Source organism: Papaver somniferum, chromosome 1 (genome assembly GCF_003573695.1).
Source record: "Papaver somniferum cultivar HN1 chromosome 1, ASM357369v1, whole genome shotgun sequence".
Lineage (NCBI taxonomy): Eukaryota > Viridiplantae > Streptophyta > Magnoliopsida > Ranunculales > Papaveraceae > Papaver > Papaver somniferum.
The window spans coordinates 239125142-239185037 of NC_039358.1; the positions used below are offsets into that span (position 1 = coordinate 239125142).

At 35.7% G+C, this 59896-nt stretch overlaps 4 protein-coding genes across 4 annotated transcripts; all 4 read right to left on the minus strand.

Annotated features, from left to right (window-relative positions):
- Positions 1-24469: 24469 nt before the first annotated feature.
- Positions 24470-28216, minus strand: LOC113273983. The gene is made up of 5 exons (XM_026523542.1): positions 25986-28216; positions 25843-25870; positions 25543-25736; positions 25345-25438; positions 24470-25240 (listed from the first exon to the last, which is right to left on the minus strand). Exons 1-5 carry the CDS (start codon positions 28214-28216, stop codon positions 24470-24472), a joined length of 3318 nt encoding a protein of 1105 aa, XP_026379327.1.
- Positions 28217-39402: 11186 nt separating this feature from the next.
- On the minus strand, positions 39403-43825 carry LOC113321099 (putative disease resistance RPP13-like protein 1). Its single transcript, XM_026568982.1, has 2 exons — positions 40095-43825; positions 39403-39842 (listed from the first exon to the last, which is right to left on the minus strand). Exon 1 carries the CDS (start codon positions 43707-43709, stop codon positions 40098-40100), a length of 3612 nt encoding a protein of 1203 aa, XP_026424767.1. The 5' UTR covers positions 43710-43825; the 3' UTR covers positions 39403-39842; positions 40095-40097.
- Positions 43826-47362: 3537 nt separating this feature from the next.
- On the minus strand, positions 47363-47980 carry LOC113273991 (CENP-B homolog protein 2-like). Its single transcript, XM_026523553.1, has one exon. The coding sequence runs from the start codon at positions 47978-47980 to the stop codon at positions 47363-47365; it is 618 nt and encodes a 205-aa protein (XP_026379338.1).
- Positions 47981-49792: 1812 nt separating this feature from the next.
- On the minus strand, positions 49793-54721 carry LOC113321106 (disease resistance protein RGA2-like). Its single transcript, XM_026568990.1, has 3 exons — positions 54605-54721; positions 50504-53508; positions 49793-50201 (listed from the first exon to the last, which is right to left on the minus strand). Exons 1-2 carry the CDS (start codon positions 54636-54638, stop codon positions 50507-50509), a joined length of 3036 nt encoding a protein of 1011 aa, XP_026424775.1. The 5' UTR covers positions 54639-54721; the 3' UTR covers positions 49793-50201; positions 50504-50506.
- Between the last annotated feature and the right edge of the window lie 5175 nt (positions 54722-59896).

Consider the following 59896-nt stretch of genomic DNA (forward strand, 5'->3'; position numbering starts at 1 on the left):
GTTTTCAGAACCAAGTACAATAATCTTCACTATTCTCTCAACAATAATCATAAGTTTTTATATCTACTGAATTTAAAAATCATGTCTGATGTTCCAACTAGGAACTATATCACTCATCTTACTAGTATCTTAGAGGATGAAACTCAAACTATTACTAGTTCTGTTAAGAATTATATTGAATTTCTTAGAAATGATGCTGTGGATATTGAAAATAGGAAATATCCTAGAGTCATTGTCAAGCTTTTCAAAGAGATAAAAAAAGGAGATGATCATGGAGGTCTAAAAACAGGAGAATTAGTTCATGCTTTGAAATTATCCTCGAATCCAACTGGAAGATTGATAGTGAGGAAGACAGCTGATCCAAAGGTGTTCATCATCAGATTTTCCAAAGCTGCAGACTTTGCGGCAGCAATCTATTCTATACCAAACAGAGCTCAGGGTTTTCTTCTTACTATGAGAATGTGGAATAATGAATCTAGAGTGGAGAATGTAGACTTCACAGCCCAGGACTATTGGGTTAATTTCATTCTGAGGGGATATTTAGTTGAAAAAGGTTATGTAGCAAAACAAGTAGCTGATAAGATTGAGAAAGTTCTTAACCTGATTGGTCCATTGAATGATAGGGGAGAGTTTCAAGCTCATATTGTTGATGATATCTCACAAGGAACACCTCTGGTCCACGAAGTTAGAGTAATCATTATTGATTCAAATGACAAAGAAATTGTTAAGGTGAAAATCTTCTTTATGGAGATTCCACATGATACCTGCTTCAAGTGTTGGCATATAGATGCTTCTCATTCTGATGAAAAATGGAAAACTAGAAGAGGCATCTACAATAGAAATTGTCCAAAAGTGTTCGTCTACAATGAAGAAGAAGAAATGGGAAATGAGGATACTCAAACAAATGTAGGGGAGGAAAATTTAGACACTGCAGCTGCTGGGATTAGAATTTATGATAGCGGAATCGATAAGGATGATCAGCAAAGAAGGGGTATTAAGAGGAGAAGGCTTAATGATGAGGGAAGCGTCATTTTCAATAATCTGGAAATTACTGGAGTTGGGGTTATTGGAGACAGAAGAAGGGATGCATGTGTTAATAAAGGAGGAGTTTCTGGTGCTAGTATGGTCAGTGAAGCTGGGGGAGAAGTTTCTGGTGCTAGTATAGTCAGTGAAGCTGGGGAATCAAGCAATGGTAGCATAGAAGAAAGATTGAATGAGGAATTAAGAAGAATTGCTTTAGGAAAATCTCCAATGATAGAGAGCAGTGGACCTAAACCAAAGGAGATAATCCATAAAAGAAGACAAGCAAACTGGTTTCGTCTACTGGATCATTACTTAGAATCAGATAAGAAGATCGACAACTCATGGGTCTTGATCAATAAGAATACTGGTAGAACTGAAGTTGCAAAAGCTGGGGTTGCTAAGGAGAGTGCTGTGATAATTACTGATGAGGATGAGAATGCACTTTGCTGGAGCATAATTGAAGAGGAAGCTGAAAAATATGGTGAGCTGATGACAATGGAGATGGCCAATGCTGGTGTTTGCTCCGATAAAGTTTTTCCTGTGGATCATGGGGCAACTCTTGAGGTATTCTTCGATTTATCATCTTTTAGAAAGTTTAATTCTAAAAAACATGCTAGCTTTCCAAGTCCCATAATTTACCTTAATTTAAGAATCAATTTCTACTTTGTTTGCTTGAGCATTGCTTTGTTAATTAGTTTTTTTAAACTTGTCAAACTTAACCCACCTCTGTATAGGAACTGTATGATTTTTGTTGCATATCATTTGTGTTTATTTCTGAAATGTGCTTGTAATAGTTTTTTACCTTTCTTTCAAAAGTTAATGTTTAAAAGTATGGTTATGGATGAAGAGAATTATGGGGTTGATTTTAAGGTTTTATCCTGGAATCTTCAGGGTATTAGAGCTAGTCTTAAGCAAGATCATTTAAATCATCTTTGTAAGACTCATAAACCAGACATTTTTTTCCTATCAGAAACAAAAGTTAACATGAATACAGTAGATAAAATCCTAAACAAAATGCATGTTAAAGATTGGTTTATTATCCCATCAATTGGTAAATCTATAGGTTTTGCTATTGTGTGGTACCAAGGAATATCTGCTAGACTTGTTTCTTTCATGCATAATGTCTTTAACTTTCATGTTATTAAAGATAATTTTAGTTGTAACATTTCGTTTGTTTATGGAGCTCTAGATAAAAATTTGAGAGTTTAACAGTGGGATTTTATTTCAAGTTTAAGCAATGTTAATGAACCCTGGGCTATTATAGGATACTTAAATTTCATTCTGCATCGTGATGAAAAAGAAGGAGGAAATGATACTAACTCTAGTAGCTTAGCCTTTGTTTATAGTTGCATTCAAAAGCTTGGTCTAGTAGATTTAAATTTCACTGGTTTACCTTTTACATGGACCAATAGAAGATTAGGCAATAATAACATCCAGGAAAGAAACGATAGATCTCTTGTTAATCATAAGTCGTTAGAGTTATTCCCTAGTTTAGTAACGCAACACTTGACCAGAATTATGTCTGATCATTCTCCTATAATGCTTGAAACCTTACCAAATAGAGTGAAAGGCAATAATCTCTATAGGTATATGAAGTGCTGGCAGGAACATAAAGATTACAGTAATCTAGTAGGAAACTCTTTGAAAGTCAGTAGAAATAGGGAGGCTGATTTAGGAGGCATTCTCAGAAACTAGAGATTGATTTTCGTTTATGGAATAAGAAGGAGTTTGGAAATATTTTTAGAAATATTACTAGTATAATGAATGAAATAGACAATGAAAACAAGAAAATTTTAAACGTTGAAACAAAAAAGAGATTAGAACAACTGCATAGTGAATTAGACTCTTGGTATACTATAGAGAAAATATACTGGGGCCAATACGTTAAGAAAAAATGGATTAAGGAAAATGATCATAACACTAAATTCTTTCACCAATATGCTTCTGAAAGGAAAAGAATTAATAGTATCTATGCTCTTAGAGATGATAGTGGTCTCTGGATTGAGGATCAAGGTAACCTGAATGATATTACTACAAAGCATTTCAAAAATATATATCAAACTAGTGACCAGGTTATTGATCCAATCTTTGACATAATTATAGATCATAAAGTCAATAGGGAGGATAATAAAAATCTTTGTAAAATTCATGAAGAGGAAGAAATAAAAGAAGCGCTTTTCGGTATGAATTCTTGGGGGGCTCCAGGGCCAGATGGTTTCCCTCCAGGTTTTTATCAAGAACATTGGAATGTTTTAAGTACTGATATTGTTCATTGGGTTCAACAATTTTTTAAAACTAGGAAGTTCAATCAAAAAGAAAATCATACTTTCATTTCTTTAATCCCAAAGTATAATACGCCAAAAACTCCAGGAGATTTTAGACCTATTAGTCTAAGTAATGCGCTGTATAAGATAGTTGCCAAGATTCTAACAAGTAGAATTAAACCTCATTTGGATAATCTCATATCTCAAAACCAATCAGCTTTTATTCCTAAAAGACAAATTACTGATAACATAATAGTAGCACATGAAATCCTTCATACTATGAAAACTAGTAAAAGAAAGAATGGACACATGGCTATCAAACTTGATCTCTCAAAAGACTTTGACAGGCTTGAGTGGAAATTCATCATTAAAATTTTCAGTTGTATGGGTTTCTCCAACGAATTTTGTGAAATTTTATATGCCTGCATTTCCTCTGTTTGTTATGTTGTGTTAGTTAATGGTATACCAGGGGAGTCTTTTACTACCTCTAGGGGTATTAGGCAAGGTGATCCTTTATCACCAGCCGTTTTTATCATTTTTATGGAAGCCTTATCAAAATTGCTAATGTATGAAGAACAATTAGGTAACATTGAGGGGATAAAAGTTACTAGAAATTCACCTTCTGTTTCGCACCTTTTCTTTGCGGATGACTCTTTTATTTTCATCAGCGCTAATATTAAACAGGCTCATAACATGCTAGGTATCCTTAAGATCTTTAGTCTCTCTTCTGGTCGGCTTATTAATTATAAAAAATCAGGCACTTATTTCAGTAAAAAAGTTCAAAATAAACATTGTAAATTGCTTTCTAGAATTCTTAAGGTTGGGAGAATTACTAAAACTGACACTTACTTAGGTACTCCTCTTTTCTTTAATAGATCGAAAACTTTTAACTATCAATTGTTGTTAGACAGAGTTTATAGTAGAATACAGGGTTGGAGAGCAAAATTTCTCTCTCAAGCTGGTAGGACTACCCTTATAAAGTCTGTTACTAGTGTTATGCCCATGTTTCAGATGATGTGTTTTTCGTTGCCTAAAAAAATCTTAGATAGAATAGATGCTCTGCAAAGAGATTTCTGGTGGAAAAAAACTAAGAATAACAAAGGTGTTTATCTGAAGGCTTGGGACGCTATGTGTATTAGTAAAGAGAGTGGTGGTCTAGGAATCAGAAACCCCCACAAATTCAACCTAGCGTTACTAACTAGATTAGCTTGGAGACTCATTAAAAACCCAGATAAACTTTGGTCTGTCATTCTTAGATACAAATACTTTAGAGATAGGAACCCCCTAAATTATAAGAAAAAGAAGAATAAATCTTGGGTTTGGAAAAGTATATGCAAAGGGCTTGGCATAATTAAAGAAAATCATAACTAGGATATTGATAATGGTGAAAGCATTGAAGTATGGAAAGAAAAATGGCTTCCAGAAAACAATATACCTATTCCTAAAAACAACTATCAAGTAGATATGAATAGTAAGGTTTCCAGTCTTATTAAAAGTAATGGTATGTGGAATGATAGTATGTTGAGGGATATGTTTGGCTCTCAAACTATCCAGTAGATTAAACTTCTAGAACCTAAAATGGAAGGTGGGAGAGATAGTATTAAATGGATAGGTACTCGTGATGGTGAAGTTTCTGTTAAATCTGCCTATAATTATTTGTGCAACAGGAACCATACTAGTATTAAAGTTGATTGGATAGGAATATGGGACCTAAAAATCATTCCTAGAGTGATAATGTTCTTATGGAAGGCATGCAATGATTGCTTACCGGTGAAAGATAAACTGGGTAGATGATAGACGCATTTATGTATCTAATTTGATCTCTTTTATGTATTTTATTAGTACCCATTTGTTCTCATTATGGTGTTTTTATGTTTGTTTAGGTGTTTTTGGAGAAAATACCCTTGTATGGAAAGAGTTGCTCAAAAAGTGATGATTTACACCCCGGAGAAAAGTACTAAAGGCACCCCAGAAATGTCCTGGAGGCGCCCCAGAAATGTACCAGAAACGTCCCAGAAATATCCCGGAGGAAACCAGAAAAATTACTATTTCAACCCAAGAATTACTATTTCAGCCCAAATTACTAAAGGGACACCAGAACTGGATAGGGGGACACCCTTCTTCAAAATTCAAATTCTGAAAATTGGCGGGAAAATGTTCACAGTTCAGGAGAGATTTCGATCGAGAAAATGAAGGAGTTGTAGGTCGATTCAATGGCTGAATTTTGGTATAGAGATGTGAGCTAGGTTGAGGAACACAATATGGGTGACAGAATTGGTCAATTTTGGCTAGAATTCCTGGTTCGATTGACCAAACCAAAACAGAGCAACACGCACTGTAAGCAAGGAGGAGTTATAGCGTGCATGGAGGAGTTCTACTAGCATTGGACGAGTGCTGAGGCGTGGAGAAGGCAATTGGGAGTGTGCAGGAAGCAAGAGTACGTAAGAATCTTCTATTTTTGGCAATTATTCCCTATTTTTGGACAGCGGCAATAATGAAGATTATCTCGAGTTATGGCGAGATTAAACGCGCCTGTTGGGTATAAAAGGACCCCTTGGGTTGACTAGAGAGGTTGTCGAGAGTTTGGGGTTTAGAGGAGGTCCATAGAAGCAGAAATCAAGAGTTGATGAAACTCTGTTGCTGCTGCTGCTGCTGATGAAGAACACCACGAAGACGAAGAACGGACTGTCGGGGGCAGTCGTTTATTACCAGAGTCTAAGACGCACAACCGTGAGTCGCAGCGCCGTCTAAATATCAGCAGCACCTGTCTCTTATCATTCTTTTTGTGACGCCTTCTGTTGGTCGTACATTCACTGTTTTACTCATTTTTATCATTTTAATCAACTTTTGAGCAAGTACATGTATTTTGAGATTATGATTAATATGAGAAGCTAAATCCCAACACTGGGGCAATGGAGGAAGCTTTATTTCACACTTGGGTAATTATATTTAATTCTTTTCATGATTTTTGCATTAATTTTAATTGAAATTATGATTTAAATTAATTAGTTGTGATTTGATTTGATGGGTCATGCTTAGCTTAGATGATTTGATGTCCCATGCTTAACATTTACACCTAATATTTTGAGAATCAATCTTGGCAATAAATTAGAGTCGATATATTTAATATATTTTTCGAGCTATTATTGATAAAAGAATTATTATTTTAACCTTAAGAAATGAAATTGGCGGAATCCTAGTCCCAGTACCTCTCGCCCATTGTGCCAAATATTGTGTATATATTTTTATTTTTAAATCTTTACAAGTCCGAGCAACGAACTTTTACTACCACTATCAAAACTATAACAATAGACATATACCAATAGATACTCAGTGTGTGCTTTGCAAAAAACTTGTTAATGAATCTACAAGGCATCTTTTTCTAGAATGTCAATTCTCTGAAGCCATATGCCAATAGATACTCAGAGGGGCATGTCCCAATACTTGTAAAACATAAACTGGGTAGACATATACCAATAGATACTCAGAGGGGCGTGTCCTTTTCTTCAATTTTTTATAATGGAATACCTCTTGATTTTAATAGTTGGTGTGTTCAGCGGCTCAAAGATCAACAAAATAAGGAAATATATGCTTTTATTCTCTGGTTTATATGGAAGTACAGGTGCAAAGTGGTTTTTGAAGATATTCAACTAGATCTTATTGATCTAATTGGAAAAATCAAAAAAGATTCTAGTTAGTTTATAGAGAGTGCTTCTAAAGTTAATAATATAATTCCATCCAAGAATAGGTCCAGTTGTGAATGTCCTCATCCTGGATGTAAAAATGGAAAATATAGTTTCATGTGTGATGATTCTTGTTACATTGCTTTTGATGCTGCTCTGAACAAGTCTAATCTAAATTTTGCTGCCATTGTCGTGTTTGACTATAAAGGAGTTATTATGGACTTTGCATGAGGGAATGGCTGGTGCACAACAGCAGAAGAGGCAGAATTAAGAGCTTGTAGAGAACCAACTAGATGGGCAAAAGATATAGGAACTACAAGAATTGTCTTCCTTAATGACAATCTCAATGTCATCAATGCTATGAGAATGAGAAATTTTGATGTCAATTGGAGAAGTAATGCTTATATACAAAAAGCTATAAATATCTCCAATTCTTTTGCTTCCACTTCCTTCTATTATATCAAAAGGGACTGTAATATTTTAGCGGATAGGTTTGCTAAGTACTTAAGTACAATCGATGTTAATTTGGGTGTGTACGATGTAAATTCTAAGAACTGGAATAGGAATAGAAAAGTAGATTTCCTTTCAAAAGTTTGTAATATAAACTGGGATGTAATGTTTCCTTTTTAGTTGAATGAAATTTCCGTTTTATCAAAAAAAAAAATAAAAAAAAAATGATCTATCAAACAATGAGCATTAAAAGAGTACGAATGGAGAACCAGGCAGATCACAGTTATCCCTTAAGTTGAGTTGGCATCATTCTATATTCCCCATATCACGTTAGCACAGTCTTTACAATACGCTCATGGTTTTGTATAACCATGAAATGTGGGGGAATGAGGAGATGGCCTGATGTCATTAATTAGGAGGATCTTCCAATAAAATGAAGTATTTTGTACGGCTCAAATTGGAATTTCACCATTCCATACGAAAGACAAGAGTCGTATGGATTATTTTTGTCTCGATACCGTAATCGGTAACCTAATCAATGTGTCCCAGCGGGAAAATCTCGCAGCGGAGATTTGCCTAGAATATTTAGGTATTCTGGGTTGTTTTTAACATTGGGTTCGTCTATGGTCTCGGCAATATACGAATAGTTCAAGGTATCGTGGATGGATGTGGTAAAAGATTATTAAATCTTCTGTCGTCCATATTCAGAAACCCGCTTCCAACGAGAAAAAATGTTCCATAGATTGGAATTCGGCATATTACTGGTGAGTTAATATGGGATTAAACATCTGTTTCTAGAGTTCCTGGTTCGCGCTTATGGTACCTCGATTAAACTATTCAAATTAATTTGAATGGACAAGAAAGTGCAATCGGAACGTGTTGTCGTGAGTTGTTCAAATTTGAATTTTGATTTGGCATTTATTAGTAAACGTCACAAGACTCACAACCCAGTGCTGATTCAGATTATAGCTTAAACACACTTAATTTGTAATGTGTGGAAAAGCCAGTAACAAAAAAGTGTTAACAAGGGAAGTTCATATCTTGGGAGAAGATGATCATGAATTTTCTAGTTGAACTGCACCTCAGAATTGTGGGGGTGCGGTGCTCAAAGCGAATCGAATATCCGGTTACCCTACCATGGTCCCCAATGAACATGGAACGGAAAGGATTTGTCAAAATGTGATGATACGAATTGTAACCAGTAAAACAAAGCACCCTAACTTGGAAGTTTGTCTGCGAGACCACACTAGCTAGCATATGTGGTCTTGGGTGAAATGTGAATTGTTTGTTGACTAGTATTCATGAGACATGAAGAAATAAATACTGATTTGTTTCATGATAGTAATTCGACTATGCTCATGAATAATTGTACCGGATAGAGGTGGTCCGTATGGGGAGTTAAATTAATATACAAGTAATTTGTATAACTCCCGTTTAAGACGTGGTTAAATATCTAAGAGCTACGAGGAAAATTATCGAGGATAATTTAATTCGTGTACATTTCTAGAAATGTTAAAGGATACGTGCATTCAGTCTTAGATATAGATGATTGAAAAATCATCATAGGAGAAACTATGTGTTTGTTGTTGAAGAAAAGCGGCATAATGAAAATTAATGGTGATAACGTATCAACTATGGCTCCAGAGCTTTGGACGCAAAGTTGGAGAAGAAGTAAAATGATTTTGGAATTTTCTTGAATATGCATGCTAGAAATAGATTGTTCTCATCAAACAATATTTTGAAAGAAACACATAGTTTGATATTATGGTATGTCTCGATAAATAGATCGAAGATATAGTATCATAAAGCAATTCCTCTCAAATGCTTGCATCGAAAAGAAATAGTGTATGTGAATTGCATCAAGCCGCCAAATGATACGAATTCCAGAGAGCGTATAATTGCGTCATCGAGGGAAATGGGATAGCCTATATAGAGTAGTATTTATAGCGGACACCCAACCTAGCGATTGGAGATCACTTGGTTATCTAGGTTCAAAAGGGACAACCAAGTTATAAATTTATACTCACCGGAAACACTGTGAGAGTTTACTCTCTTTCCCATTTTTATGATGAAACAGTGTTGCCTGTCAAATGAGAGGTTGAGAATTTCTCTTAATGATTCTTATGGCTTAGTTTTCACTAGGAAAGTATGACAGGATACTTTTCAAATAGGAGATCACCTATATGAGTGTGAAGTGGGGCCGCTTCTATGATAACTATAAGGATAAGTTAATTTAGAGCACTCATGAAAACCAACATCGTTCAGGGCCGAAATTAACACAATCGAGAACCGGATATGTAAGGAAATAAACTGTGTGATATCTGTTGCATCGGTTTACATCATAAAGTTGGGCGGTTCAAGACATCGCGTTCACCGAACAACTAGTAAACCCGGTAGGTATTCACTATGGATGATTCAAAGCCAAAAGCTATCTCTCCCGATGCAGTGATGTTCCGTCTACAAACTCTTTCTAGTGTCTACATTAAACTTGCATGAATTTCTATTCAATGTCGGGGATTGTTGGAATTTTTGAATAGAAATATGAATAGGTGTGTCAACTCACTTGAGTCTTTTCAACATTAGTGTCTTATCCCAAGGGATGTGACTCTTCATGAAAGGACTTCTCCAAGAGTCACCTCTAAACCTATATAAACCCCACTCATTCTCCATTGCAAGTATGTTTATTAGAGTCAAAAACTAGTACTAGAAATTGTAAGAGTTTTCATGTGTCTTCAAGTGTTAAAGAAGTGTTTGTCCTATATCCGTTCGCGTTCGTTGTTCGATGTTATCGAAGTGCTTCGAAAAACATCGAGGTATTGTTGAATGTTGGAGACATATGCCGCTAAATCTGTAACTATATACAGGGCATCAAATGTCTTAAGCAAAGAGATTACTCGCCTCAATACACTCAAGTAAGTTTGTTTAAGTTTTGTCATTTGTGATTGATCATCTCTTATATTCTTCTTTTCTTGTTTTGTTGTTGGTATTACGAAATGTTATACATAAATGAAATCCATGTTACAAAAAGTTGTAATGGATTGGTGAATAATACGTGAGTTGTATTATCGGAGAATCGGTAACGAAGATATTTATCCAACAACGACGAAACAAGATATGCCTTTTTTCCTTTTTTTTTTTCATTTTTGTGGGTATATATTCAGTGATGGAGGTTTGTGGTGGCGATGGTGTTAGGTGGTGGTTGATGTTGTGTTGTTGCTGATGGTCCTTGGTGTTGTGTTGCTGTTTCTGGTTGTGGTAGTTGGTGGAGCTGGTCAGTGGTAGCTCATGCTGGTGGAGAATGGTGGGAGTCAATTATGACACATAGGTGGAGGTCTATGGAGCCCTGGTGGCCGATGGCGGTGGCGCTGGGTGGTGGTTGATGCTGGTGGTGATGATGATTAGTGGCGATGGTGTTAATTGGTGGTATCCCCTGCTACTATTTGTGTTTGGTGGTGGTAGGCCCGATAATGGGGTGATATCGGTGGTGGTCGGTGATGATAGTGGTGGTGTTCGGTGGTGATGAGTTGGTGTTGGTAGTGTTGGCTGTGAGAAAAGAATAAAAATGGAGGATTTGGTTGTATGGTTGTATTTGTTAGGCTGATTTAAGTTACAAGGGTAATTTAAACCGGTGGTGTTGAATAGGGTTTTTGTGCACAATTTTACTTTGTTGGGTTTTTTGTGAATGAATAATGACAGTATTGGGGCTATAATCAACGAAACAAGTACAATATTAAATAAATATATTACCTCCATCCATAATATATAACCAACTCATTTTTGAATTTTGTCACACTAATAGGCGAGTAAACAAGAGGCTATCTCTAAAACTACTATTTTAGTTGTTATTTTTAGTATAATTTGATACCGATATTTATTAGTAGGCATGTTGAAATGCTTTCAATTGTATATGATTTACGAACATCGGTGGTATAATCTGAGACAAATGTGAAGAACGCGTGAGTAAGCGAAGAAACTGGAAGAAAGAAATACAAGAAGGTAAGCGCGGTGAGAGATTAATGGTTTATGTTGTGAACAAGAGTAGAGAAATAAACAAGACTTATGCTAAGGCAACAACTTTCACACAAGAAAGTGCATATAACAAGTGCGTCAGAAAGAATGAATTCCAGATAGGAGAGATGGTGTTGAGACAAGAACCACCATTCCAGAAAAAAGGAAAGTCAAAGGACACATGGATCGGACCATTCATTATTAAGAAAGCTATTGGTAATGGACTGTATGAATTGGTGGAAAATAATGAAAACACACAAGGAGGACAAATTTGGAATCAAGTATATTTGAAGAAGTATGGTCCATGCGGCAACAATAGCACGGCTGAAGGAATAACTAATGTGCGAACAAGTATATTAGAAAGTATATGTGAACTTAATGAAGCATGCACAAAAGGTGAAAGAAGCAAGCAAGTCATCCTAGAAATATAAATTTTTAAGAAGGAATTACCGTGTAAACGACTAAATGAAGAAAGAAGACATCAGAGTTGTATTAATCAAGCGTATGAATGAAAATGAGAAGTTCTTCTTCCTTAAATATATTACATATAAGAAAAAGGGAAAAATAAGACCTTATAATAAGACCTTAATAAAAGGCATCAGAAGTAAAACCTCTAACAATGGAGGTCATGCATCCAATTGCGGCGTGCACCCTATTTCACATAATAGAAAGAGGAAAAAAAATACCTAACACGCGTCACAATTGTGGAAAACCATAATTAGCATGACTCAGGTGAAAGCTACACCGACCCTGGAACCTGAGTCATGGAGATTTGGGGTGAAATAAAAGCATATCCAGTAAAGCGCCTTAGTCGTAAGACTAAGGTAAGAAGCTCTGTACTAAGGAGTGCAGAAACTCGATCACGGCACCGAGGTACACGGTTAAGTCAGTTCCTGGGGCTTCTGGAGCATACCCGGACGCTCTTGACAAGTCCAGACTATGATGCACTCGGTCCTCAAGAAACCCCACTTAGGGTGCGGTCTCGTAACCATAAGGCATATCAGCGGAGGGATAAGAGGCCGCGAAAACAACTGATTGTTGCATCACTGGATGGGAAGAGCCAACCCTAACCCGGTAGGGGTAAGCTTCCTTGAAGGTGCATTCAGGGGGAATATAAGGACGGCACCCTCCATTAGGGAGCTGAATTGTGTCAAAGACATTAATATCATGAGGCTTTTACTCAAGGGAGTAATAAGAATTGTCGTATTAACGCATCAATACATCCTGTAGAGGCAAAAATACAAGAAGTGATAAGGCAAGATCAATGGGTCGTTACTCAAAAGGGTAATGACCGCCTGCGATTTTGCCGCACAAACAATAATGTAAGACAAAAAATAAGGGCGAGGATGATAAGACCTCTAACTAGGGAGGCTCAGTAAAACCTCAATATAAAACCCTAAGATTATTTCAAATAACGATTTCTATTTTGTAAAGAAGAAAATCACAAATAAGCAATAAAGGATAGAAAAATACTTAAAGATTCATTAACGCACATATATAACCGCACGATGAGGGAATAAGTAATATCTCTAACAAACAGAATAATAGAGACAAGTATGGGAATTAACATAAGAAAGTTATTATCCTCCTTGTTAGAGACAATATTACATAAAGGTAGCAGAAATAAAAATGTACTTCAAAAATACTTATCCAAAAATCCATAACCAGTCGCACAAAAGACTAGAGGAAAATAAAAGCTAATCATTATTAGAAGGCGTGTCTTGATTTAATGCAGATACTTCAATATCAACCTCGTTGTTGGGGTTAACATCAGATCTTAGATCTTTGGAAAGACCACCATCAGATCCGTCCTTGTCAGGTTGATCCTCCCGAAGGAGAGCTTCATCGTCATCATCATCATCATCATCGCTCACATAATCATAATCACTATCGGGCTTAGGAAGCTTATCATCCGCATCCACATCAACAGGTTCCACATCCACTAGAGGAAGTGAGTTGTCAACACAAACTCGATTTGCGAGAATTTGATCCTTAACATGAGCTTCTCGAGAGACACTCTTTTTAGTGTTCTCTATGGAAACCTCCATTAAGTTTCCAAGATACAAACACCTTCCATTTGCTCTGTCTCGAGAATAGGTAAGTGCTATTGAGAGTCTCGTGCGTTCTCTATGAGCCTTGGTCAGATCATATCTGAACATAGAGATGGTAGACTGATGCGACTTCTCAGATTCTGCAAAAAAGACATCTAATTATTACCAAGGCGACAAATTTCACAGTTACAAGATATGATCCATAAAAAGAGGAGTAAACTGAGGAAGTCAGCTCAATGAGACTACCTTCCCTATGAGATATGAGGTATTGAGATAAAGCGATACCAGTACTACTTCTCCAATTCTCCATAACAATATCAAAATCATCACCAACTAAACTTTGGAGACGGTATCGAAGATTCTTTTCGTCTTGAGAAAGAGAAGAATTTTCTTTTACAAGGATGTCATGAGACCTCTTTAGCTGTGTATGTTGTTATGGGAGTTTGTTCATTATCACAGACAAGTACACCTTTCTCTGGATGATTTTCTCATTCTCTAAGGTTAACTTCTTCATAGACTCATCATGCTGATTTCTTAACGTACGACGGGATTCCTCTTGATCATCACAAATCTTCTAGAGAATAAGATATTGGCGTGTAAACATCGCCTATTTCTTTAAGAAATACCGCTTCTCTGCGGCCAAGAACTGATTCTCATCTGATAAAGTTTGATGTGTAAATCAGCGGTATGCAACATTCCAGAAAGATGGGATACTTGGGAGCCCCTAAATTCATTTTGATTAGTTAAACAAAGATTCTCATTTTTTAGGTTTTCAATCTGATCAAGCGAATATGAATGATTATTAACTAATTGATCTATTTGATTATGCAATTTATCATTGTCCGCACGAGCATATTCAGCAGAATATTGATAATAAAAATCTCTCCATAATGCGCTTCTGATTTAAGTATTAATATACGCACGAAGAAACTCAAAACATGAATATAAGTACAAGTTTCTTTTAAGTGATTAACAAAATAAAGATAAACATACCTCTAAGTTCTTGATTCATAGTGCGAAGATTTTCGGACGCAAGACATTCAGCTTGAAGAGCAGCCTTCAACTTAGAATTTTGACGGTGAAGCTCTTGGATGGTGTTGCTAGACTCAGAAAACCCCTCAGCTTGAACTAAACGACGAAGAGAATCCTAAAAGAGGAAATAATTTAGATGAAATATGAAAACACGATCAACTAAAATAGAAAGAAGTTACGGGCAAAATAATATTTACCAGAAGATCAAAATCAAGGTTAACACCTGAATCCAGTTGCGAGAAGATTTCACTCCTGACAGACTTATCTGGAGGAGAATCACCTAATAGCTTTACAAGAGCTTCACATATGCGAACTTGGGAAGGATCATTAACAGATGAGCGAACGATGTTAATGATTTTCAGAAGAGTCTTGGCATCGGAAGGAGAAGAAGAGACCACGGAATGAGAAGGAGCGGTCATTACAACATCTGCAGAGGAATTGGTAGTAATACCCTCCGAAACAGATGCGGCTATATCTTCCATTGATGCGGTAAAATACACTGAGGCAGGAAAATTCACAAAAGTGGAAACAGTGGAATCCACTACTGATGCAGCCACATTTTCAGAAGAAGAGACACTCGCATGATCAGGGTTTGGAACTGTAATACGAATATTATCAGAAGAAGAATTCTTGCTGCAACAAAACCAGTATGGGAATATGAAGAACAGTAGCAGAATTGTAACAACACAGTTGCAAATCAAAAATATCAAATTGAAAACTCAAGGGAAAGAAAAATATGAAAAGTATCAAAAGAAAAATATACTAACCTCGAATGAGAATCCATAAAGCTGAGAGAAGAACAACACTAGGTAAATCTTTATGAAGAAAGAACGAAGACCTCGAGATGATGAAGATGAAAATTTGCAGCGAAGATGAAGATCGAATAAAGAAAGGAAAAGATTATCTCTCCTCACTCCAGTTATTAAATAGGGAAAGAAAACAACCGGTTAACTCAAGACGTGCCGGTTAAAAGGGGAAAGAGTCAATACGTGCAGATGGTTAATCCCAAATTACGGAAACATGTCGGTTGATAAGAATACGAAAAGATGAACGGTTGCGGTAAAATAAATCAGAGTTTCTCATACCGCTCTCTTTATTAAAAAACGATATGAGAAGAGGCAAAATGTGGTACAAAATACCGCACACTCTCTTAGTATGCGAAGTAACTCCCTAAGTGGTAAGTTAATACGACCGTATACAACATATTCAAGATGACGAACCAGATGACGTCACCTAATCACGAGTAAAGTGTGAAGATTTATGTGGATGTATAGAAATGGTGCGGCAATGGTAGATCCCTATGCGACAGTAACGCACGTCAGATCCGAAATAAAGGGTTTTATTAGCTGTCCTCCACTATGTAAACTCCTATATAAGGAGCCGAGCGCCTTTGTAAAAGAGAGAGATCTTTGGAGAGAGCTTAGACAAGATATTTAGGGGAGAGAAAGATTATTTGCTTCCCAAATTAGGGTTTTCTCATATCTTTGTATTTGTTCTAAAATCTTAACAAAAGTTCTTGAGATTCTTATGATGATTTCTTACATTGTTCTATAGATTTTAATAAGGGTGTAGTTGTGAGATTTCTCGCAACTATAATAAACTTACTGTTTCATCATTAAAATCTTTGATAAGAAATAGGCAAAAATAAGTTGAAATCAAATTTGTTTTCATCATAGAATTTGATGAAATCAATTTTGTTTGGGTTTTTTGTATCAATTTTATAAAAATGTGGTGTTTTTGTATCAATTTTTGTTTAATATGGAGTTTTAATGGATCCCAACATTTGAACTGAGTTTTTGTACTCCAAATTTGGTCACCTTGGTGTTTTACTACTAGTTTTGTTTATTTTACATCAATTTAGTATTATGGATCCACCATTAAAAGATAATTTAGATAATTTATCACAACGGGTTAATGACGGTGTAGTTTTGCTCTATCAACTGGATGTCTTCCCTGATAACTTCCATTATTTGATATTCCTCCAGTATTATATCTTCCTTGATATCCTCTATTATTAGGTCTTCCTCCAGAATTTGAATTCCTTGATCGTTAGTCCTTCTAACTTGACACTGTAAAGCTTCTTCAACTGGTTTAGCAGCAGGAGTTTTTTGAGGTAACCTTTGTTCACATGCTTGTAAAGATCCCAACAACTCATCAAGAGTCATATTTGCAGCAGTATTACATTCTTCTATTGCAGTAACTTTTGCTTCAATTTTTTTTAGGTAGGCTACGTACAATTTTCTCGACAATTGCAGAGTATTATATTGTATCACCATTAACCTTCATCTCATTGACAAGATTCAATGTCTTTGAGAAAAACTCTGATATTGTTTCAGTAGATTCCATCTGCAACAGTTCATATTTTCTCTCCAAGGTTTGATTTAACCTTCTTGACATTATCAGATCCTTTGTAGTAGTTTATCAAACCATCCCAAGCCTTCTTAACTTCCATAATGTATATAACTTTATCCATGATAGTTTCATGAATACTTTGATGAAGAATATATGTAGCTTTTGAATTCTTGTTTCTGATTTCAGTTAAAATTGCTTGCTAAGCTGCTTCAACTACTGCTCATTCTTCTGGTTCTATATAGCCATATTTCACAATATCCCATACCTCTTGGTATGTGAAAATATTCTCCATCTGTAACCTCCAGTGTTCAAAGTTTTTGCCTTCAAACACCGGTACCTTTATTGAACTTAAACTTGTCATCTTAATACCCGTGCTCTGATACCAGATGTTAAAAATCTGATATCAAAAAGTTAATGAAAGAACACAAGATAAGATGTTAAACAATATTTCACTTATTGATGCAATTAAACTCACGGCTCAACAACCTATTTATGTGAAAACAAACTTGACCCGAAATAAAAAAACTTTCCTAACATAAACCAAACTCTAACAGAGACTTTTCTAGAAAATTCTCACGTAAACAAACTCTAAAAACAGAATAACTTGCACCACAAGTTAACTTCACGTCCAAACTATCATTGCGTCAACAATACTTATTGATTCCCATACTGCGTCAAATGTACCAGTTGATCCATTCATACTGCGTAAACTATCATAGTTGATCCCAAGTCCTTTCTTCATACTGTGTCAACTAAACTAGTTGATCCACTCTAACTACGTCAACTTCAGTTGTTGATCCATGCCATCTATTTCACACTATCTTGGTTTAACCTTCAACAAATAGGATTTGATATGGGGGAAATATCGTTTGGTCCTTTTTTAGGTGGTCCCATGTCTATTTGGTCCTTTCAGAAATCACCTTTTTCATTTGGTCCATAATTATTTAAAAATATTAAATAGACCAAAGTACCCTTCTGTGTTAATTCTTACTTATTTTTTGTAGCAGTTCATTCTGTCTGATGAACTCCAAAGTTCATTCCTTCAAATGAACACCTAATAAAAACCTGAAAAATTACGTTTACTTGATTTTTATAGCAGTTCATTCTGTCTGATGAACTCCAGAGTTCATTCTTTCAAATGAACACCTAATAAAAGCAAACTAAATCACATATGAAAGCAGAGTTCATTCTGTAAAATGAACACAACACAAAACTTCATTATTACGAAAAAAAAACAGAGTTCATTCTTTCAAATGAACACCTGATAAAACCTATATGGAAACAGAGTTCATTCTTCAAATGAACACCTGATATAACCTATAAGAAAACAGAGTTCATTCGACAAAATGAACACCTATCAAAAACTAACTAATTCAAACCTAGAATTGAGTTCATTCTTTAGATGAACACTTAACAATTCAAGATCTAAAAACATAGTTTATTCTTTAAATGAACCCACAAAAAAAATCCATAAAAATCAGAGTTCAGTCTTTAAATGAACCCATCTTCGTCGTCTTCATCATTCTTCAACAAAAGGAGATCAAATATTCCACACGAGTTCATCTTCAACAGCAGCAGCAGATTTCTAGGGTTTGACGAGTTCATCTTCAATAACAACAGATTTCTTGGGTTCATCTTCAACAGCAACAATACGAGTTCAACGTCGACTTCATCAGAATTATGTTTACTTGATTCATCAACACGATTTACATGAACAACATATCTTCATCTTCGTCTTCATCTTCAACAGCAACACGAACAACAACAGCAGCAGATGAACTCATTTTCGTCTTCATCTTCATCTTCATCTTCAAAAAAACAGCAGCAGTTCATTTGTTTCATGAACTTCGTCGCCTTGATTACATCTTTAACAGCAGCAACAGCAGATCTTCATCTTCTTCATCATCTTCAACGAACAGCAGCAGCAGTTCATTGTTCTTCATCGTCTTCATCTTCATCTTCAAAACAACAACGACAGAAAAAAAACCCTAAAAATCGTAGATGAACTCATCTTCACAAACAACAACAACAACAGATGAACTCATCTTCATCTTCAAATCTTTTCTGTCGTCTTCCTCAGCGGAGAGAAAAACCCCTAGAAATCGTAGCAGCAGGGAGAAAAAGAAGTAACCGAGAGGAGAGAGAATGTAGATATGAAAAATGATTTCTTCTCTTACCAATTGACTATATATATGGTCCTAATCAAAAAGGGTATTTCTGCCACTACAAGATGACATTTACATCATCCATGTCATCCTAGGACCAAACCATAATTTGTAGGACCAAACTATAATATATTTTTCCAAAAAGGACCAAACAGACAGCTGACTGGGTCAACTGAACCAAACTCACCCTAATATCTTATTTCTAGGACCTATTGGTATTTTCTACATTTGGTATCTCAGAAGATGTAGAGCTTTGTGAGAACAGCTAAACTGAGAGCTCGCCGGAGATGGTTCAGATTCAGGTCAGTAGGAAAACTAGCGGTCCCATTGCAAACCAATGGCTACTTGAGACCTATGTTGTAAAAGACGAGCGCCTTTGGCTCCTAGGCGCAGGTCCAACGCCCGAGGAATCGGATTTTCTACTACTTCCCACACTAACGCCTTAGGCGAGCGAGTATGGCGCCTTTGGCGCCTCGCGGAATTTGTAGGCGCTAGAAGAAGCTCCAAAGGCATTTTACAGATAAATAATTTCTCCTGTATATTCTCTTATTTCGGATATTAATGGTAACTATGTATATATTCTCTTAATCAAAGATATTGCAGAGATTTTATAGCTCATTAGTTGTCAAATATTCAATCAAAATTTAATTGGAGAGATTTTATAGCCAATTAGTTGTCATATGCGATCACTGGAGAGATTCTTTAGCTAATTAGTTGTCAATAATCAGTTAAATCTTAATTGCAGAGATTTTATAGTAAAGCAATCAAAGATATGTGACCATATATTGTGCTTTATCTCCGGAGCAAATTGAGTTTTTTAGTTTCCTTTCTTTGTTTGTAAATTTTAAACTTCCTTTATATTGTATTTACTACCTCTGGTAATTATGTTAAGATATATATAAATATATGCTTTTTTTTGTCTTCTCATCGATTGAGATCCCAGAAAAATTATCTTCTCTAACTTAACTATGTACATATATTCTCAATCAAAGAATATCCTTATATACCCCATGAATATTTTACAAGAATTTTCGCAAATCACATGGGAGTATAAGGCAGTATAAGATGACTGTAAGCAAAAGAGGAAGAAAACCTGCTGATGATGAGAGTTGGGATACTTAAGATTATGAAATAGACGTACGACCACAATACAAGAATAGGATTATGAGCATTGCAATCAAAACAGGATTATGATAAATCGATTCGTGGTCTCCTAGGGCGCCTGGCGACAAGGCTTGACGCCTCGGCTAGCGCCTAGCACAACATAGCTTGAGACATCAAGTATCGGTCGGAAAAATCGCTCCACTGAATGCTGATGAACCCAGAACACACATCCCTGCACCTCCACCAGGTTATCCGACACTAGATATATATACTCTCCATAAATCGAATCGATTACGGATTGCCCTTTATAAAAAGAGGGATTTACTTTTTAGTCCAGAAAACCCGACCCGGGTTACTGGCTAGTCCAGCGCCAAAAAATATTTACTCCCTAGTCCAAAAAAGTTTTGAAAAAAGTAAAATTACTCTACTAACCCTAGTATATAACATTACGTATAATAATACATATGTTACTACATATTACATATGTAGTATATACTAATAGTAACTAGTATACTAGTAGTAATTAGTAGTAACTAGTATGTAGTATGTAGTAATAACATATGTAGTATGTAATATACTAGTAGTAATAACATATGTAGTATGTAGTAATAACATATGTAGTATACTAGTAGTAACTAGTATACTAGTAGTAATATGTTATGTATTAATACTACATATTGATATGTAGTATGTTATGTATTGATACTACATATTGACATGTAGTATGTTATATATTGATATGTAGTATGTTATATATTGATATGTAGTATGTTATGTATTGATACTACATATAGATATGTAGTATGTTATATATTGATATGTAGTATGTTATATATTGATACTACATATTGATATGTTATACTACATATCAAAAAAAATTGTTATGTATTGGTACTACATATTTTACTACTAAACTAGTAGTAACTAGTATACTATACTATAGTAGTATACTAGTATACTAGTTTAGTATAATAAAGTAGTTACATAATTTACTAGTAACAATAAAATATTTTTGTTACTAATAGTACAGTACATATTAATATGTAGTATCACTGTATTGATATTACTAGTATGTAGTAACATACTACTAGTAACATTTACATGTGTTGATACTAATTAGACCCGGAAGGGTGTTTTAGGAATTTATAAAATACGCCTTATAGTCTCCACGAAGTTTTTGGACTAGAGAGTAAATCTTTTCCACGGGTGGACTAGCCATTAACTGGATCTACTAGAACTAGACTAGCCAGTAATTCCTACAAAAACCCTAGCTATATATACTCTCCATAAATCGAATCGATTACTGATTGTCCCTTATAAAAACCCTTCCTTTGCGCCTAAATTTTTTTTCTCGTACCCGGTCACTGGAAGAAAAAATTCTCTGAGATCTTAGACAGGAATTTTGCCTCTAGGTTTTTACAGATTTCTTTATTTCGTTCTCTTCAGAAATCCTATGAATTCCCCCCAAGGAATTTTGATTTCACAGGATAGAAGAGATGAGGTTTGCAGACATAGATGAAGGTGTTTGTGAAATTAATACTCACGTTTCAAAGTTTGATCATCTTGTTGATACCCTTGGTTGTCCTGAAGAAACACATGAAATAACCGAGAAACTTGAACAAACAAGATCTCATATTTTGAAATTGTTTAACTCTACTTCAGCTAAACTCCAGCAAGCCTATTACACAGAACAACATTCCACACACTAAAAAAAGGAAGGCCTCTAGGGACGGTCAGAAAAACGCCCTTCAGCATGCCATCTCATATATCCTGTAGTCTTAGATTCCATGTACAGCCGCTGTAGCCGAGGTCTCAAAGGAAGTGGCGAAGAATCTTAGCTGGTGTTTTGGTTCCATCTTTGTAACGAGATGCTTTACAAACAGGGCATGTTTCCCTATCGGCGTACTCCTTATAATAAAGAATGCAGTCATTCGGACACGCATCAATCTTATTGTAAGTCAATCCTAACTCTGAAAGTATTTTCTTGCACTGTGTGAAATTTTCTGGCAAATTACAATCATCAGGAAATGAATCCCTCACAAGTTAAAGCATATCCTTGGCTGACTTCTCAGACATCCCGCCAACACATTTATAGTTCCAAAATCGGACAAGAAAAGACATCACTGACATTTTGTCGCAGCCAGGATACAATGGTATCTTTGACTCCTCGAGCAATTTATAAAACCTAGAAGATGTACAATTACTTGGTAAACCACTCACTCCTCCATCCCCATTGTCCATATATTCATCGTCATCCATATCATCCATACCTTCACCGTCACCCCTATCATCCATACCTTCATCATCACGCATTGGTATTCCACACACAGCTCGCAACATGCCAAAAAGGTCATCCCCTGGTCGTTCATCGTTGTTATTTCTGATCTCAAAACATGTATCCCTTGGTGCGATACTTGATGAGACCGTTGATCTTAAACTCTCACCATGATGAAACCATGTAGTATAATTTCTCATCATACCGTGCAATATCAAGTCACTGAAAATTTCACTTCTAACTTTGCAAATTAACATTATTGCACTTTATGCAAGGACATTTAATTTTACTATCTTCAGTAAAAACCTCTTTCTCGAATGCATGGTCCAAGAATAACCTCACGCCATCTTCATACTCTTTACCCCACCGAGCCTGGTGAACCCAGCTCTAATCCATGGTTTTACACAAACTGACTAAGGAACAAACTTATGATTAACGAAAACCACTATTCACAGACGCATACATATGCCACAAACCCAACAGGAAGAGGAAAAGAACGCAGGACAGACATGAATTAGTAAGAATTACTTGGTGATAGTTACACTAAACTTTACAAATTTAACAATTCCATTAGCTTTATAAGTTAATAGCGAGGGATGATTATGAGCATGCAAGCCAGAGAATGATCCTGCGATGAAATGAACCCAATCGCTAACACCAGCAATATGCACCTGGCGAAGCACACCTTAAGTCAGTGAGTACTCACTACAAAAAATCCTAGCAAATGCCACTAAAATCTCGCAACTATTAGTTGCCAAATGATATCGAAAAAAGTCAAAGGAAACTAGTAGTTCCTATATACTTCCGCAACAATCTGCACACAACTACCGTTTTTATTAGAATCTGAATTCTTTAGCAACAATTATATGCCAACTACATGAAATATACTAGTAGCCTGATGCTTTGGGAACTAGGCTAAGGCAACTCTTAGTTCCTATATAGTTTGACAACACGTCAATCGCAACTATAGGTTTCATTAGTTTCCAAACTCTTCAGTAACAAAGATATGCCAACTACATATAATGCACTAGTTTCCAAACTCTTCGGAAACTAAGCTTGCACAATTAACCTATTGCATAGTTGCTTAAGACTTCGGAAACTAAACCAGCAACTGTGATTGCCAAAGGTTTGAGCACCCAAATACACCAACTAGATTATGTTAATTGTTAATGTTAAAACACCTGTTAACATTTAAATTAAAAGTTTGAGGCTCTTTGCAGTTATGTTTCTCATTCTTTTGTAAATAGCTTGCTTTAAAAAAAAAAATAGCTGGATGTTTTCTGCTCTTGTTTTGAATATTTTAATTCGGATGACAAGAAATCACCTACAGTATTACTTGTTGGAACCAAAGTTAGATTAAATAAAATACAAGGGGAAGGGTAAGGGTAAGAGTATCCTCTGAAATTTCATTGAGTCTTCATTAATTAAATAAGAATTTGATAAATTATAAATACTTGTTCTTGATTTACTATCTCACTCATTCTTAATCAGTCTTTTTGAAAACATTAAATTGTGATTTTAAGTCAAGGAATTTGAACAACTAATCTTCCTTAACTGTTAAGATGGCAGTCACTGTTAGGCATGAAAAAAGTTCTCACAGTGAAATGTGTAACTTAATTAGATCCTTACAAGACTCCGGTTAGATTATCATTCATGGAAATGGTTCAAGAAAATGAATGTCTTGAAACACTCTTAAAGTTTACAAAAGATTAAAAGTGGGAATCGTGAAAGAGAAGTTTACAAGATTAAAAATATGAACTGTCATGTCTTCCCAAATTGCCAAGTACCCTATGTCAAAGTAGTTTCATAACTCAACTTTCGCAGGGAAAAAAATTCTACTTCTAACAGGTGATAGCCTCGCAACACCCCACCCCAATAAGAGAAACATAGAAACCCGTCCATTTTGCAAGGCATTTGCAGTCGATAACTGGACAAGTCCTACAACATATAGATAACTCAGTAACTAACTCATCATAGATTAAACTTAAATTCAAAATAATCCAAGCATCACAAAGGGGAAAACTTTTATTAGATCAATAAGATGAAATGATACTCACCACTATTAAAATTCCATATCATCGCGGTTGTTATTATCATCAAATTCATACTCATCCTCATCATCAGAGGTGTAAACGGCATCCGTGTCATTTTCCTCTTCATCTTCTTGGCTTCGACAAGCTACTGCTGCTGCAGCACGACTGATAGTTTCTGGGGGAACGTCGTTCCTATCCCAAACAAAACTGTCACTGCGATCCTGATGTGGCTCTCCTCTAAGATCTTTTATCGAATAGCTTGAATGCCATTCTTGATATGCCTCACTAGAAGTCGAGCTTTCTGTTTCAGTCTCCCCATCCGAATCTATTTCTGGAATATTGAAAGACCGACGAGGTTGCGTTTTTATAACCACTTCATTTTGTTTATTATATACATCATTGATATAGAAAACCTGTTGTGCTTGAGATGCTAAAATAAACGGTTCATTCACATAATATCTTCTATTCATATGGACACTAGTAAATCCAAACTCATCTGTTCCTGCAATCGGTCTCCAATCGCATTTGAAAAGAAGAACTCGGAGTTGACCCACATACCGTGCCTCGATAATATTATTCACAACTCCATAAAAATCATTTTCATCTTCAGCTACACCTTCGTCTTCCCGAGGGACACACAGTCCACTATTCTGTGACTTTCGTCGACTCTCCCACTCTCTTGTATGAAATCTAAACCCATTGATAATGTAGCCATTGTAACTCAAACATTCTTTAGCAGGACCTTGACTCAACGAATATAGTTCATCACTCACCTGACCTTTTTTATGCAATTGGTATATCTATTCATACATGCATAGAGATGTTTATCAATGACGAAAAAAACGAAGTGAAAGTCATTAAAATCGCAAAAGAAATTGTGTTACAATGATATATCGGTACTTACTTTAGTTGCAAACCAATCAGGAAACTCTTTGATGTGTCTTCTATTAACGTCGGCGTCTCTTAAGCCACGGCTTTGCAGCTCACTTTTGTGTTCCCTGCAGGTGCAGCGCTTAACATAGTTAACCACAACACTGCTAAAATATTACTAGATCTTGAACAAGTTAATGGCTATAAAAACACAAATAAATAGCACGCGCACTCCTCATATGGCTGCACTTCTTTGGTATTCAGCAAAGCATAAAGTTGGATTTGTTTCATCTCTGACTCCGTAAGCTGTCCCCAAGTTTCAGCTCCAACGGGCCTACCGGATTGTTTGAAAACTATTAATCGATCATCAGGTTGTGGCGCCTCATCATCCTCATTCCTTTCAAGTTTATTAAATTTTGTACAACACTATTCAAGTAACGCGTACAAAAAGTGATACATTCATCTATAAGGTATGCTTCAGCCATCGATCCTTCGGGGCAAGCTTTATTCCGCACATAAGACTTCAACTTACGCAGATACCTAAAGTAATTACAGTAAGACTTCAAAGGATGCAAAAATAGTGATTGTATAAAAAAAATTACAAAAAGAAATATTCACCCAAGTCGTCAATGTAATTAGACAAATGTTGCACATAAAATAAATGAATACCCTTACCTCTCGATCGGATACATCCACCGATACTGAACTGGACCTGCATCCTTTGCTTGTTGTGTTAGATGAATGGGCAAATGCATCATCACAACAAAAAAAGATGGGGGGAATATTCTTTCCAACTTGCACAAAGTAATTGCGATACTATCTTGTAGTTTATCCAGATCCTCTATCTTGAGAACCCGTGTACACAACACTTTAAAAAACATACATAACTCACTCAGTGCTTCCAATATATCCCCATCCAAGTGTCCACGTAAGGCAATAGGAAATAAATATTCCATTAATACATGATAGTCATGACTTTTCAGACCCATAATCTTTCGATCCTTAACGTTCACACACCGAGAAATATTTGATGAGTATCCATCGGGAACCTTAATATCCTTCAAAGTTCTACAAAAAGATTCCTTCTCTTTGGGCGACATGACAAAAGAAGCTGTTGGCACCACTATTTTATCTCCCTCTTGTCTCAAATGTAACTCCGGCCGTAATCCCCAGTCCATCAGATCCAACCGGGCCTTAAGATTGTCTTTCGTTTTCCCTTCTACATTCATCACTGTGCCCAATACAGTTTCACAAATATTCTTCTCAACGTGCATCACATCGACATTATGAAAACATATAATTGAGCTTAAGTACGGCAACTCATGAAATATGCTCTTTTTTTTCCAGTTGTGTTCAAAAGTAACTAGTGTTATTTCTGTCAGACCAGTCTGTTTGGCGTTCTTACCAAACTGAACTTGTCGAAAATGAGCCAGCTGTTGAGCAATTTCATCCCCATTCATCAGATGTGGTGGTTCTCGAAGTTCTTTCTCTCCATCAAAGGCTGACTTCTGGTGGCGCCAATGATGACCAGCAGGCAAGTATCGACGATGATGCATGTAACAATACTTGCCCCCATTGCTCAGTCGTTCTGAACATCGGTCAGGCCCACAGCACGGACAAGCAAATTCCCCTTTGGTGCTCCACCCGGAAAGCATAGCTAGTGCAGGGAAATCACTGATGGTGCCAAGTAATGCTGCACGACATTTAAAATTCTCTTTCTTTGAAATATCGTAAGTTTCAACACCTTCATCCCACAATTCCTTCAATTCCTCTATGAGTGGTTGCAAATACACATCGATGTCGTTTCCTGGGGATTTGGGTCCAGGAATTATCATAGACAAGATAAAATTTTCCTCTTTCATACACAACCACGGTGGTAAGTTATAACTGATGAGAACAACTGGCCATGTACTATGTGGATGCAACATATTCCCAAACGGATTCATCCCATCAGTTGCTAATGCAAGTCTTACATTGCGAGGATCAGCTGCAAACTCTGGGTGCTTCTTATCAAAGGTCTTCCATGTCTCTGCATCAACTGGATGCCTCAAAACTCCATCTTTGGGACGTCTTTTGGCATGATATCGCATATAAGAAGCGGTCTTTGAAGACATAAATAACCTCTGAAGTCTTGGCTTTAATGGGAAGTACCGCAATTGCTTTACTGGAATGTTTTTACCTCTTGGTGTTCTTCTGATTGATTCGTTATCCACATTCAATTCAGTAGTTTTCCATCTTGAAGCATGACATACCGGGCAAGAAGTTTTATCTGCATTCTCTTTCCAGAACAAAACACAATCATTCTCGCAAGCATCGATCAAAATGTAGCCAAGCCCCAAGCCCTTGATTGTTGTTCTAGCATCATAAAAATTCTTTGGTAGTTTGGCATCCGGAAAGGCTTTGGTCAAGAGACTCAACAACGCATCAAACCCCTTGATGTTCAATCCACCGAGGGACTTGACATGAAGCAAGTGCACAATGAAGGATAATCTTGAAAACTTTTCACAGCCAGGATATAGTGACACCTGCGCATCGTTCAGCAACTTGTAAAAATTGGAGGCGTCATAGTTCATTTCTTGCAGCAAATCAGACATTTCTTCATCGTCGTCCTGCACCACATTTCCAGTATTGGTTGTTTCCCTCACCTGGTCTTCCCCTTCTCCATGGTATACCCAATCCACATATCCCGGCATAAAGCCATTCCACAGAATATGTCCGTGCACTACAGACACAAGCTCTCTCTTATTGTTATTGCAATCCTTACAAGGACAAAATATTTTCTGGTCGGGTTCTAAATCCCAGCTCGCATAGTCTATGAAATTTCGAACTCCTGCTTTGAATGCATCGTGGTCTCTTGGAAGTCCTATCCAGCTCTTGTCAATAATTGTGAAGTCTTGGAAATCCATCATATGAACATAAAGAGTAAACAGAAGACAATCTATGAGAGTCCGTAAAAGGAGGTGCAGAACAACTATGGATTAGAGAAACAAAATTTCTGCGAAACAAGAAGAGATCTTAGATTAAAGTCAAACCAACAAACAGATAATATGAATCTATAGTATCCAAATTAAAATTTTTAGCAACCTATGCAAGTCAAATTAGTGAGAAAAATAGGCATAAGTTAAGGATTGGAGCGCAATTACCAGAAATTCGTCACATCAAAGCCCTTTCCAGCTCCGTTGGAAACCTGGTAGTAGACAAACAAAAAGAGCACAGATCAGTAAAATCAAGAAGGAAAAGTGACTCTTTTAACTAAATTGAAAAGAGGGGGGGATTGATATGAGACTATGAGAGTTATCTCTAAACTCTGAATCCATTTTATAGTTATAGAGAGTCTTGAGGGAGTTAGATTTTAAAATCTTCAACAATAACATAAATCTGAACCAAAATCACAACCCACACCCAGAAATCAACCACCAGAGGGTTCTATTCAACAATTGATTAAAAATAAAACCATTACCGAAATCGAAATCATAGTTATAAGAAAAAATTACAGAAGACAGTTACCTTTTGCCCTAACTTTTGATGGAATCCATTGATTTTCAAGTTTCAACAACTTCTTCATCCAATCGAAGTCAATGAAGAAAAAAAGAGAAATCTCGAAGTCAATGAAGAAGAAAAGAGAAATCCCTGTGAAATTGAAGAAAGAAGATGGTGAACCGAAGGAAGTAGTTGTTGAGAGAAATATCAACGAGGTGACTGGGGTATATGATGAAGATGAGAAAGAAAGATCGGGACTGAGTAATCTATGTTTCGCCCAGCGTATTATTTGGTGTAGCTGGACTATAAGATAGGAGTACCTCACTGCCATAGATGGAAGCCACCTATCACCATCAAAGAGATCTGATGACCAAATCTTGAGACCCGAGATCTTATGGTGAAAACCACGTGCCCCACACACAAAAAATGGGCGCGTGCACTATACGTTCGCCTGGTGTGGGGCGTGGACTATGCCACCGCCTGGTGTGGGTCGGGACCAAGGTAGTTAATCTCGGATTCCGGTTTATCTCGGTCCCGAGCGAGACACTGGTACAACGTTGTCTCGGGGAGATTTCGTTTTCAAATTTCGATGTAATTTCGGTTCCAAAAAACTTCCAATAATTTCCGTTAATTTCAGTTAATATTCAATAATTTCCGTTAATATTCGATAATTTCCGATATTTACTTAGGAGAGACGTAATCAAATGGCTAAAGAGTAAACCTAAAGGGTATTAGGTATCGAAAATTTCCGAAAATTTTATGATATAGTTATACACTAACGGTATCGGATATTAACCTAACGGATCTCCCTTTACCGGTATCGTTATGTTAATAAACGGATATCCGTTACGTTAAGGTTATTGGATATCGGATAGCCGTTATATCGGATATTAACCTAACGGAATCCGGATGTTCGGAAACGGATACCGGATATCGAATATCCATTGACAGCCCTATTCCTCATCATCAACACCAAATGATAATTTTAGGTCAAGAAATTCAAACACAACAACAAGCAATAATACCAGTGAGTGAATTAATCTGTTTAATTTTTGTACTTGAGATTAATCCACTCAATTTTAAAAATATATATATATATATATTCCGGCCGAAATTCCGACCGAAAAACGCGTTTCCGGCCGAAATTTTCGCAAAGATTTCGTCCGGCCGAAATTAACAAAATCTTGTCTTCTTGGACCGAAATCCGGAACTTCGCCGAAATTTCGGCCGAGATGGCCGAAATCGACTACATAGGTCGGGACTATACGTTCGCCTGGTGGTTGAGCGTGGACTATACCGACTATATTTGGGTTCAGTCTTGGTCCTAGACCAAATATACTTTGGGTTTAGTCGCCCACTGCGGACGCTTTAAGGATATACCTATTTGATTCACGGGTGAGATTTCGAGTTACAATAAAAGTCTGGTAAAAATGAAGATTTTTCGTTCAATAATTGCAAATATTATGGTTTCTAATGCGAATTTTGGATCACTTGATGAATTTTGATATATTATGGTATCATATCCAAACATTCAAAAATAAATGAAGATGGTGGATATATTAGGTGAAATTTGATGCACTTAAGGGAAAATTCAAAAGAATCCGAGTGAAATTCAGCAAAATCGAGCGATATTGGGCTATATTGATGAATACCAAAGAAATTGAAGAAATACAAGTCACGTAGGATAGAATTGACTAAAATCGATGAGGTTCAAACTCTCAGACTTGTGAAGATTAAATTAATTAAAGGTTTAATAAAATTATATACAGAATTATTAACAATGCATGCGAGAGGTAACCAAGACACTAGATTCCACTATTATGCAAAATTGAATGATAAATATTTCAAAACTCTATTCAATTCTTAAGTCCTCTTTTATCTTTAAGACAAATAACTTTGTACCTGCTAACGCAAAAGGCAAACTGATTTTGTAGGTGATGGAAGATTGTTTCTTAGCCATCTGCAGATTGAAAAGATAGAATTGAACAACGGGGTTAGACGAAGAAAATGATTTATTGATTAATAAAACCAATATCTTATTTTGCTGAGGAAAAAAAACTCACTGGAGATTAAAAAAAAGCCCTAATTCAAAAATCCATAAAGATGTAGAAAACAAGAAAAGGAAGAAGAAGATTTACATAGATTTCTAATAATCCTAACTCTGAAATGGGTGGATATCCAAAGAAACCAATAAAATTTGAGTGTAATTTAGTTAGGCGTCTTTATAATGGGTTGAAATATTCACCCAACTCAAGAATTCTTTAGATCTCAATGGATATGCTTAGATATTTACATAAATCGATTCCAAGGAAAGATTATACGACTCTATATAATCTATTTAATCTCACTATATGTACATAAAAATTTACATAAGTAAATTTAAAAAAAGAACTATGAAACTATATTATTGAAATATCTATCATATAATTTGAAAAATAAAGAGATTACCTAACTATATTTCTTTCTGTTTTTTTTATCCTCTCATCCTAGTATATGTTTTTCCCTTAACCTCACTTAAAAAAACTAAAAATGAGAAATAAAGGACGCTAACTCGACATTATTTTTTCCCCTGACTAAAGTCATCAAACTAATAACGAAACTTAGACCGATAAGAAAGACAAGAAACATGGATTCACTATTTGACTTAGATCACCAAAGTGCACACATGTATCCCCTGAGTGATTTCGACCAATGTTGACTAATGTTGTTATTAAAGTCCAGGTGAAAATGAGTGAGGTCGACCAACATTGAGATCGTTTTAATTCCCATACTATAATTATTCAAAATTTTGATGAGTCAAATGTTGCTAACAATTCTCGAGTTCATTATTTTTTCCAAAATTCCTTCTCAATTATCGAATCATAGGTTACAGTCGAGATTTTTGGTCTAACATGAATGATATGTTATAGTACCGTTCCCCAATAACTTTACCAATGAGCCACTGTCAGATTGAAAGTTGAACTTTTAAGAAAGAAAAAATCCTTAATTATTTTTTATAAAAACTCCATATAATGTTACCATGTCCACTAGAGGTGAGGAGGCATCTGCTGTGAATTTACCATGTGTCCATGCGCACGGCACGTGTCAGTGAACTGTATTGACGTGTTTACACGTGGTTGTAAAATAACCATTAGATCTTCCTCAACCCATCAAGTAGGCGATAGAGATGTATAATCACAGTTTCACATCGAAACATAGTTTTCTCCTCTCTTCCATATCCAGCGTATTTCTCCCCATCTCTATCTTAGGTAGAAAATTTCTCCTCGAGAGGAAATTTTGGCAGAAAATTAGGGTATTGTTCTACAGTTTTGGAAATATATCTGCATCGCCGTAGGATGATTGTGTTGATTATATTGATAAGGATTGGAAGAAGATATCAAGTGGTAATAATGTCGGTCCAAAAACTTTCGATTTGAACCCTAACAATTTTTGGGCGGGATGAAAATCAAAAGAAAATCCTTTTGGGCGGGGATTATTCCCGCTTGGTGTTTTGGAAAAGCTATAAATCTCAACCCTAAAATCATTCCAGAGATGTTAAAGAAATTTATTTATTTTTTGGGGAATTATCAGAAATCAAAAACAGCAAGGTACATAACTTACGATTTTTAATTTGATTAATTAGTTCATAAATTGATATTGGGATATTTGATTGAATCTGAAATTGGGGTTACATATTTTTAATTTGATTCATGAGTTCATAAATTGATATTAGGCTATTTGATTGAATCTGAAATTGGGGTTACATATTTTAAATTTGATTCATGAGTTCATAAAATGATATTAGGCTATTTGATTGAATCTGAAATTGGGTTACATATTTTTAATTTGATTCATGTGTTCATAAATTGATATTACGCCTGTTCAACTGAATCTGAAATTGGGGTTACATATTTTGATGGCTAGTGTTTTGGTCTAAATTTGGCCTTGTCTGTAGCTTTTTAGAGATTCTCTAGTACAGTTTCCTCAAAAAAAAAATAAAAAAAAAAATTGGGGTTACATAAGATCAATCAAGTTGTGTAGAATAGTTGGGTGTATGCTATCCTGCTTAAGTTGGGTGTTCCTTTCCATCAGGTTGTGGAAAATAGTTCAAAACAGAAAATAATGCATCTACAGAGTATCGCAATGACACCCGCACCTATTGTTCAAAACAGAAAATAATGCATCTATAGTTGTGACAGCAATATGTGTTTCGTTATGACATACGACCCACAACCCACCAACAATAAAAACTATGAGTATCGCAATGACACCCGCACCAAGACAAATTCCTTTACAGGATTGTTATAGTTTTGTAATATCATTATTGCTATTCAGATTTGGTTTCGTGACTGATCTTTTCTTATTCCTTTCCAGATGTCTCAAACCAAAAAACAACTTTCCAAGAAAAAAATTGGGAGCTCCGACATAGCAAGCATAGCCCCTGGACAGTTGAGGTCAAATTACGGTAAGAATTATATTGTCATATGACGGTATATAATGAAGTGTGTAGCATGTGTTAATTTGTTCATTCATTGTTTTCCTACAGGTAGCGTAAAGAATAGAGGAGGAAGGACTAGTCAACTCGGTCGTCAACAATCAGTGCGCCATTCATTGGAGGAATTGGGTGAACCACCATCGCGTTCAGGAAAATCAAGAAGAGGATCAATATTCCAACAAGTTCGTAGAAAGAAACAACAACCAATGAATCAGCAACCATCATCTCAAATCGAAGACCATGAACAAGTGGAGGAAGAATACCTTCAACCACCAGAAGAAAGATCAGGAAGAACTCGTAACACTCCCTTGCCAACAAGTTCACCACCACTGCGAGACAGGGGTGGACAAAGTCTTCCTATAACACCAAGCAGGTTACCTCTAATTGATGATGATTTTCTTGATTCTCCGAGAAGATCTCCTAGAGGACTTGGTAGTAATCGAGTACTAACCAACAGGTCTAATCATTTTATTAATTCTTTAAGGAGATCTCCAAGGGGACTCGGCAATAATAGGGTACAAAGATCGCTTGAGGCAGAGTACAATGCTTCAAATGCAGGATATATGCAAAGACATCGTCAAGTCCAACATCAATCAGATCAACTTTATAACACTCAAGTATCAAGTTCTTCTCGGCAACAACCATTGGGATTACAACATCAGGGTAGTCGAAGTTCATCTTCCCAACGACAATCTCAAACACCATCAAATGGCGCTCCTCTTGGAAACCAAAACATCTTGCATCAGAATACTTCACGCCATGAGCCAGAACAAAATGATACTCCTGAAGATCAACACCTCCAGCGGCAGCATCCTTCACGTTCAACATCTAATTCTCCCCAATCAAATGAAGAATGTGGTACTGCAGAAATAACGAGTAAGTATAAATGTATGCATATGTGAAAATAAAAGATGCAGAACACTTCATTTTATTTTTTTGCGCGAGTTCACTTATATGTTCATTTTTAATATTAAACAGTTGTACCATTAAGGAAAAAAAGAGGGCGCAGCTGTATGAAGGAACTTTCCAAATTCAGGGGACAAATACTTGAATTGGATCTCTATGAAGGTAGACTATGTGGTTATAAAAACGAAGTCGCAATCAATTCAGTGTGCATGTGGACTAGGCAAAGTCAGAACTGTCCCTTGAATTACGATGCATTTGATGATATTCCTCCTGAAAAAATTCAGCGAGTGATCAAAAATCTCTATGTATGTATTAGAAGTCACTGTGTTATTCCAATTTTAATAATATTTTTTGTGAAAGCAATAATTCGGATGTTTTAATGTCAATTATAACTCCCAGCTAATCAGTTTTTTCTCAACCAGGACTACTTTACAATCAAGTCTAGCACTGGAGAAGACCCAGAGGAAGCAATCAAGAAAATAATGAGGAATGCATATAACAGGCATAGGCACAAAATTCATAAAGCATACCTAAAGATTCAAAACCTTAGTAGTCACGAGGTAGCTTTGGCCTCCGAACCACCCTCTGAACTGGAGATTAACAGAGAGGATTGGATATATATGTGCAATACTTTCGACACGCCATATTTCAAGGTATATACATTCAGTTACATGTGATCTTTTCATCAAACTATCATTGCTTATGTGTTAGATTCTGAATTTACTTGTGGATACATTATAACCATAAAATTAGATAGCATACCCAATTTTATGTCACCTAGTGATACACCCCTTATACAATTTCATTGCTTCTTTGAAAATTTATTGTTTCTAGTTAGGAGTGTGTTCTTTTCCGCAAGGGTATGCATTTGAACTTCCTATCTGTTCTTCTATTGTCAAATATGCGTAGCATACTTAGTTTTAGACTGTCGCAAATAAAATTAAGTTTTGACTTTCCATGAAAGAGCCTCCTGTAGTATGTGTAGAATGTTTAAAATATCAAGCTATATATGTTATGAATACACTGCAGAGTTGCTTAACCTAACAGATGGTGGAGTTTAAATGACAGAAAAAATCAGACAGAGGGATTGCGGCTGCTAAAGCAAAGGAAATTAATCATAGTGCGGGCAACAGAAGTTTTGCCAGCGTAGAATATGATTTGGTATGCATTAATTGTATCTCATTCTTTGTCTACTGATGTTGGTTCGAATCCGTGTTTTATATACCGTGTAGTGTTAACTTACTTGGTTTGTTTGCAACTGCTTGCTGCTTCAAAGATTGCGGAGAACAAGCCTTGTGATGCAGTGATTTTGTTTTCAGAAACCCATGGTTCTAAAAAATTGCCACCGAAATGTCAGGAGATGAAAGTAAGACATACTACAAATATACTTAGAATTTTGTGTCTAAATATATCTCTGCAACAGTATATGATCATGTATAGCTATCTGTAATTTATGTAGAAAATAATGGAGGACATGAAAGAAGCAACACTGCGAGGAGAATCTAGTAAAACTCCATCTGACATATATGAAACTGTCTGTAATGAACAACGTGGGAGTCTTAACAAACGTGGTCGCAAAGCTTCTCACACTCACAAGAGTTTGGCTGATTTAAGGGAAAAAGAAATACAATTGTTGAATGGAAGAATTGAGTCTCTACAGACAGAAAACATGCTACAGAGAAGAGAAACACGTCGGCTTACTGATCTAATTAATAGTTTTTTTTCTAAACATTATCCTTCCATGGTTGTACCAGATGATGAAATGGAGGATGATGCAGAGGTCAGTGGGCGAGATGAGGATCTTGATGTGGAAGGTCAAAATGATGAGGATGACTATGATGACCTTGAGGATGAAAACTACATCCGTGACTATCCTGATATGGAGGATCGAAATGTGGAAGGTGCCATGGATGATGAATGATTTTCTTTATTTGAAAAACTGACGTGGAGGATTCCAATTCGGAGTGGGCCAGCCAGTGATGAATGAATTTCTATTTTATTTTGTTTTGTGTTTTTTTTCTTTCTTGTTTTTTTCTGGTATTAGGATATTAGGGTAGGGAGGATGATAACGTGTAGTATGGCTTTTTGAAGCATCCAAGGTGTTATGACTTTTTACTCTTGGTTCTGGAAATGAAATGCATATTTTATTAATTTGTTTTGTCAATGCATACATTATACAAAAAAAATATTAATTAGGATATGATCAAAAATAGTAATTAACTAATTATGAGGTTAATTACAATATTTTCATTACCATATTAATTATGATAATTATTTGAGTTTAATTACGATATTAATTACAAGATAAATGAAGATATTAATTACCATATAAATATAATAATTAATTGTGATATTAATTACAATATTAATTACAATATCATCCATGCATACAACCAAAATAATTACAATATCACAGTTGCGGAATGACAATTACAATATCACAGTTGCGGAATGATTTGGGAACCATATGCCAACTAGTAAATTTAATTGTTTAACGATTCGATAACTATCAATCAACTTCAACTTAATTGTCTATACCTATTGAAATTATGAAATCATAGTATTTGGCTACCACCAAATTAATTGCTAAATAAATCCACAACAAGATTTTAATTTAGTTGCCATATTATGTGGAAAGTTACTGACAACTACGATGATTATGTTGTTAATATGTTTGGCAACTCTAGAACAACTGCAAAATTTTGTGGTTTTAATTAATTGCATTTAACTAAGTAATGTATTTGGCTCCTGTAACATAAGTTGCCAAATGAAATTATGGCAACTATGTATTTTTAGTAATTGCCTTTACATTTGGAAACACCCCATACGGCAACTTAGGCTCCGCAACTACCATTAATTGCCAATGTGTTTGGCAACTAAAAACTCATATTCGGCAACCAAACTAGCTTGGTTGCCAATGCTCAAGTTTTTTGTAGTGACTGTACATAGATCAAATGATCATGACCACCAACCTTTAAGTCTACGTTGTCTTCTAGTATATTGGAACAAATGTCAATTTCCCTATCAATTACCACCTCTTTTATGGAGAGGAATTTGTATATATTGCGCCAGTTAATATAATCAATCAATCAAAGTAAGACTAAGATCATTGAACTGGACCTTTCAGACACACATGCTCGATTAAAAAATCTATTCTATTGGCATAGAATAATCACAATTACATTTGTGGATAACATGACAAACACACAAATCAGTGACATTCTGAAATTATACTGGTTTTGTATCCAATATCTGATTAGCCCATCAGCTCGCTCAAACTAGCTAACACAGTCCATCTGCACTTATATTATTTCTTCCCACTAAATAATTCCAATAAAAACAACAAAAATACAAAATAAAACAATTGAGATTTCTAGGGTTAAATCAGTATTAGTAGTCACTTGAATGAACTACATTCCCACTTTTGAATCATGTTTTATAATACCAATTGAATGAAATACCAATTGGTTATTGAGATTATTTCAAATCTTTAACCTAGAGATTTTGAAAACATAATTCGCAACCCCTAAAATCAAATCAACGTAAGATTGAAAGAGAAAGAGAAAGAAATTTAGCCTGAGAATTAATTTAGAAATTGTTGTTGGTGCTTCACTACGAACGAATTTGAGATCACACAGGGGAAGATCACGAACGAGAAGAAGTTTTTTCAGCAGAAAGTGAAGATAGATAAACCGAAAGAAGCGACGATATAACCAAAAAAAAAAGAGAAGGAAAATGTTATATTGTGCTTTTAGGCATAAGATAAATAAATTACTGATGACCCAATCACAAACATTGAAATCTTATCTATTGGGACGGCTGAAAATAAAACGTCCCCATTAATTGACCAATAATGGTGGCCAGAGTCGCACGTCCCAAATAATCAACTCTAGGGACGTCTACAGCCGAGTGTCCCAACAACTAACATCTTGGGACGTTTTTTTTAAAGTGGCCGTCCCTAGAGGCCTTCTTTTTTGTAGTGACAAATCAACATCCAAACGTCAGTGCCAGCAAAAGGATAGCAAATGCTATAAAAGACCTCTTCAAGCAGGCAACTCCAAATAAAAGTACGATGTCGCAACTTCATAAATTCTCAAAAGATCTCCATCCAGCTGAACAAAAGATTGTGCTTGCACAAATTCTTGCTACTAAAAAGATAGCCATTGCTAATTATGGTCCCGATTATGTGACTCCTCCCTGTCCTTATGCTAAGTACAGGGAGAATGCGTTGCCACCTGACTTCGATGTTGACAAATGTGATGCAGTAGTTCTTGCCGATTATGGTGATTACGGCGAGGTTACGGGCCTGTTGGGGTGAATGTGAAGTTCCTACTTATGATATTTATCCCTGGATTCGTATGTTTTTCGTGGTTGATGAGCTAGCTGATTACTGGAGGTTGGAAGGACTAGTTGGAAGACGTGGAGAAGTTTCCAGTGGCATATTGGAGGCGGGGAGGACTACTTGCAAGACTTGGTAAAGTTGTCAGCGGTATATCAACTAAGAGCATAAATTTCCTGTTCATATTATCAGCATGGCTCTAATATTGTGTCAACTATCATTCCTTTTTCTAAAAGTATTTCGAAATTCTCACTTTGTAATATGCGTTTCAATTACTGCTGTCATGAGAACCCAGAACCCACACCAAGTTGACCTGCCCTTGGCTGTCCTATGTACCTATCATTATCAGTGTAAAGATACAGGCTAGTATCATCGCTATGGCATTATCACCATTGCACATGCAGATTTCGGTTTCCCATTAAAATAAAAAGCAGCACGATCTCTATTATTAGGATATTAGGAGAATTAGGATATTAGGAGAACTAGTAATAAAAACTCTATGATTATTTAGAGAGAACAAAATCAAGGAAAGTTGTATAATGCAAAACTAGTTCGGAGATATAAGCAAGGTGAAGGTGAAGGAACAGCCAGTCCAATAATGTGTTTGGCTGCTTAACAGCCCTAAATTGATGCGAAGCCGAAATCATTATAATTATGTCTTACTGAAAGTAAACATGGATGTCTTTTGTGTAAAAATAAAACAACTAACGTAGCAAAATTCAAGCATGAGTAAGTTTTTCAATATATTCAAATCCCTCGACCAAAGCATCCGGTTTAACATCATGCATTTCCTTGAAAGTATTATCCGATATCACCTTGTCCTCCTCTATCCACAACAACAACCTTGATGAATATTCGTCTTCCTCAACTAGCAACACATACAATTCAAGACGACGAAAGCAATAAACTTTATTGAAACTCCAATTTTACAACAAGTGTAATGCGGTATTGAGTGAAACATATGTATTCTACACTATACTAGATAACGCATAGAATATATGATATCTGGGGTACAGATACATTGGGTTTGGTAGAATGAACATCAAATGTTTATGTTTCTTGATAAAACAAAAAAACGCATAATGCACAAAATACAGTGATTGCTGCAGTGGTGGAGGTATCCCTACGAAAATGCAGCAGTGGTTGGTGGTGTTGTGGTGCTAGCTTGGGCCCATTGGCCATCTTCAGTTCGTGATTTCTGTGAGCTGTTCTTTGATGTATTGTTGGGTGCTTTGCCTTTCATCTTTCATCCTTGTATCACTCGATCTGCTACGCAAACAGTAGGCTTTCACTCGCAGACTATCCATTAGTAGCAAAATAATGAACTCCTTACCTGCAGCGCCAAACAAAGCCACCAAATTAATTAAAAGAAAGAAAAATACAACCAGAGGAATATAACCTGCAGCCTTACAAGTAGGACGAAAATTCAGAGACTGAACGAAAATTGATACCCAGTGCTACTAAGAAGAGTAAATAAGAGGGATAGAATCAAACCAGTACCACCTCTTAAATTTCGTTTACACACATAATCAATGTAAAGAAGAAACTTAAACGAACGTATTAGAGTCACAGATAGAAAGAGTACCTGCTACTGCAACAAATTGATCAAGTCGTCTGCATCAGATATAGCTCCATGCTGCTCATTTCGTTGAATAAAATCAACATACAATTCTTTAAGAAAGGAGAGGGATTTAAGATCATAGGTTAAAGTCAACCGCAATAGTGGACACCGGAAGATGGATAATTTCCAAAGAGAATTCCATCTGCGTAAATCTGGTAGAAACTTTAGTGCTGGACAATTCATCAAGACCAATCTCTGAAGAGCGCCAAATAGTGCAATCTCGTCCTCACCAGAATTTACGCGAAAGCCTTCAAACTGTTTACATCCATTAAAACTTAGAACTTGAAGATTGCGGTTGTTTTGTAGTATGCTTACTGGGAAGTAAACAAGCTCCTCTATATTTGCTAAAAGAATCTTGGTGAGAGAGGTCAGGTTGCGACTAATAGAGCTTACTAACTTGTGATTGGTCTTCTCTAAATACAATTGCTGCAGAGAAGGAAAGGAAGGGAATTCTATCAAGCTTTTGGACCCAACGATCTTCAGATTCTGAAGTAAAGGACAGCAACAGCGTATCTCCTTTAGGTGTAACATATCCGTAAGATTGATTTCATTTACCAAAGGAAGATCGACATCCAAACTCTTGAAAGACATTCCTGTTAACTCAAAAAACCTTAGACGTTGAAACTGCCCGATGACCGCAGGAAGGTGTTTAATTTCTTTGCAGTATTCCAGTTCCAGCTGTTCCAGATTTGGAAGATTAGAAGGAACAGACAGCCATTTGGGGATGTCCAACCCCATGAAGTTAACAATTTTCAAATTTCTCAAATTTGTCGGAGGTTGGAGAGCTTCTAATACCATAATACTGTCACTGCAACAATTGTCCTCCAGCAAATTTTCACCATAATACAATCCCAAATACCGGAGGTTCTGCTTCCTTTGCAAATTTGCTTTACCAGCATGTATGGGGTCTTTCACGTTCTCAACATCAAAAATAAGTAGCTCCTCAAGTAAATTCAGCTTTCCTATCTCTTCTATACCATTATAACATTCAGACGTTCCTGCGACAGATTTAATTACCCTGTAACTCAATATCTGCAGACGAACTAGTTCTCCAATACCAGTTGGTGTGCCCTCCTTACGGTAATAAAACTCTCTCAGTTTTGTCCAATGATTTACCTCTTCGGGAAGCTCACAAAAGAAAAGGTTAAGGAACTCAAGATTTTTGAGGGAAACACAAGACTCTGGTATTACTTGGACACCAGTACCACCCAGGTTAAGGGACCTTAGCTGTGTTAAGGCTCCAAAATTTTTGGGTAGGGTTTTTACTAGTGGGCAATCAGAGAAATTGAATATTCTCAAATGCTTAAGACTTGTCACATACTCCGGTAAGGCTCTTAATCTGCTGCAGTTAGTGAGATCTAATGTCTGCAAATTGTGGAGTCTACTAATAAAACTAGGCAGTTCTTCAATAGGTGTAAAAGACATATCAAGAAATCTAAGATATTGCAAACCAGTAACAGAACTGGGAAAGGCGGTTAAGCTTATGCAGTGATTTAGATCTAATCTTCGCAAGTTACCGAGGCTAGTGACAGAATCAGGTAGTTCTTTGACATCCGTACATGAGATGTCAAGGTATCTAAGATTTTTTAAGCATTCTATTCTTCTAAGAACATCTTGAACATGAATACACCCCATTAATACCAAAGTCTGCAAATTATAAAATCTAACGATGGACTCCCCAATCTTCGTCGCTACGGCAAAATTTATAGACAAAAGGTTCAAGTACCTTAAATGCCTTAGCTTAGCAGTCGAGTATAAAATGTCTGAACAGTCTACACCAAGATGACCCAAATGCAAAACACGCAAGTGCTTATTCCTGGAGAATCTGTCAAGGTTCAAGGTATGCATTGGTTCAAGGACAATAAGTGTCCGCAACTTCTTTATATTACCTATTGTTTCATGCAAAGTTGCTGATAATTCTTCATCCATCGTTAACGTTAAACGGCGAAATTCAGAAGCATTATTCAACTCGCTTACCTTGAGAGACATGCATTCACCATCCCCAGTAACCTCTACAGCAAGATCGTGCACAAGGTCATGCATTTTGCAGGTTGTTATGTCACCCAACACATTCTTCTTGACACCCTCGAGGAATGAGCTCCCCACCAACCTCTCAAAATATTCATCGCCAGTTTCTTCAAGCGATCTATTGGTTTGTGCAGACGAATCAAGGTATCCTTCTGCCATCCATAACTGAATAAGAGCTTCTTTATTGATCTCCCTGTCTTTGGGAAATAGGGAGCAATAGGAAAAGCACTGTTTCAACTCAGATGACAAGTTATCATAACTCAATCTTAGTATTGGCATTATTTTGTTCTGACATACCGGTGAATTCCAAATCTCATTTTCTTGAATTGACAGCCAATCACTTTCTTCACTTTTAGAGTGCATTAAGCTTCCAAGAAATTTTGCTGCAAGCGGTAAGCCCCCACATCTTTTTGCTATCTCTCTTCCGATGTTTGTCATTTTAGAAGTTTTCAGTGCCCCTCCGTGAGAAAAGGCTATCTTGGCGATGATCGACCAACATTCATCTTCTTCTAAATGTTTCAATTTGAACGGAGAAATACTTCCCTTCACAACATCTGCAACCTGGATTCTGCGTGTATTAATTAAAATTTTACTTCCTTGAGCTCCGACTGCCAACAAACTTTTAAGCCTCTCCCATCGCTCAGCATCCTCGTTCCACATATTGTCAAGGACTAACAAGTACTTCTTCTCAGCCAGCTCTTCACGAACTTTTTCCGCCAGTACGCCAACATCTGGTATATTATTGAACTCCATATTTTGAGTAATGGACTCCAACAATTTCACTAAAAGGGCCTTCAAATCAAAATCTTCAGAGACACAGACCCACATTCTTAGGTCAAAGTGTTTCATTACCAACTTGTCATTGTAGACGAGTTGAGCCAGTTTTGTCTTGCCGAGTCCCCCAACTCCCACCAAAGAAATCACAGCAACCTTTTCGTTTTTTCGATCAGGATTCATAAGTGAAGTTGATGATGATGATGATGAAGCGTTGACCATTGTTAATATTTTCACGATTTCATTTTTATCATCTTCCCTTTCAAAAGTTTCTGACTCATCTACCGAAGAGGTGGTTTGTCTGCTCAGTTGCCCACTACTATCATCATGCGCCATAGTAGTATTAGCAGGTGTAGTTTGCAACTGAAACCTACCCATTTCCATGGCAACTACGTCTAACCTTTTGTTGATGTCTTTGAGCTTTTTAGCCATACTCAAACGAAAAGCAAGTGGGTTCGAAGATGAAACAAAATCCAGTACCTTATTCTTCAAACCATCCCTTTCATGCTGACGCCGCATTGCTTCATAGGAGAGACTATCCATTACATCATCAACGTCATAAGCAATGTCCTTGAGGCTTTTCAACCAGAGTCTCAAATCATTGCTCTTCTCTTGCTTCAGCTCAGCATCAACAATTTTGGAAAGAATCATTTCTAAGGTGTTCAGAAGCTTTTTCAAGTCATCTTTGACACCCCATGTCATACCAATCTCACGAGAAACAGAATCCACCAACTTGTTTACGATTCCTGCTGCACCGATAGTAAGAATGTGTGCCATAGTTACAAGAAATATGAAACAGTGATAAGTAATTGATAGATTAAAGAAGAAATAACGGCAGAACTTTATAGGAATTTATGTAGTAGAACTTTATATTCAGATGGATAAATATTAGAATCTTGTTCTGTATGTATAGACTTAAAATTCGAATACATAAATTCATATTTACAATGTCAAGATAAGCTGCCATTGATTGCTTAATCAAACTAGCTATTGGCTGTAAATTATTAAGAATTTGGCTCTTTGTGAGTGAGGGTTGACGTTACACATAATTCAATAATTCAAGTAGTAGAAAATCTTTGGTCAACTATCCATCCTAATCCACCCAATATTTCTTACTTTTTTTTTTCTAAAGCTGCCATTATTGATTATTGACTTTTCCAAACATACTATAACTAGTTAAATGGTGGTTTCGTTGAATTTTCGCCCCTGCTTGGGAGTTATTATAGCAAGTTCAATGGACAACTCAGAATTATTCCACTTATTTCTGCATTAAGTACATGGACAAATTCTATGAGCATCTCACTATATTAAATGCGATAATGTTTTGAAATAAGATATTGTTGAATATTTATCCAGCAAAAAGAGAAGTGTCCACCCTATTTAAGTGTAGTCATCACAATCACTATATATGAGACTAAGAAAAGTAAAGATGCCGCGTCGAAGTTGGCCCATATCACCTAGTTTATAAGTTTCTCAACCATACCAAATGGCACTAAATGTTATTCATCGGCTAGTCAATTATTATGTTATGTAGCAGGGACTTTATAATCCCAAGTTGGCCATGGTTGAGTCTGGTGGCCAAGTTGCCTCTTAAAATATTTTCAGACTTGCAAATTGTACATCTTAGATTTTGATTATAATTTGCATCGAGATTATAATCTAAAAGGACTAGAAATCTAGGAAATTTGCACCCCTTCTAGAGCTGCAAATACTTAAAACTGTTACTAAAATTTTATTAGCATCATTAAGTAAAGTTGATGGAAGAAGCTTACTAGCCACTACCGAAAACAAAGACCATGGCAACTATTAAATTCATGAGGACTGAATCGATCGTGCTAAAAGTATTAGGAAAAAGCTAAATTTGGGTACTATCATCCAAAATGATAGTGATTCGATCATACCCAAATGGGCTCGCAACATTATAGATTTCCTGGTTTTAACTTACAAATTGCTCATGTGACCACGTTTGTCCAAGTCCTTATTGGGCATTGGTAGATAATGGTGCCCGTGTCTTAAATTTTTTACTTGCTAAGTTTCAACTGGTACTGCTATTCTAATCAGCTAAAGCCAATGTGACCAGCTAATCCCCAATTCAAAGAATTTCTATCGTTTTCTTATAGTTTTGGTGCAGGATCCTAACATAAGCTTCAATCTCAATAACCATGGTAAAGATCAATGTGATTTGAACCTAAAACCTGAGGTCCAAATGTAGGACCCTAATTCAGCAAATGTTTGTGATTGTGACTATGCAATCATAACAATAACAATATGTGATACTCAAAATTATTACAAGAGAATAAAAATTGTAGAATTTGGAAACTCACCTGGCCAGGAAGAATTACGGTACCCATTTCTTCATTTACTGTGTTGTGCCCATTTCTTCATTTACCCATTTCTTGTTGCACATGACATATCGAGAAGCAGTAATAGCTCTCATAAGTCAAATAAAAAAGAAATCTCTTCATCATATGTTGCCTTTTTGCTTCTTGAGGTGTATCCCAACACCCTTGGTCAAGTGGCATTGATTATGAAGTTGCATTTGTCTGACAATACTACTGCATAGCACAAGACAAGAGTATGCCAATAACAAATGCATCATTAGTTGGCGGAAGTATACACTCTTTTAATTAATACTCGATTATTTAATAAATTCTCTTAAATAATATTTTTGGCCGGCCCCGAGTCGGGGATAACGTGCTAAATTAATAGTTCGTTAAAATTATAAGACAATATATTTTTGGTTATCTATGTAGACCCCATATGAAATGTAAATTATAATGCATTATATATATATACTCAATATATTAATGATTTATGAAGACTTTTTGAAAAAAGATTTAATTGTCTTCAGTTTTTTGCTAAAATCAATATCGCATTGAACTTCATCTCTAATTTTTCTGTAAGAATTTTTGGTGTTGTTTTCTCATAACTCAACAAAAATTTACTCCCTCCATCCTAAATTATTAGTCCGCTTTGACTAAGTCAAGATATTAAGGAGACCGGAGGAGTGTACAAAACTACGCCTATTAAATGATATATTATTACTCAAATTAAAAGGAGTATATGGAGTACGTAAGAAAAAAACATTGGTAATGATAATATTTATAGAAATATTTAAATAGAAGATAAAAATAAAACAATAATTCTTTTCAACCCACCGGTCGATCCCACCCTCAAACCCACCGCTGAGGTGGCCATGACGTGGCTAGACTTTTATTTCTCGTTCTTCGTTTCATTCAAGTTCTGGTCGCAAAAAAGGCAATACAAAAATCTTCCATCTATCATCCAAAAAATCGCATCAAACATTAGCAGCTGAACAAATTTTAGCTTACAAATATATCAACCAAAAACTCGTTCAAGATTTAGCTTATAAATCTGAAAATAAATAAATAAAACTTATTTCATTGGGACTGAAAATCTTGTTGTGTAAATTTTGGGGGGTTACGAGAAATCTAGGAATAGAGATGTGATTGATCATTGGAAATCGATATATGTTGGTACTCGTGGATACTCTTTGAAACGCACAACGAAAGCCTATACAAACACAGATCTACTTGGGTTCGGTGGATTTGGTAAAGTTTACAACAACAACAAAAAAAAAAACATTGCGGAAATCGAATACTGAAGTTGCAATTAACGGATTTCGAAGAAATCAAACAAAGGTTGAAAGAATATTCGCGAAAATTTATTTCTGAAACTGATTAAATTGGTCATCTATGTTGCTTGTACATGATTTATGCCTAATGGAAGTTTAGACAAGTATTCATGGACATTTGCAGTAGGTACCATGATTCCATGAATCATTAACTGAAGGGTAAGGTGCACATAACACTATCATTTTCTCTGTCACATGAATCAGAAACGTAAAAAGAAAATTGATATTTTCATCTCATGGCTAAGAAGCTGCATAGTAGCAACTGATTGTGAAGTTCTAAAGACACCTACTTCATCCCATTCTGAGTAATATAATCATTAACATGTACGTAATAATCAGATAATCATCCGCACATGAAAGAACGGTGATCTGTTCAAGTACTAATGTTCGATGTGAATTTTGAATGATAGTCCTTGTTTTTTTCTTAACCAGAGCTTGAACAAAACGACAGAGAAGAAAACCCTTAGCTATCGACCGAAGAAAATGTAAAAGTCAACTCAAGTCAGTAGTGGGTTTGACAGTGGGATTGATTGGTGGAACGAGCAGAATCACTGAAAATAAAAATCTTTATGGATTGATTTAGTAGATTTGTTTCCTATTGAGGAAGATATCATTTAATATTTAGATTGGTGATATTTAAATTAATTTGTTTCTCTGACGTTAGTGTTGTAAAAGTTTGAAGGATATATTTGAGAGCTTGACTGAAAAATATGACTATAAACAGAAGCTGGACAATATTTTAGGACAGAAGAAAATAGAATAGAGTACAGAAATTTTAGGACATAGGGAGTATTCTTTTTGCCGCTTTAATAGCCTCGTTTCGTGAAGGGGGCTCTATTGTTGAACTTTCATCTTCTTCTTCCACATCTTTATCAGTTCCCACAACTTTCTCGATTATTTCTTCATCAGTCAACAACTGTGTAACTTCTTTTTTTTCCGGATATTTTTGGACATCTTCGACATTCATTGAATTGTGATAGCCCAACTTCTTGATCAGATTTTGCAAGTCTCGAGTGAATTCACCGTTTGTATGTTCATCCAAATTTTCTAAACTTGTGTTATCTGTTGATCGAAGTTTACAATGGCGAAAGCAGTTTGAAAGTGTGCTTGCACGAACATCGATAGTCCATGCTGAAATTGCAAGATTCATTGCATCTAACGCATTTATTTTTTCTGGATTTGACGGCCCTAATTCATAGCCTTTTAAAAGACCTCTATAAAATCGACGACAATAATGCATTTTAAAAGCTCGTATAATCCCCGCGTCACAAGGTTGAGTTTTTAAAGTTGTCTTTGGTGGCAAAAAAAGTAATTCAACATTTTGCAGTCCTTCAATAGTTTTTGGATGACCAGGACAATTATCCACAATCAGGAATTTTTTTCTTGTATCCATTAATATATAAATTAATAATTATTAATTTATCGGTTAATTAATATCTCGTTTAATTAATAAATTTTGATGGTCCCGGCAGCATTAATTTATAGAGTTTTTACTGTATGTCTAGAATTAGAGAATGCCCAATTCAAGACATTAGATTTTGGTTTTAATTTATAATCTAACACCTCATTTGGTTTGAATAATTGGATTCTTAGGAATTCAATTATGGGGTAATCCAATTCTTGAAATTGAATTCCAAGAATTTGAATTCAAATCCGAAAAATAAGCGTTTGGTTGAAGTAATCCAGTTACTTTTGGTTTTACCATGGAATCCAATTCCATTGCACTATTAAATTGAAATCTATCAATTTGGAGGGAATTGGATTCATAGAAATCAAAATTCTTAATTACATAGAGTTGATTTGTGTTATTTGGTTCAAGGAATTGGCCACATTTCCCGCGAAATTGGATTACCAAGAATTCAATTCCTTGAACCAAACATGCTGTAAACCTAATTTCGCCCCCGGTTTAACCCTAAATCTGCATAATAAAAAGAAGATCACAAAAGATGGTCAGGATCAATAGGATTTGGACGACAGATATTATGCCGCAGCCCGACCTAAACTTAAATATCCCAACTATATATCGCCATCTATGGGTAGGGAGGGTTACGAGCGAATTTTTCTTTTTTTCGGTGTAGCAGTGTAGTGTAGTCTGCCTCCATCGACTGGACTGTTCGCTGAAGCTGCAACTTCGAGTGCGTGTGTTGATGTGTATGGGATGGAATTTATAAGTCCAGTGTCTGCTAAAGATCAGGGCCGGCTTTGAAGCCCGTCAACTTGTGCAACAGCACAAGGCGGAAATTTTTTGAAGTTAAGGAAATGTGCATGGAAACTGCAAAGTCCTAAACGAAAACAGAACTCAAGAACCCTAGTGGCTAGACCAGACCTTGAACTCCAACCGAAACAGGCGAGTGGTACGAGAAAATCAACAGTTCAAATTCATTATTCATAAGTTGTGTAACTCCAGCAAACTAGAGTTTGTGTTTGGGTTTCCATTCAGTACTTATGTTAATTTCCCACTTTGTTGGATCCATTGATTTCGCTGTTGATCAAAGTATCCAACTGATTTGGTCTTTTTTTTTCATGGTTTTTCAAGTTTAAGTTAATACATGCAGTGACATTGGAATGGTAAATTTTTATTTGTATCTAGTGATTTTGTTTCAAATTTGATAATACCATACGGACCATTTCCTATCAAAATATTCCAATTAAATTTATTGAATAAATGCTTGTGAATTGTGAACTGATTACAAGTGATTATGACATCTTCTTATTGTAGGCGACCTGGGTGCACTTTGATTTCTCTAAGGATCTACAACTTGATGAAGGTACCCTGCCTTTCGATTCCCTAGTTGTATAGTCTTGGTTTACTTAGGATGTGCCCCCCAACCGTCTGTGGACGTTTCTTAGTCCTGAGATTTTCCAATTTCATTTCAGATGTTTTATGCTGCAATTTGACTATGTTATAAAGTTGTGGGTAGTAACTTCATTGCAGTGAAGAAAACATATAATTTATATGCATGATTTTATTTTTATTTTTTTGCATCAAGAGCTGTCCGAATTTATTTTTTTGCACAAGGTCATTTAAATGTCAGAGACGGCCCTGCTAAAGAAGATCAAAATGCTGAAGCGACGGAAAGATGAGAATATTGTTTATACTTCAAATTTGCAAGAATAACTGGTGATGTACTACAATGAGGCCAATTGCTAGAGAAGTAAGAAAGCAGAAAATCCTTAAACATTCCGCAAAGACACATTAATGTCGCATATTTTCAAAAATACATGTGATAAACCTGAGGATACATATTCAGAAATAACATCGCAGCTCAGATTGCAAGATAAACCCATAATATCTGTGGCAGAGATACATAGGGCTCGGTGCAATACTAGAATGAACAATAAATTTATGTTTCTTTAGAAAAAAAGAAAACACATAATGCACAATAAAACTACGAAGGTGGTTTTTTCTTCAGTGAAATTGTGAAAGTGGTTGTGGTACCCCTGCAGAGTTGCGGCGGAGGTTGGTGGTGTTAGGGTGTTTTTTTGGGGGGGAGCTTTTCTTCAACGTTATATCTGTGCTTCAGCATCTCATCCTTGAGGTAGTATAACCCGGTGATCGAACCAAACCATGGCTTCGGCTTCCCGAGGTTTCATAAATACAGAAAATTCTTCAGCTGCATAACCAAACAAGGCCACCAAATTAATCAAAAGAAATAAAAACAAAACCAGAAGGAGATAACCTGCAGCAGGACGGCTTACAAGTAGCGCCGAAATTAAGAGACTGAACAGAATTATATCTTCATATACGTACACATCTATGAATGGGAATTTCATTAGATAAGACAATCGAGCAAATTCAGAAAGAATTCTAGCAATAGATATATACCTCAACAAAGTTTTTATCACACATAATCAATAAAGCAAAACAAAGAATAAGGTCAAAGGAATATATTAAAGTCGGAGACAGAGAGAGTACCTGCTACTGCAACAAATTGATCAAGTCATCTGCATAATATACATCTTCATGTTGCTCATTTCGTTGCATAAGATCCACATACAATTCTTTGAGATAAGAGAGGGATTTAAGATCATAGGTTAAAGACGCCAACAATCGAGGGCAGCGGAAGATGGTTAATTTCCAAAGAGAATTCCACTTACGTAAATCTGGTACAAACTTTAGAACTGGACAATCCATCAAGACCAATCTCTGAAGAGAGCCAAATAGTGTAATCTCGTCCTCACCATCTTCTACCAGAAATCCTTCAAACTTTTTACACCCATCGATACTTAAAATTTGAAGATTGCGGTTGTTTTGAAGTATGTTTACTGGGAAGTAATCAAGCTCCTCTACATGTTTTAAAAGAAGCTTGGTAAGAGAGGTGAAGCTGCGACCAATCGAGCTTACTAACTTGTGATCGATCTTCTCTAAGTACAAATGCTGTAGAGATGGAAACGAAGCGATGTCGACCAAGATTTTGCAGTCAACGATCTGGAGAGTCTGAAGAAAAGGACAGAAACAGCAAATCTCTTCTAGGTAGAACATATCCGTAAGACTGATTTCATGTACGGCAGGTAATCCGATATCCAAACTCTTCAAAGACATTCGTTTTAAGTTCAAGAATCTTAGACCTGGAAACTGCTCGATCGCTGCTGGAAGTTGTCTAATTTCTTTGCAGTTTTCCAATTCCAACTGTTCCAGATTTGGAAGTGAAGGAACACACATCCACGTGGGAAAGTCCCACCCCATAAAGTTCACGATCTTCAAAATTCTCAAATTAGTTGGAGGTTGGAGAGCTTCTAGCACCGTATTACTGTCACTATAACACTTCTCCTCCAGCAATTTTTCAGCATAACACAGTCCCAAAAACTGAAGGTTCTGCTTCCTTTGTAAATTCGCTCTCGCAGCATGTAATGTGTCTTTCACGTTCTGAAGATCCATAATATGCAGCTTCTCAAGGAAGTTCAGGTTTCCTATCTCTTCAATACCATTATTACTTTCAGACTTTCCTAATACATTTTCTCCTACCCTGTAAATCAATGTTTGCAGACAAACTAGTTCACCTACACCCACTGGAGTTCCGATACGGTAATAAAACTCTCTCAGTTTTTTCCAATACTTTACCTCTTGGGGAAGCTCACACATGAAAAGATTAAGAAACTCAAGATTTTTGAGGGAAACACAAGAATCCGGTAATACTTTGACACCAGTACCACCCAGGTTAAGAGACCTTAGCTGTGTTAAATCTCCAAAATTTTTGGGTAGTGTTTTTACGAGTGTGCAATCTTCGAAATTAAATATGCTCAAATACTCAAGACTTGTCACATAATCTGGTACGGATCCTAATCTGCTGCAGTTGGTGAGGTCTAATGTCTGCAGATTGTGGAGGCTACTAATAAAAGCAGGCAGTTCTTCAATAGGTGTAAAAGACATATCAAGAAATCTAAGATATTTCAAACCAGTAGCTGACTTGGGAAAGGAGGTTAAGCTTCTGCAGTGATTGAGATCCAATCTTTGCAAAGTACAGAGGCTAGTGACAGAATCAGGTAGTTCTTCAATGTCCGTAAATGAGATATCAAGGTGTCTTAGATTATTTAATGATTCTATGTTTCTAAGAACATCTTGAACATGGAGACACCCCCTTAGTACCAATGTCTGCAAATTATAAAATCTAGTGATGGACTCTGCAAGTTTCTTCCCCACACTAAAATTTATAGACGAAAGGTTCAAGTATCTTAAATGCCTTAGCTTAGAAGTTGAGAATAAAATATCTGAACAGTTTAACCCAGGACGACCCAAATGTAAAACACGCATGTGTCTAGAGAATCTATTAAGGTTCAAGGTATATATTGGTTTAAGGACAATGAGTGTCCGCAACTTCTTTATATTACTAGTTGTTTCAGGAAATATTGCTGAATCCATAGTTAACTCTAAACGACGAACTTCAGAAACATTATTCAACTCGCTTACCTTGAGAGATACACATTCACCATCCCCAACAACCGCTTGAGCAAGATCGTGTACAAGGTCATGCATTTTCCAGGTTGTCACATCACCTAATACGTTTTTCTTTATACCCTCGAGAAATGAGCTCCCCAACAATCTCTCAAAACATTCTTTGCCGGTATCTTCCATCGATCTATTGTTTTGTAGAGACGAATCAAGGAATCCTTCAGCCATCCATAACTGAATAAGAGTTTCTCTATTGATCTCCCAGTCCTTGGGAAATAGGGAGCAATATGAAAAACACTGTTTCAATTGAGATGACAAAATATCATAGCTTGATCTTGGTATCGGTATTACTTTGTTCTGACTTCCCGGGGAATCCCAATTATTATTTTGTTGAATAGATAACCAATCACTTTCTGCAAGCGGTAAGCCACCATATATTTTTGAAATCTCTTTTCCTTTTTTAGTCATCTTAGAAGTCTTCAGTGCCCTCCCTTGAGAAAAAGCTTTCTTCGAAATGATCGACCAACATTTATCATCTTTGCTTTCAAGAGTTTCTGACTCATCCACCGACGACCTTGTTTGTAGACTCAGTTGCTCGCTACTATCATCATGCGCGATAATAGTATTACTTGGTGTACTTTGCAATTGAAAGTTACCCATATCATTGGAAACTACCTCTAACCTTTTGTTAATGTCTTTGAGTTTTTTAGCCATACTCAAACGGAATGCGAGTGGATTGGAAGACGAAACAAAACCGAGTACCTTATTCTTCACGCTGCGCTTTTCATGCTGACGCCGCATGGCTTCGTAAGAGAAGCTATCCATTATGTCATCCGCTTCATAAGCAATGTCTTTAAGGCTTTTCAACCAACATCTTAACTCATTGTTCTTCCCATGCTTCTGCTCAGCATCAACAATTTTGGCAAGAACCATTTCTACGGTGTTTTGAAGCTTTTGCAAGTCATCTTCCACTCCCCATTCCATATCAATCTCACGGGCAACAGCATCCACAACCTTGTTTAGGATTCCTGCTGCACCATTAGTAAGAATATGTGCCATAGTAGTATATTAAATTATTGATGAGAAATTGATCAGATGAAAGAAGAAATGGCAAGAAAACTTTCCACAGGATTTTTTTTTTACTCAGATGGATGTTTAAGGGTAGGATGGATATTTGAATCTCGTTACATATACATAGACTGACAATTCGAATAAAAAATTTCTTATTGACCCTTTCTAACATATATCAACTAGTTTAATGGTATTTTCCTTGAATTTTCGCCTCTGCTTGGTGGTTCAACGGACAAGATTTTTTCCCCCCTGTTTTCAGCATTCAAGTACATGGCAAGCTGTATGAGCATCACAAAACCTTACTTGTGAACATGTATTTGATATAAGATATTGTAGAATGTGTATCTAGGAAAAAAATAGAATGTCCACCCTGTTTATGAAGTCATGTCAATCACTCCTAAGAAAAGTAAAGATGCCGCATCTAATTTAGCATATATCACATTGTTTATAACTTTCTCAACCATCGCAAATGCAACTAAATACTATTCCATTGCCTGGTCATATGAAGTTTCTTTAGTTTATAATGTTATAATAGTGAAATTAATCATTCCATGCTGGCCATTTCTCTTCCTGATCGAGTCTGGTGGTCAAGCTGTATCGGCGAATTGTACCTAGCAAAATGTTAATTTTCAATATAGAATCTCAATTGTCTATGGTTATACCTTATTAAAAAAAAAGTAGGTAAGGTTTCACATCATATGGTCAACTATCCAAATAGCAGCTAAACATTATTGATATCCTGGTCTTTAACTTGCAAATTGCTCATATGACGTTTGTCCAAGTCCTTATTGTGCATTCGTAGATAATGGCGCCGTGTCTTAAATCTGTTACCTGCTAAGTTTCAACCTGAACTACCAAAACCAATGTGATCACTAAACACTATTGATTGCCTAATAACCTTCAATCTCTTTAACAATGGTAAAGATCAATGTGATTTGAACCTACAACCTAATTCAGAAAATGTTTGTGATTATGACTATGGACTCAAAAGAATAACAGTATCTGATACTCAAAATCATTATAAGAGACAAAGAATTGAAGAATTTGGAAACTCACCTGGCCTGGAAGTATCTGATACCCATTTCTTCATTTACTGTGGTGTGCCCTAAATCAGACAGAAAATGCCACTGATTTGAATGACAAACAAGGGGAATTTCTTCATCTTCTCTGATTGAGAAGTCAAATTCAGGGGGAATAATGATATAATTCTGGATATTATTATGGTTCAATCTCATCTTGGAAACAAGATTGAATGACCTAACTCTGGTCAAGGGGTTATTGATTTGATTCTTAACTAGGGGTGCGCATACCCTACCCTTACCTGCCAGTTTTTTAACCGTATCCTACCCTATCCACTATTTGGCGGGTAGGGTGGCGGGTAAGGATTTTCTTAACCGCCAGTAAACGGGTAGGGTGGCGGGTATAGACCATATCCTACCCACCCTACCTAGGGGTGCACATACCCTACTCATACCCGCCAATCCTACCCTACTGATAGACGCATTTATGTGTCTAATATATCTCAATTGTATATAGTGTTAGTGCTCGATTCTATACTTATTTGGTTATTTTATTTATTTGTATGTGTTTTTAGAAGAATAAGGATTTGCGGCGAAATTGGCTGAAAATGCGGCGTTTGGACCTCCGTTGATAGAGTGCCGGAAGCGCCCCAGAAGTGTACCGGAAGTACCCCAGAAATACCCCGGAGGAACCCCGAAAAAAGTGCGGAAAATGCCCCAGAGGACACTTGTTATACGGACCCTTGATTTTGGATAAGGGGTAACCTAATTACTAAGGGGCACCCCATTTCAAGGCACATGCTAAAGGGACACCAGAACTGGATAGGGGGAGGTATTCTTCAAATTTCAAATACTGATTTTTGGCGGGAAAGGCCATGCATATCGCTGTTGAATTTTGATCCGATTGTTGGAGCTGTTTTAGGGAGATTAAACACCGGAAATTGATTGGGTTGGACGTGATATGGATATAGAATTCTAGTATGGATGATTTCATGGGCTTAATTGGGCTAGAATATCCGGGAGAAGCAATCAAAGTTAAAACAGAGAGACGTGTCATGTTGTGCACTTTAAAAGATTTTTGAGAGATTTCTGGAGGACTTTGACGATGGATTAACATGTACACGGTCTTATTCAAGTCTAGGGAAGAGTTTGGTAGCTATTTTATAGCTAACAGCACGTGAAAAAGCTCAACAGAAGGGATTATTCTCTCAACAGCGCAGAGAAGAAAAAGAAAAGAAAAAGTCGGAATTTATACGAGATATTTGGGGTCTGTGGAATATATAAGAGTGGTTTCAAGTCATAAAAAGGGTTAGAAAAGTTTAGAGAGAAATAGGAGAGAGTTCAGAGCCGAAACAAGGAAGATACCATTGATTGTTGCTGCTGCTGCTGCGAGGAGGAAGAACGTGAAGAACAGACTCTCCAAGGCCGTCGTTTATCAACAGTGACATCGACTGTCCACTGCGGGTCGTAGTTCTTCAACAGTGCAAACAGCGAGCTCTCTGTGTCGTTGTTATACAACACTTGTGTTCTATCGATTATTTTCAGCACTACCCCTTTGTAACAGTGACGCTGCAACAGTATACCAGCGTTACAAACTTCAATTATCAATTATTTTCATCAATAAAAACACTTATTTAGCCATGAATACATCTTGTGAGTGTGTTTTTGAGATGAGGAGCTAAACCCCTTAGCCAAGGCGACGGAGGAAGCCATTGGTCCTTATTTATGATATAATTCTAACTTTATTATTTATTTGCAATATTATTACATGATTATTTGCATGGAATTTTTATTGGAAAATTGATTTTTATTGAATAATTGTGATTCATTTTGATGGAGCATGCTTAGTTTAAGACTCTTGATGTTTCATGCTTGGTGTTTACATTTATTACTTCAAAAATCTACAAAAGGCATAATATTAGAATCACTCTAAAAGAAAAATTGCATGAATATTAATTATTAGAATTTATCAAATAATGGATCAATGGTGGAATCCAAGTCTTGGTGTTTTTCTCTAAAGGTTTGAACTATTTTATTTATTTGCGTGTTTAATTTAAATCTAGAAAAATTGTTTTCTCCACAAGTCTGAAAAGAACCTGTTTACCACTACAACTACAATCACTATTTCAAAACCATCAATTTGCCAGTTTTTTAACCGTATCCTACCCTATTCATTATTTGGTGGGTAGGGTGGCGGGTAAAGATTTTCTTAACGTGTAAGATGGCGGGTATAGGCCATATCCTACCCACCCTACCCATCGTGCAGCCCTATTCTTAACGTGTTATTTTTCTAACTCGAATGACTCGTCTTGATGTGAGTAATCTATATCTGATTCATTATAGCCGTGTTTGGGATTGCTTTTTTCGACCAAAAACACTTCGTAACAAATTTTTATCAAAAATTGTGTTTGGTAAAAAAAATTCAAAGTGCTTTTGCAGAGTAGCACTTTCATTTTAGGCCTCCTTTTAAAATCTACTCAGCACTAGCTTTAAAAACTGAAAAGTAGAAGCTGTAGACCCACCTAATTTGATTTAATTGATTATCAATTTTAATGTTGTTATTTTATTATAAAGACAAGTTTTATCCTTGAATGTCGTACACTTATCATTATACTTTTAACTTCTATTTGTATTTCTCTATTTTTTATTTTAAAATAATAAATAATAACTACAATATTTTTCTAAGCAAACATAATTATAATTTAATAAATAATAAAATAAATAATACTTTTATTTTGTTAAATATACTAGAATTAAAAATATAATTTATAATAATTAAAGTGCATTTAAAACTAATTTTTGAAATATGTTTATTTTCGTCTTTCACTACATCACCAGTACTATAAAATATAAGTTTACCAAATAGAAATTATAGTTTGTTAATTTCACGATGTTTTTTAAATTATAATTTACCAAACGTCATGTCAGTTTATTTCCAGCACAGCACAACAACACACACCACAACACAATAGAAAAGCACATTTCTAAAACTAACAGCAATGCCAAACTATCCTTATATCTGAATCTGACTCATTATGTCTGATATGACTCGTAATGTATGACTCAAAAATTATTGATCGGTAGAGTTATAAAAAAATAAACTTTTGAATCTAGTCAGATATATACCAGTGAGTCAGGTGAAAAATGATATATGACGCAAATAGTTTGGAGTCAGATGTTTTGGTCGAGTCAAATACCGGAAAAATAAAGGAAAAAAAAAAGCTGGCATCTAATTCGCCAAGTCAAATTCAGATGATGAGTAAGACCCAAATGAACAAAATGTTAGCCCATTTAGCAGCCAGAAGAAAAAGTATCACTGCATATGACATATCCACAAACAATAGTAACTTTTAAATGTCAGAAGCAAAAAGGATTCCTTTACAAAATTGTTTTTATTGTTTTACTCCTTGAGTTTCATCAAATCACCCTTGGTTAAATGACATTCATTATAAAGGTATAATGGTCTAAAAATACAACGGCATAATACCACACAAGAGTATGCCAATAACAAATGCATCATCGTTAATCTCGGAAAGGTTACGTTCTAAGGATTTCAAGTATGCCAAATTATATTAGTTTTCTATTGTCATTCTAGTTTACATCAAACTTATAATGAACCCAAAATTAGCGGACATGGAATTTAATTGGGAATACAGGGGTAAAACAAAACTAGGTTATTTTGAAGTAAAAAAAAAAGAAAAAGATATCCCTTATCCGTATATTTATTGCAATGACTAAATTGCTTATGTATTTTTAATTAATTTATTATTTTAATTCTTTTTTAAAAATATTTTTTAATTTTTCAATTTTTATTTTTTATTTTGGACATGGTCGGAAAGTAAAATTTTTTAAGAAAAAGTATAAATCAAAAAATGAAATATAAATATAAATTCTTTTAAGAATTAATAAAACTAAAATAAAAAAATTCTGAAAAGAATTAATAATAAATGAAAAAATAACTTGGACTTTTTATACTTTTAAAACACCCCTTAGCAAATGCTTAAGATGGAAAAAGTAGTTCATATTCCAAAAAAATTTGCATATTTCCTAAGATTATCTTTTCTAATTGTGAATCTATAATACAAAACAGAAGGGGTTTTTGAGCTTGGACGGATATATAACATTTTTAGAACAAACATTACATCTGACCATCTCAGTCTCATCCCAGCCAAAGACATCTGACGGATGTAAAAGTTGTAAACTCTTTTATTATGAACTTAAAGCGATTGTGTTCCTTCATAATTAGGGTCATAGAATTTACTATTGATTGAATTTCTTCACTTAAGTTAAATAAATTCAAAGCAAGTTTATTTTAAGAGTATTCTTTATCTTTTTTCGGTTATAAGTATGATACAATCTACATTTTATTTTTTTTCAAAATCAGTCAAGCTTCGTCAATCAAGTAAAATTGACAGAAAAAAAATCTATGTTGTTAGAATTTCTATTTTGATCATGTATGCCCTCCCTCATTTTGTATGTTTATAGGAAGAAACCAAAGGTATATACTTTTTCAAGATAAAATTAATAACATGTAAGAAAAATTCTTTATCAAGAAAACTAGATAACAACTTTACATTTCCTTTATTTAGTAAAATGAATTGGTAAACTGCCTCGCGTTGTTAACTGGATTCACGATTCAATCTTCCACATATTGTATATTAATCCAAACTTTCTCGAGCTTATGCTTTCTTGGTTTGATTTATCAAAAATAATATTTAACATGATAAAACAATTTGATCAGCAAGATTTAATTTTAGTAATTTCTCTTTAATCCATTGTACTTAAAACCAAATGTGAAAATTATTTATATGATAGACTTCCTGAACCACAAGTTCATATGTGTGAAGTTCGACCTCACAACATTTCGAAATATAATTAAATATAATCGTTAATTAGATAAGTCTTATTTTATTTTATGAGACGTTTACCAAAACTTTATTTTAGCCTCATGTCGCGTCGTTATGGCATGGGTTATTTATAGTACCCAATAAAACAAAATAAGGTCATTAGGAAGTAAAATCGAATGTCATACAAGTTGTAGTTGCAGGAAATCCCACAACTAACACCCCATTACTAATTTCTAGATCTAAACTTATTTAACATGAAAATGATGATAAAGATAATGGAAATATAAAATAAGACACAAGATTTATGTGGTTCGATCAATGTGATCTACATCCACGGGGTTAGGCTACACTATGATTGTTGAAATTACATTTAGATTACATTGAGACTCCATTAATGAGTATTTGGAGCTCTAGGTTAATGAAGGAAGAAGAAGGAGATAATAATACAAATTCTGTTTTCTCTCTTTATAAATGTGTCCTCC

Excerpts from the sequence above, each read along its gene's own strand:
- LOC113273983 (XM_026523542.1), bottom strand. The coding sequence starts at position 28,216 with ATGGATTTCCAAGACTTCACAATTATTGACAAGAGCTGGATAGGACTT. Across the intron at positions 25,737-25,842 it reads TAATTACTTTAGGTATCTGC|TGTTGTACAAAATTTAATAA; the intron begins GTAAGTTGAAGT and ends TTACTTGAATAG. Across the intron at positions 25,439-25,542 it reads GAAGTGCAGCCATATGAGGA|GGAACACAAAAGTGAGCTGC; the intron begins GTGCGCGTGCTA and ends CTGCACCTGCAG.
- LOC113321099 (XM_026568982.1), bottom strand. The coding sequence starts at position 43,709 with ATGGCACACATTCTTACTATCGGTGCAGCAGGAATCGTAAACAAGTTG.
- LOC113273991 (XM_026523553.1), bottom strand. The coding sequence starts at position 47,980 with ATGGATACAAGAAAAAAATTCCTGATTGTGGATAATTGTCCTGGTCAT.
- LOC113321106 (XM_026568990.1), bottom strand. The coding sequence starts at position 54,638 with ATGAAGAAATGGGTATCAGATACTTCCAGGCCAG. Across the intron at positions 53,509-54,604 it reads ATCAGATACTTCCAGGCCAG|CAGGAATCCTAAACAAGGTT; the intron begins GTGAGTTTCCAA and ends CTAATGGTGCAG.